At 34.2% G+C, this 65,648-nt stretch overlaps 7 protein-coding genes across 7 annotated transcripts; 1 reads left to right on the top strand and 6 right to left on the bottom strand.

Moving 5' to 3' along the window:
• Window positions 1–11,376: 11,376 nt before the first annotated feature.
• On the bottom strand, window positions 11,377–12,380 carry LOC121254511. The gene is given in 2 exon segments (XM_041154571.1): window positions 11,377–11,978; window positions 11,981–12,380. Coding segments are annotated over 2 exon segments (714 nt in total). The 5' UTR covers window positions 12,339–12,380; the 3' UTR covers window positions 11,377–11,622.
• An 8,815-nt stretch (window positions 12,381–21,195) lies between these two features.
• On the top strand, window positions 21,196–22,920 carry LOC121254508 (pentatricopeptide repeat-containing protein At2g15980). The gene has a single exon (XM_041154569.1). It carries the CDS (start codon window positions 21,241–21,243, stop codon window positions 22,705–22,707), a length of 1,467 nt encoding a protein of 488 aa, XP_041010503.1. The 5' UTR covers window positions 21,196–21,240; the 3' UTR covers window positions 22,708–22,920.
• Window positions 22,921–23,484: 564 nt separating this feature from the next.
• On the bottom strand, window positions 23,485–25,985 carry LOC121254510 (CASP-like protein 5C1). Its single transcript, XM_041154570.1, has 4 exons — window positions 25,355–25,985; window positions 25,187–25,322; window positions 23,766–23,898; window positions 23,485–23,682 (listed from the first exon to the last, which is right to left on the bottom strand). The coding sequence occupies exons 2-4, from the start codon at window positions 25,315–25,317 to the stop codon at window positions 23,488–23,490; spliced, it is 459 nt and encodes a 152-aa protein (XP_041010504.1). The 5' UTR covers window positions 25,318–25,322; window positions 25,355–25,985; the 3' UTR covers window positions 23,485–23,487.
• A 1,240-nt stretch (window positions 25,986–27,225) lies between these two features.
• LOC121254507 (mitochondrial import receptor subunit TOM6 homolog) lies at window positions 27,226–30,645 on the bottom strand. Its single transcript, XM_041154568.1, has 2 exons — window positions 30,296–30,645; window positions 27,226–27,549 (listed from the first exon to the last, which is right to left on the bottom strand). Exon 1 carries the CDS (start codon window positions 30,491–30,493, stop codon window positions 30,329–30,331), a length of 165 nt encoding a protein of 54 aa, XP_041010502.1. The 5' UTR covers window positions 30,494–30,645; the 3' UTR covers window positions 27,226–27,549; window positions 30,296–30,328.
• A 748-nt stretch (window positions 30,646–31,393) lies between these two features.
• Window positions 31,394–34,457, bottom strand: LOC121254506 (cold-regulated 413 plasma membrane protein 2-like). Its single transcript, XM_041154567.1, has 4 exons — window positions 34,072–34,457; window positions 32,321–32,428; window positions 32,137–32,207; window positions 31,394–31,820 (listed from the first exon to the last, which is right to left on the bottom strand). Exons 1-4 carry the CDS (start codon window positions 34,248–34,250, stop codon window positions 31,567–31,569), a joined length of 612 nt encoding a protein of 203 aa, XP_041010501.1. The 5' UTR covers window positions 34,251–34,457; the 3' UTR covers window positions 31,394–31,566.
• Window positions 34,458–40,428: 5,971 nt separating this feature from the next.
• Window positions 40,429–42,084, bottom strand: LOC121254222 (allene oxide synthase 3-like). Its single transcript, XM_041154185.1, has one exon. It carries the CDS (start codon window positions 41,935–41,937, stop codon window positions 40,429–40,431), a length of 1,509 nt encoding a protein of 502 aa, XP_041010119.1. The 5' UTR covers window positions 41,938–42,084.
• An 11,248-nt stretch (window positions 42,085–53,332) lies between these two features.
• On the bottom strand, window positions 53,333–58,843 carry LOC121254505 (proteasome assembly chaperone 2). The gene is made up of 7 exons (XM_041154566.1): window positions 58,683–58,843; window positions 58,324–58,489; window positions 58,168–58,226; window positions 57,604–57,722; window positions 55,030–55,267; window positions 54,307–54,430; window positions 53,333–53,552 (listed from the first exon to the last, which is right to left on the bottom strand). Exons 1-7 carry the CDS (start codon window positions 58,740–58,742, stop codon window positions 53,473–53,475), a joined length of 846 nt encoding a protein of 281 aa, XP_041010500.1. The 5' UTR covers window positions 58,743–58,843; the 3' UTR covers window positions 53,333–53,472.
• Window positions 58,844–65,648: the final 6,805 nt, after the last annotated feature.

Here is a 65,648-nt window from a genome sequence, read left to right as displayed (position 1 = left end):
TCATAAACATATTTATATGTGCATAACCAATATATTTTATGAATATGAAAAGATTTTTAAGATTAGGTGATCGTGAAGCTATATGTTCAGGGAAGTACTAGGGATCGAACAAAATGTTACCAGCTTAAATCAATGTTGTTTCTTGTTAACTATATTAAGGGTACAGATATCTAATCATACTTTTCATCACGACCTAATTGATTTGGTCTATTCAAAAATAATAATAAACCATAATTAATGGTAATATTAACAACAACGATAATATTAACTAGTTCAAGGATATGAGAAAAGCTGTAGAGTTTTCTAAAATGGAGATCTTCCCAATGCCTCATTGGTCGGTTCATGTCATAGAGTTTTATAAGTAATTAAGAGTACTCATGTGTGAGTTCCAATCTGCCAAAATAAAACGAAATGGTTGAGAATAAAATTTAAAGCAATTGCATAGCAAACAGAAACAAAAGGAAGACCTAGAGTACGTCAATTTCGTGTTTTAATTTCTTTATAAGTAATAATATAACTTTCTATTGCTTTGTATGATTCTTCTTAGTTTAATTCATAACATATTTCTCTTTTTATATATATATATATATATATTAAATTTATCGTAAGATGTCGATCCATCTAGAATAACAAGACATCACACAAGATATGTTTACAATAGTATAGGTAGGCTTAGTGTTGCCCACAATATATTTAAAAAAGAAAAATGATTTAGCCATAAACAGATTTTACAAAAGTAAACTCATAAATCGAGGTGTCTTGATGTGGTACATTACATTGTAGAATTACTTATATTACAAAATATATCTAGGTTATCCAAGTTACTCTACAACAAAACAAGCCTTTTACGGTGATTTCAAAAACGCCCCAAAACAATTCACAAATCATTAACACTACTCAGAAAAACTAATATAATTTGTCATTATTCACCTCTGCACTTTTTTTTTCTTTTGCACAAAATCCCCATCCGAATAATAGTAAGTACCCCTGCAATTACATGGCTGTTTGAACTTGATAATTATTGTGTTCCCTCCTCCACAGAACTCTTTGAATCGAATAGTCCTACACTGGATGTGCCATCGCCGACTTTAAACAGGTTAGTTTCCTCATCTTCCCTTCAATTTCCTATCCATCTTCTACCATTTTCAAAACTATAGACACACTGTTTGAGTATGTTTTCCTCTATTGACAGAGCAAGCAGTTCCCAAAACTGCATAGTTATATATGTAGCATACCTCCTCCCCCTTATTGTGAAACTCTCCATTCCCGATTCGAAAGAAATCTAGTGGGGTTTTCCTATCCTAATCCGGACGGCAATTTGCAAGCAGGCAGACCATAACAGATCCTCAATTGACCTCATGTTGACTCTCTTTCGTGCACACAGGTACCTCTGCATTTCTGTTACTAATCTCCCCTTTCACCCTTGCCCTTTTTTTCCAATAATAGTTAGCTTATAATGTACATGTCTATTAGAATTCGTGAATCTTTGACTTGTCCTTTATGGGTATATATCCCAAGGGGTATTTATTTTGTTTACTTTTTCCTACCAGTATGATAGTTTAATGACTGTTGCAACATAATTTGTGTTTAACTTGTAGTTATCCAAGTTTATATATATGTATATAAACTCTAAGTAAAAAGTGATAAGAGTATTTTAGCATACATTATTCAATTACCTTCTTTATATTCCAATCATGTATACCTCCAGTGATGTTATGATAATTATTGGAATGCAGGTAGTTTGAGTTAATGTGATAGATTGTTTTTATGAGTTGGGCTGCAATGCTAGGATATTTTGTTGGAGGGTTATAAATGTTTTTGTAAGACATTCCACCCACTCCTGCTAGAAAAGTGTTTGGCTATGCTGCGTAGCAAAATGACATAGTGAAAGGGTATGGACCAATTTATTGAGTACCTGGCAAGCCTATATATCGGTTAGGGGATAATGTGTAAGAAATCAGTCTCTCCTCTATTTCTACATGTGAATTACATGAATGCACCAGTGTATATATAGTGTGTTGTAGTTTAAATGCATGTGGCCTTTGTGGGGATGGATCTTAATTAGTAGGCTGGGTAGTTGCTGCATGCCCAAAAATTATGCATCCAACATGTAATTATTGTTTGTACTATGGCATGCACTGGTTTCACACCTTGATGAATGAATGAGTATTTTGTATGGCAATATGATGTTTGGGTAGCAATAGGTACATTTTGAGATGGATACTATGCACAAGGGATTCAGAATCATTTTCCATTGTCAGATTCATGGAATGTTAAAGCAAGTTTTTCATTCCAGGTTTTAGTCTATAAATTGCATGAGGATCATGTTGTCTAAGGAATTTTATAGTCAATGCATTAACAGGGGTGTTTAGGTGGTATACATTTGTCGCAATTAGTGATAATATATATGCTTGTTTATTTTAGAAAAAAAAAAAAAAACTTATTTCTATAAAGAATTAATTTATAAAATATACAAGTTTGGCTTTGACATTAAGAATTTTTTCAGAAACAATTACTCATATTTTAGCAAAAACTAATCAGTTAAGTTGTGAGTTCTATCAATCCTAATGGAGACCCTCCATTTACTAATAAGTTAATTGGGCTATATTCATGATAATATGCAATACATGAATATCTACAAGAAAAAAGTAGCAGCACAAAAAAAAAAAAAAAATGTAACCAAATTTATGTTACCAGTAAATTAGAGGAGTTTGTGTGGCGAAATGTAGTACAAAAATGTATACTAAAATATGGTATAGCGGCGATATGGCATACTTGCAAGGAAAAATATGCAATCATACTGCAATTGCGTCAGAAAGAATTTCCCTTGGAAAAGACATAATAGGTTGAAAATAATCCGATACAACAGTGGATAAGTGTTGTGCCGGGTTATTACGATAGAAAAAAGATTTTGTTGGGAATGAGTAACAATAGCAGAGATATATGGACGAAGGGAAAAAGGCAAGTCTTCAAACAAGCTCATTTGCGTCATAGCGTCATAATTCATTTCGGTGAGAAAGACTAGTTTGCGGAGATTTTCAAAAGCCGCAAAAAAATAATCTGCCCAGAAATTCTAGGGACAACCGAGATGCGTCCCCGCCGCGGCACCTGCTGACTGCCATGTTAATCCAATAATATTAAAAAAAAAGAAAAGAAAAAAAAATGCAGAAATGAGGAAAAACCAAAAATGAAATCTGCAACTGGGTTGGATATGTTAGAGCGAACCAGACTTTTCTTCTTTGCCCAAACTTTTCTTCTTTTGTTGAATAATAAACTTAAATAAAATTATTTTTTAGTATATTCATGAACTAAAGTCTAGGTTCATCTTGAAAGAAGTAATTCATGTATTTGGAGATTCATGTATTTAGAGATTCATGTATTTGAGATATTCATGTACTTGGGTATTTGTGTACTAGGGAAGTTCATGTATTAGAGTAAATGCTAGGTGAATCTACAAGCCTATAAATATCCATGTATGCATTGGCACAAAGCAAGTCACTTGAGAAGTAATTCACTTAGAAAAATTTCAGAAATAGTCTCTCCTCTCTCCCTCTAGAATAGAATATCAGTTTTTCTCCTCCAACAAACTGGTATCAGAGCGCCAGTCTTTTCTAAATCCTGAAGATGGCCAACTCAACGTTTCCGTTTCAATTTCCGCATTTGACAAAGGAGAATTATGAGAATTGGTGCATTCGAATGAGGGCTTTGCTTGGATCTCAAGATGCATGGGAGATCGTAGAGAAAGGCTATGAGGAGCTTAGAGATGAAGCTTCGTTGAGTCCTAATCAAAAGGAGGCTCTGCAAAAGTTGCGGAAGAAGGACCAACAAGCTCTTACGCTCATCCATCAATGTTTGGATGAAGCAATGTTCGAGAAAGTAGCCAATGCCACTACTTCCAAGCAAGCATGGGAGATCTTACAAAACTCCTATCAAGGAGTTGATAAAGTGAAGAAGGTACGGCTCCAAACGCTACGAGGTGAGTTCGAAGTCCTCCGTATGCAAGAATCTGAGACGATTGCAGATTATTTTTCAAAATTGTTGGCCATTGTGAATCAAATGAGGAGATATGGAGAAAAGCTGGAGGATGTCCGGGTGGTTGAGAAGATTCTTCGCTCGTTGCATTCAAAGTTCGATTATATTGTGGTGGCTATCGAAGAGTCAAAAGACTTGGAGACGATGACGGTTGATCAACTCATGGGATCTCTTCAAGCTCATGAAGAGAGACTCAAGAAGAAGAAGGAAGAACCTATTGAGCAGGTTCTCGCCACAAAGCTCTCTGTAAAAGAGAAGGAAGGAGAGCATGATAAAAGTCAACGAGGAAGAGGACGCGGACATGGACCAGGAAGAGGAAGAAGAGGACGAGGACGAGGAAAAGGCGGACAAAGCAATCAAAACGCCAACCATGAAGAAAGTGGTCAATCCTCAAGAGGTCGTGGAAGAGGAAATTACTCAAGGCAGAATGGGAGACAATATGATAAGTCTAAAATCAAATGCTACAATTGTCAAAAGTATGGCCACTATGCTTCAGAATGCTGGAGTTCTCCTAGCAATGCTGAAGAAAAGGCGAATCACGTTGAAAATGAAGAAGCGGAGCCCACTTTGCTACTAGCTTACAAAGGAGAAGAAACTAACAAATCGAATTTGTGGTATCTTGATAATGCTGCAAGCAATCATATGTGCGGAGACAAAAGCAAGTTTGTAGAGCTTGACGAATCAGTGAGCGGGAATGTCACTTTTGGAGATATGTCAAAAGTTCCCATCAAAGGGAAAGGTACAATTCTAATTCGGTTAAAAAATGGGAGCCATCAATTTATGTCAAATGTTTATTATGTTCCAAATATGAAAAGTAACATTTTGAGTTTGGGCCAACTCTTGGAAAAGGACTATGAGATTGAAATGAAAAATCGTAGTCTTTTTCTAAGAGATAACAAGAAGAATTTGATTGCTAAAGTGTCCATGACAAGCAACAGGATGTTTTTGCTTGATATTCAAACTGATGTGGCTAAGTGCCTCAAAGCTTGTGTGAAAGATACATCTTGGCTTTGGCATTTGAGGCTTGGGCATGTGAATTTTGGTGGATTGAAGTTGTTGGCTCAAAAGGAGATGGTGAAAGGCTTGCCACCTATTGATCAATCCGATCAACTTTGCGAAGGGTGTCTTGTTGGCAAACAATTCCGAAAGAGCTTTCCAAAAGAATCATTTACAAGAGCAAGTGAGCCTCTCTAACTTGTTCATACGGATGTTTGTGGACCGATCAAGCCTTCTTTATTTGGTAAAAATCGATACTTCCTCCTCTTTATTGATGACTTCAGTAGAAAAGCATGGGTATATTTTTTAAAAGAAAAATCTGAAGTGTTTGGTGTTTTCAAAAAATTCAAAGCACTTGTTGAAAAACAAAGTGGTTATGAGATTAAGGCTTTGAGATCAGATAGAGGGGGTGAGTTTACATCTAATGAATTTAATGAGTTTTGTGAAGCACATGGGATTCGTCGGGCTTTGACAGTTCCGAGATCACCTCAACAAAATGGGGTGGTTGAAAGAAAGAACAGAACAATTCTCAATATGGCTCGAAGCATGTTGAAGACGAAGATGATGCCTAAAGAGTTTTGGGCGGAAGCGGTTGATTGTGCTGTTTACTTATCAAACCGTTGTCCTACAAGAAGTGTAGAGAACTCAACTCCCCAAGAAGCATGGAGTGGAAGAAAGCCAAGTGTTTCCCATTTGAAAGTTTTCGGAAGTATTGGCTATGTGCATGTGCCCGATCAAGAAAGATCCAAGCTTGATGATAAAAGCAAGAAGCACATCTTCATCGGTTATGATCAAAGATCCAAAGGCTACAAGCTTTATAATCCAAGCACTAAGAAGATGGTCATTAGTAGAGATGTGAAATTTGACGAAGAAGGTTTGTGGGATTGGAGTGATCAAGAAAATTAAAGATATAATTTCTTTCCCTTCCCTGAAGATGAAGATCAAGGAAATGATGTACAAGAACTCACGACACCTCCTCAATCACCAACAATTCCTAGTACTCCTTCATCATCTTCTTATGAAGGAAGTTCTAGTGAAAGGCAATCCCGAATGAGAAGTCTTCAAGATCTTTATGAGGTAACGGAGAATTTAAGTGATAATCTAACTCTTTTTTGTCACTTTGCCGATTGTGAACTAATAGGTTTTGAAGAAGCGGTACAAGAGAAAATGTGGAGAATTGCCATGGATGAGGAGATCAAATCAATCAAGAAGAATGATACTTGGGAATTGGCGACTTTACCAGAGGGACAAAAGCCCATTGGTGTGAAGTGGGTTTTCAAAGTAAAGAAGAATGCAAAGGGAGAAGTAGAAAGATTCAAGGCGAGATTGGTGGCCAAGGGATATAGCCAACGTCCCGGTATTGATTATGGAGAAGTCTTTGCCCCTTTTGCACGATTAGAGACGATTCGAATGATTATTTCTCTTGCAGTTTAAAAGAAGTGAATGATTTATCAAATGGATGTCAAATCGGCTTTCCTGAATGGAATCCTTGAGGAAGAAGTTTATGTAGAGCAACCTATGGGTTATGTGGTCAAAGGGCAAGAAGATAAAGTGCTAAAGTTAAAGAAAGCCTTGTATGGCTTAAAACAAGCGCCAAGGGCATGGAATAGTCGAATTGACAAATATTTTCAGGAGAATGGATTCGCCAAGTGCCCGCATGAATATGCACTCTATGCTAAGGTGCATGAAAATGGAGACATTTTGCTTGTTTGCATATATGTTGATGATTTAATTTTTACTGGAAGCAATTCAAGCATGTTTGGAGAATTTAAGAAAGCTATGACAAGAGAATTTGCAATGACCGATATTGGTCTTATTTCTTATTATCTTGGCATTGAGATCAAACAAATGGAGGATGGAATTTTTATCTCTCAAGAAGGTTTTGCAAAGGAAATTCTCAAAAGATTCAAGATGGAAGATAGTCAATCCGTGAACACCCAGTTGAATGTGGAGCGAAATTGTCCAAGCATGAAAAAGGAGAGAAGGTAGACCCCACAATATTCAAGAGTCTTGTTGGAAGTTTGAGATACTTGACTTGCACAAGACCCAATATACTTTATGGAGTTGGACTTGTTAGCCGATATATGGAGTCACCAAGCACAATGCATTTCAAAGCGGCTAAAAGGATTCTACGTTATCTAAAAGGTACTATTGATTATGGACTTCTTTATTCATTTTCTAATGAATTTAAGCTTGTGGGGTATAGTGATAGTGATTGGGCCGGAGATTTGGATGATCGGAAGAGTACTACTGGTTTTGTGTTTTATTTGGGAAATGCAGCATTTACTTGGAGTTCTAAGAAACAACCAATTGTAACGCTCTCCACATGTGAAGCTGAATATGTTGCTGCAACATCTTGTGTTTGTCATGCAATTTGGCTGAGAAGGTTATTGAAGGAACTACTCATGCCACAAGAGGAAGCCACAGAGATTTATGTTGATAACAAGTCGGCACTTGCATTGGCGAAAAATCCGGTCTTTCATGATAGAAGCAAGCATATTGATACAAGATTTCATTTTCTTCGAGAATGCATTGTCAAGAATGAAGTACAAGTCAAATTTATGAAAACTCATGATCAAGTTGCAGATATTTTTACGAAGCCTCTCAAGTATGATACTTTCAACAAGTTGCGGATGCTACTCGGAGTTACCAAGAATTAAGTTTAAAGGCGGATGTTGAATAATAAATTTAAATAAAATTATTTTTTAGTATATTCATGAACTAAAGTCTAGGTTCATCTTGAAAGAAGTAATTCATGTATTTGGAGATTCATGTATTTAGAGATTCATGTATTTGAGATATTCATGTACTTGGGTATTTGTGTACTAGGGAAGTTCATGTATTAGAGTAAATGCTAGGTGAATCTACAAGCCTATAAATACCCATGTATGCATTGGCACAAAGCAAGCCACTTGAGAAGTAATTCACTTAGAAAAATTTCAGAAATAGTCTCTCCTCTCTCCCTCTAGAATAGAATATCAGTTTTTCTCCTCCAACATCTTCTTCGTCTTCATCTTCTTCTTCTTCTTCTCTCTCTCTCTCTCTCTCTCTCTCAAGAATTGCATAACTTGTCACTAGTCCAACAAAAGTCTCTCTCAATTTCTCTCTTCTCTGGCTTATTGGTAGTTGAACAATCTTTTTTTTCTTGAATCTGCAAGATCACGAATAGAGGAAACCATGTTGAGTTGTATGTCGTTTTTATTGCTTTCAATATCTTGAGAAAATTTTTAGTTCGGAAGAGCAATTGGACTTTTGAGAGTAGTTTGGTTCGGTATTGGTTTGGACTCCATAATCTTGGAAGCTCAGTAAGTAAAATTAGAAGACGGTGCTGAAATAGCCAAAAATCGAAAAAGAAAGTTCAATAAAACTATGGATAATGCACACGTTGTACCAGAAAAACTCCTCAAAATGATTATATTATCTTTGACCAAGCCTTGACCAAGCCATCTTTTGTTCTAGGACTTGGCCCAAAGACTGGCTCGAAGATTGTGAGATGGGAAAATCGCATCAGGTTATGCTATTTGTTGCGCAAGCTCGGCAATAATTCGTAGGTGGATCTATGGCTTTATTGAAGATGAAGGGTAATCGTGACAGAAGGGAGAAGAAGAAGATGCAAATAGAAAGACAAAATATGGGGCAAAATGGGGAGACGAGAGGCCCTTTTGTCTTGGAGTTGCAGTGTTACGAAACAATGTTGTTTTTATTTTTGCCATGTGGGATGCGATGTTGCAGTGGAGACGCAAGGCGGTTGTATATAGAATTTTGCTAATCTGCCAAACTCCAACACATTGTCGTTAGTCCAATAGTCGTTGAGAAAGCCCATTCTAGGCAAAAAAAAAAAAAACCTTTTGCAACAGCATAGGGTCGCCATTCAGATGGTAAGTTGCGACGATTTTAGATTCTGTCGAGAAAAATATATTATTTGCAGTGTTTTTTTTAAAGCTATTGCAACGGTATAAATCGATGCAAATGATTTTCAGCGAAAACAAGATGTAGTGGTAAAGGCAATTGCGACAACTTTATTCTGTTTTACAAAAAATATGTTTTCCCAACAATGATCAGAAACGGATGAGTTTGAGCAGTTGTGACAAACTTTCACGTCCAATAAGCGTCGAAACCAGAATTGTCGAAAGAGTATATTTGCGGCGTCTTCTAGGACTTATTACGACGGATTACAACGCTAGAAAATGCCTCCTGTCGTAGTGGCATGCACGTCCATGATCAATAAACTTGAATATTTTCTTTTTTACGTGGTGTTGGATTTTTTTTTTCTTTTTAATTAACTTCTAATTATGATAATCTCAAATTATATATTTGTACAAATAGGATATATAATAAAAAAGGAAAAATTGTATGCTTTTCAAGGGAATTGAACATTAAACTCGAATTATGACATCCATGTTTGACAAGTAATGTTGGGGAACGAATATTACCGGCGGAGGTATAGATCAATTAGTAGCTACTCATGTATATTGGATAATTATTCATCTCTATTTTTGTTCAAAAAACGACAAGATCATGTTGAGAGAGAGACAGAACTTGCTTACAAGAGTATGTAGAGGCCCTATCTTAGTCATGATAGGGCCCATACATGCATGCACGCATATATTCCAAGTCTCAGTGTATTCAATCACAGTACTATCTGTCAATGGCAAAGCAAAATAGAACGTAATTAACGTACGTTTAGAGGGGAAAAATGGTAAATTAAAAGGAAAATTAAACAAATTAATCCGAGAATCTTCGTGGTAGGAACCTTGACTGATCGTAGCGACGGGTGTGGAAGGTGGCTGGTTCCTTAACGAGGAAACGGCGGCCTCCAGCACTTGCTATTTGCTAAAGAGGATCAGAGCAAAAGCATGCGTGATAAACGTAATTACTTTCTTGTTTCACATGCTATATATAATTAATATCGTGTAACACGTAAAACCGACAAATTAAAAAGTAATTGACATCTTCTTGACAATGATCTATTATCTGATCTTCCAACTAGTCTTCTTTCTTTTCTTAGTTTGATCTGCATACATTGTCACAGCCTACCTTAATTTGAACAGAGAGATACATTCCGGCTTCCCTGTCGTACTCGCCTATATACGTTCCATTAATGAAGCTTCGGGTGCAGGTTCCATGTGAAAAGTTCTCCAAACCATATATAGCCGAAATATTTAAACTTGTTTCCTTTCCCACGGTTACCTTATTACAAGAAATTAACTATTTATTGGTAGTTAATTAGTTTTTATAAAAATAATTATTTTCTATTAAAATGAGTTTGTTTTCGTCATAAATAATTATTATTGTCACAAATAATTCGTCATAAATGTTCATTTTTTTTATAACATTTTTCATAAATGATTGGGATTTAATTATATGGAAAAAAGATAGATTATTTATTATATTTTAGCTTAACAGATTAATTAAACATAAATTACTCTAGTCTATAAGATAGCCCCATCAGAAATCCTATATTATAAATAAAGCAAAGGAGAATCTGTAATATACACTTTTTTTTTTTTTTTTTTTTTTTTAATGTAGGGGATGGAAGATTTTGAACCTAGATTTTTCATTTGAAGAACTATCGTACCCTTGATAATAATATGCCCTCCTATCTTGAGTGTACTGTACAAGAATGTTCAGCCCCACGCGACTTACAATGTCAGTCATTATACGTCACCCCGTGAGCATCACTATATAAATGCCAAATCGAGCATCAATTAAAATAAATTAAATAATAATAATAAGTCCGAGCTGCCTGCCATGCCGAAATTCTAGATATCGTCGACCTTTAAATTGTTGTCTCTCCTAGTCCTTTTATAGAGGAAAAGGACGACTCGGACGTAAGTGGTTTCCATAAGATGTGCAATATTGCTTTCCGGCTTTCTGAGTTCGTGGTCTTTCGGCCCGAATTCATGTTGATCTTTGAAAACAGTGATTATCTGGGCTTCTTATAAATCGGGCTTATATTGGGCCTAAAAGGGGGAAGGGAAGGTAACACTGGGTCGGGAATAATACCTCCTAGCATACTTAGCACGCATGGGACTCACTTGGAATTAGAAGAAAAGTACTGATTTTGGAATTAATCCATTTGGGCGATCAGGATCAATTTCAATGGGTTTAAGTCTACTAACTGATCTTGATTTGTCGGTTTACATACTGCATGCCTACCAGCTGATGAGTTATTCATTTTAACTTGATGATTTGATTAATTATGGCCTGTGTAATTGTCCAAAATGTTTACGTACGTACATGAAAACAAGCACAGCCCCTGAATTTCTGATCAAGAATTTGATAATTAGGCATTTTAATTATGATATTATTTTTGCCTAATTATGACTTTAAATTAATGGGTGGGCCAGAAAATTAATCATATTAATATTCATAAATCAAAACAGAATCACCAGTACTACTCACAAACACATTTTGATAAACTTCATGGATATCACACTGCATGGAGAATTTATTCATTTTAGGCATTTGGACCAGTAGTAGTACTGTCCACTCGTCACGATATATATTCAACATCAACAAACACATGCATGCACCGGACATCACGAAACCCCGACCATGCCGATTCAGCCACGCGTATATATATGTATTCATTCATGCTCGAGACATCAAGGACCCTATAACTCCGGCAATCAGAGTCGTCGGGTCCCCTAGCACCGCCGATATAACAAACTGCACGGCCAGCCCAGCCATCTCACAACACTTCTTCACCTTACCTTTGCTCCGATGGTGATGGGTCTGAAGCGTATTCTTTAAGCTAGGAATTCTGGTCTCCAAGTTCCTGCTTTTCCCACGTCCAACATATATATCCGGCCAACTTTCCATGAGCATCTCCCTCACACATGCCACATGCAAATTGTACTTCTTGCATGTAGACCTATAGCTCCAGCTCCGCCCTTTCCGCCCACACTTGTGGCACGATGCGCATACTTTCTTATACAGATAGAGCTTGACTTCCCATCATCGAGCACCATGGGGAGCTTGGCGCAACATGGGTGGAGATCAAACCCGCAGGTCTTGCAGTGGTACACAAAACCCTTGACGTCCTTTTCGCATGCATTGCAGTAGCGGGGGGTGTTGCCCGGCGGGTGCGAGAGGAACTGGAACGAGCATTTGGTGTAGAAAGGGTGGTAGATAGTAGGGGAAGGCACTGCACAGTGCATGTGGAGGTCGAAGTCGCATATGCAACATTTATAGCGTGAGCCTATGCCCACCTCCTTGCAGCCATCACATTTGAATGGGAATTCTGTGTACTCAAATTTGAGAGTATGTTGGGGGTGACTGAAGTGGGATATTTCATTGTATCTCATTGTCTTTGCAGGGGTCTCTGCAGGTAAGTTGAAAAACACACTAATTGTGGCCTGCTATATATAAAGGGAGTGCTTGGTTTTTGAGTTGAGGGAGGGGTGAAAATTAACTAGTAAAAGTGTTAATAGATGCCCATGCCAACAGGGTTATGTTTTGGCTTGTGGCTGAAGCAATCACGGGGAATTATATACTTTGGGAGCTGATTGTGATGGTGCTGGAGTACTGCATGGGCATCTCCACGTCAAGAAGGAAAAGAAAGCATATTGGGTCACGACTCATGTCCCATCGAAGAATAATTTATATAGAATGTGTGGACGAATTTTCACTTTACATGATATGCATGCAATATTATGGTTTACTAACCTACTAATTATATATATAAAACGGTTACACCAACTATATATATATATATATTATATAAATGCCCAAATGCGGCATGAAGTCTTGATATATGCAGATCAGATGGTTAAGATTCATCCTTAATTTCATATATGACACCTACTTTTAATTAGAGATAAAATAAATAATAAAATCTATATTTTTTTATCAATTTAATTTTTTAAAACTAGTGGTGATTTCACTCCAGTCACGTTATAATTAGAGTCAACTTGATAAACTAGACAGTACTAAACGAATGATTGTTGAAAATGGAACAATATTAAATATATATAATTGATCATGAGATATAATCCACAAATATAGTATATATTAATGCTTCGAATGTTTAAGGAATAGTACTATTAATGGGGCCCTAACTAATAATTAACATTTCCTTTACATGCATCCACGCTAGCTCGATCCAGAAGTAAGCTAGCTAGCTAAGGATGATGAAGAATATATATATATATATATATATATAACACAGTACCCCAGGCCATTTGGGTGCAGATCAAGATCAGGAACAAATTCCTGGTCTTGAAATGATCACATCTCAATGGTTTGTGTGATGCAAATGCTTGGCTTAGTTGACAAAGTTATCCAATTTGTATACTCGGAAAGGGTGTCTATCTACCATATCTATATGTCATCCATGTATTACACACATATTGGAACTGATTCTTCAATATTATTAATAATATATTTGGTTTTAATATACATGAATTGGATAATACAAATTTTTATATTATATTATATAGATATTTTTATGCCTTTGAAATATTAATATATCTCCAATCACGTACGTACGTACACAATGGAGAAAGTGTCAATAATAACTTATATTCGCATTCCCATATGTTAACTTGCAACAAATCCCATCAGTAGTACTGCTTTTCTTTTCTTTTCTTTCCTTTTTCTTTTTCTTTCATTTTCTTTTTCAAATTTTTGGATAGGACCCATGATGAGGACCCTACTTGTTTATGACCAAGCCAGCAGCATTTCGTCCATCCAAAGTGACAAAGAAGATACTTATAACCAAAAATAAAAGAGATAAAGCATGAGTCCGTCATATATGGATGAGTGTACATATACATAAACAGCGAAAAGGAAGGAAAGTTGAAACTGATCGAAGAAGAAGAAAAAGAAAGAAAATAGAAAAATTAGAGTAAATTATATAATAATTAAATTATATAAGTATAAAATAATTAGACAGTTAAACCAGCTATATGTATGTATGAATACGTAAAATCAGTTATAATAAACATATAAGTTTTATTAAAATAAACAAGTTTAAAGTAATTACAGGAACAAGATAGTACAGATTTACACTTACAAAAATCAGGATAAATAAGGAGACTCAGAATAGGGAGAGAGGATAGGAGGTTTCTCTCGAAGTTGAGTTCTGCCTCAGCACAAGGATAAGGTTCTCTTTTTATAACATAAGGAGTTCCTGTTTACAATCATTAAAATAAAACAGTAAATCAATCTGTGAGTGAACAGTAGAAACTGTTTAAGCACGGGCACATGTGGTATCATCATTTGTCTTCCAGCTATCTCTATGAGCGGCTGCTTTAGGCATAAGATGACAAAATAGTGTTCGGTCGTCTTTATGTCTTCCAGCTGTCTCTGTGGATGGCTGCTTTAGGCATAAGGCGACAAATATCTCAGAGGAGACTCTGGTCAGTCTTCTTTGAACTCAAGTAGTAGTCAATCATCTTCCAGCTTTGGAATGTCTTCTGAATCATGACCAAATAGGTTACTGTACGAAACCTCTGAAGATGCTTCTGAATTCTCATCGTCTTCAGAATTGTTACTCAGGGACTTAGACAGTTGTTGCTCAAGCAATTTTATTAAATCTTTTTTATCAAGTATGTTGAGGATATTATCTTTAGCAGACTTAAAAGATTTCTTTGAGGATGAGCTGGTGGCTTTTCCTCTTGTTGAAGCAGTTGGTGAATTAGGGGCCTGAATCATTAATGGGTATTCAGGAGCAGGTGAACCAGTTTTGATTGCTGGGAATTCCTTCTTGTCCTGTAGATCAGGGGCGACTTAAGGGAAATCTCTAATAATCTGGCTAATCACTTTTTCAGTATATCCAAACTTATCCCACCATTTTGTGAAGTAAGCTCTGGATATAATATTAGCATTCTTCTCATAATTCCATTTGAAGATCTACGGTAATTTGTAATTCTTACAAAAATTGAGCTCATGAGGAAACATGGTTGAGTGTTTAATTTTGTACCAGCAACCTGTTCATAGAATGTAAAAGCTTTTGCAAGCTGCTCAGGGAGATTCTGGAGAATTAAACCGTATCGGTCCCACCATTGGAGAAACCAATAAGGAAATGTTCCTTTGAATCTTATATCAAAGTTGATGAACCAGGAATGGCTCATATCAGGTACCTGAAAAAACATGAAGCGGTTCCAGGCGATCATATAATCAAAATAATTATAACTCAGTGCAGAGTCTAAGAGTCTTTTAACAGTCCAGGGATTTGTTCCTCATTCTGCTTCTATGATGACTCGAAGAATGTAAGCACTGTGATAGATCAGTTTTGTGGAGTCATTCTTATCATAAATGAGTTTTATGACAAGAGAGTTTGTGAGAATCAAGATACTAGAATAATACTAGAGATTTTTTGATAAATCTTCAGGTATCTAGTAGAAATTAGGTGGAAAATATGAGGAAGCTATTTTGAACGGATCCGTTGAAGCAGAAAGATTAAGTTCTATGTAAAACAGATTGGTTACAATAGGCTTCTTCAAATATTCAGATTTTCCTTTTGGGAGGAAAAACTGTGGAGTAATTAATGCAATACCTTTTGATGCCACTGCTTTCACATATGGATTAAAAGATGTAAAAACTGTATACGTAAAGGTCGCCGGTTGCACAATTTTACCAAGAGGTGTGAACCTATTGGCAATATCCAGTGTTGTTGAAGAGGCACTGAGCACAGAGGTGGTTCCAGACTCATTTTTGATGAATTTTATACTGATATTGGAGGTGGGGGGTTCATTCTCTGTTTTTCTTTTCCTTTCTTCTTGCTTACGCTCATGGTTGGGTGTCTGCAAGAATTTTCTGATAAAAAAATCAGGGATAGAATTATTAGTGCCTTTGATGTAGTCAATATCAAAATAAAAAAACACTTAAAATACCTTGCATTGTGCAAAAATATGTTTTGATGCAATGTTTTCAACATCTTGTTCTAAAACAAATTTAACACTCATGCAATCAATTCGAAGTAAAAACTTCTTGTTTAACAAATCAGATTGAAATTTAGAAATACATAGTACTATAGATAGAATTTCTTTTTTAATAGTACTATAGTTTTCTTGTGCAGGATTCCAGGTTCCAGAATGGAAGCGAACAATTTATTCAGAAGAACCTAGTGAAACAGCTTGTTTCAGAATGCCACCATAACCAATGTTAGAGACATCTGTTTCAACAATTTTAAATGAATCAGATGTAGGGATACCAAGGCACGGAAGAGTTTTAACATGTGTTTTGATTTTCCTTACCAAATTTGTATAGATTTCTGTCCAAGGAGGAGGATTGGAAAGGAGTCGTTCGAACAAAGGACGACACTGTTTTCTCATATCCTTGTAGAAATCAGCAACATAATTTAGAGATCCTAAGAATCTCTGCAATTATTTTTTGTCAGTGATGATATCAGGAAATTTGTCGGCGAAATCAATGGCTCTTGGTTTGAAACAATTTGATCTTTTTCGCAGAAACGACAAGACCATTGATTCTAATGATATCTAGAAATGAATTCAAATGTTTCCAGTGTTCATCAATAGATGTGAAAAAAAAGATCATCTATGTAGACAATGGTAAAATTAGTGAACAAGTTGAAGATATCGTTCATAATATTTTGAAACTCACTAGGGGTATTTTTGAGACCAAATGGCATCACATTCAATTTGAAATGACCAAATGGGGTAACAAAGGCTATCTTGTACTTATCTGACTCGGCTATTTGGATTTGCCAAAAATCAGACTTAAGGTCAAATTTGGAAAAGACAACTGCATTGGATAACCGATGAATCAAGTCATTTTTGTTTGAGATAGGGTACCTAATCCACTCCAAGACTTAATTCAAGGGTTTGTAATTAATAACTAGACGAGAGGTGCCTCTTTCTAGTTCAGCATTTTTCTGGACATAAAAGGCTGGACAAGACCAAAGAGACTTGTTATCTCTAATTATGCCATTTTTCTTAAGATCTGTAATTTTCTTTCTGCAAAATTCTAAAATCTGACTATTCATCTGAATGGGTCTGGCTTTAGTGGGAATAATATTTTCATCAAAATTTTTGATATAGGGAAGAGAAATAATGTGTTTCTTCCTATGCCAAAATGCATTAGGTAAATCAAAACAAATCTAAAAAATAAGACGTTTATTAAAATCATCAATTTTTGAAATCAAAATTAGGGAAGATAATTGATCAGAAATCTTTTTGTATCTAATTTCCTGTTGGAAGAAGTTCAGATGCTTTTCTTTCGCGAAAAGTAAAGATTTCAAGCCTTTATCTTGATCAATCTCTTATCGAGATGCAAATTTGAATTTGACTTTTTGACCAAAAGAGTCTGTAGTAATACCATCTTTTTCAGTCAAAAAATGATATAAAGCAGAAATAAAGGGAATCTCTAAAATCACTTTGTCAGACATGTTTCTGACTAAAACAGAAGGAATTTTAAAACAAATATTATTTTGACAAATATGAGCATTGTTTAGCTCATAGGTGATCTTCATCTGAGATCCATTTGTCGAAAATAATTTTTCAGAAGATTTTTCAAAATATTTGATAGGAATGAGTCCTTCATAAATGCAATTTAGGTCTGATCCGGAATCAATCATAGCAACAACAGAAAATTGAAAATCATGAGCAATTACAATGGTGACTCGAGAAAACCATTTTAGAGGAATGGTATGATGAATCAAACAAATCTGATTACCAGTAGCCAAATCATGTTGGTTTGAATCAGAATCGTTTGTTTGCTCATTATCAGAAAGATTATCCTGATCAAGTTGTTTATCGATTTTAAACACAGAAAATTCTTGTTTTAAAATCTCATTTTCAGACTTAAGGCTGTTGCTCAACGATTTCTTTTTTAACAAGATTAATTTCGTGTTGTAAATCATTAGTGGAAATTTTCTTCGATTTTTTCTTTTGAAATCTCTCCATGGTTTCTTGAAAACTAATCTTTTACTTAGAAGGTTATGGTTCTTGACGAACCATCATCTTCTTTAATTTAAGAATATATTCTTCTTTAAGCTCAGGATTTGTAATTTGAGAAATCAAGGTTAGCAAAATATTCTCTTGTTCTTCAGATTTAGTTAAGACATGGACTATCTTACCTTTGATCTGGCAATAAGTATCATTGCAATTGAAACCTAACTTAGGACCAGTAGGATCAGGAGATCCAATTTCTGAGTGATATTCTGAATCATTAGAACTGAACTCAAGGATGTCGGATGATGAAGACGAAGCTATTTCTAGGAGTTGAAATAGTTTTTCTTTATCATTGTTATCAACATCCAACTGATTAAGCTTTTTCTTTAATTTTTTGGCTTTCTTAGGACATTTATCATCAAAGTGTCCTGGTTTACCACAAATAAAACATTTTTCTATAGAAGAATCTTTTAGTTTCTTTTTCTTGAAAAAGGGCTTAGAAAATGATTTTTTATAAGTTTTCTTATAAAATTCATTATGAAGTTTTCTCCTGACACCACCATGAGGTTTAGAAACTTGTGCCTCCTTTTAGAGGGAGCTATAGCAGGAAGTCCAAATTGTTCACAAAATGTTCTCATTTCGTATTTGGCTTTCTTGCTATTTCTCGTTTGCTCTCGAAGCATTCTTTGATCATTACACATACTAATACCAAGTTTCTTGATTACTGCACAAATATCACCATAGGTGTATGCATCGTAATTAAAAGATCCAGTAATAACAAGTTCATCCTCCACCTTGTAAGTGAATAAGTAAGGTAATCCATCAATGAATTTTTTCTTCTAGTAAGGTTTATGACTATCATCACGAAACATTACTTTAGAAATAAAAACATCTTGGTACCATCTATAATCAGACATCTGATGACATCTAAGATTATTTAACTGATCACTAATGCGACTAGTTATGTCATATGACGTTCCAATGAAATATTTTAAAATAGTGTAAATTAAAGTATTAATTTCATCAGATTGGACAGTCTCAATAGATTTATAAAAAATAGATAACCCTTTATTATTACACTTTATAAAAAATAAATAACCTTTCATAAAATCAATATATATATTTCTTTGGGGTTGTACGTAGCTAGCTAGCAATAGTGCTTTTAATTTGATGATCAACGTACGACTCCTCGAATTGTTGAACAAATTTTAACTGAATTTGAAATTATGGTTATAGTCAGAAGTTTTGAAAAGGTTATTTCGCACTAGTTATTTTAAAGTAAAAATAATAATATAATATTTTATATTTTAATAATATTTTAAAAAAATTAATATTCTGTAAATATTAATATTAAAATTTAATATTTTATAAATACATTTTTATTTAATATTTAATATTTTGCATTAATATTAATATTTAATCCACATTGTACTCAATACTGGTTTTGCAAACACCAAATTACAACAAAGTCTGAAGGAAATAATACTTGAATTGAGATGAAATGTATCTGGATAGAAAAATTGGATGGAAGCGCAGTGAGAGATAGAGAGCAGAGTGGGGAAAAGAGAGAGATAATTGGATGGAAAAATCATAAAATATTAATTTTTTCTTCTAATATGACTCTCTGACTAGGGACCCTAAATGACTGTAGTTCAAAATTCTATAAATATATCTTTATCTAGTCCAATTCAAAAGTTTTAATTAAAAAAAAAAAAAAAAAACTAAAATTTAGATTCGACTGATATTTGACTATCCGTGCTCTTAATTAATTAGATTGTAGGCAAGAATTATGTTTTAGAATACAAAACATTGATTATTTTGCTTTAATTCATTTTTAGACTTTATTATATACATGCGCGAGCTTCAGTCAATAGTCCGTACGTAGTACTCAATATTGGAGGTGGAAGAAGATTGCAGGAATCAAATCATTGTGGATGACCATATATTAACGTCAGTGACTTTAATTTTGTTGCCTCTTTTTCTTTTGTTTTCTTTTTCGTACAAAGAAACATTCGGAATATTCCATAAGGGCTAGTGATTTATGAGGCATTTGTCCAAGACGTTGGAAGCAATGATGTTGTGCTTGCAAGAGTGATAAAGGCCAAAAAAATGAATACGATTCTCATCAGTTGCGCTTCTTCCTGACTCAATTCCCTCTTCTCTCTTCCATTTTCCCTCTTCTCCCTTGCAATTTCTTTTTCTCTTTTGTTTGTGTACTTGTTTAGCGTTCTTTGTCTTCAACCAAAGACTCTCAGCAACCTAAAGTGTAATTCCAATAAAGTAAAGATAATTATGGACTTACTATTTTTTTACTAACCATTTATTACTCTTTTTTATTTTTTTTACTTAATAGTTAATGAAGTAACTATTAATAAAATTGTATATATTTTTTTAATAATTAAGGATATTAAAAAAATACTTAAAAAAAATAATAAAAAAATTTAAAATTTAAAATATACTATAAAGTAGTAAAATGGTTGTAGGAGGCCGGTAATAAAGTTATGGCTTACTACTTCATACTACCTATTTACTATTCTTTTTTTTTATTTTTATTACTTAATGGTTGGGAAAGTGTCTATTAGTGAAGTTGTATATTTTTTTAATTTTTTCTTAACGAGTAAAGATATTAAAAAATACTTAAAAATAAACAATGAATAGATTTTACTACTTCTTTAAAAGATTTGACAGAGAAAGAAAAACCAAAAACAATAAGATTAATACAGCTAAAATGGCAATGTCCTGTCGTAATCACAATCATGAATAGATTATGCATTGTAGAGGTTAATGGGGGAGATTTATGCAAAAGGCAGAACAAGGGGTGAGAATTTAGGAGACATCCGACACTCATGTTGGACAAACACACAAGTATTATCTCCAACTTTTCATTGATTAACATCAAGTTTCAAGCCCACGAGCCATCATGTATCATCACAAACTATTAGTATGACATGATCTCTTTGTCAACAAAGGCTGTGCCCCAAAACCAGAGGGCAGAGAGCGATGTGCTATTTTCCTCAACTAACAACATCGATTGGGATAAAAATCTTGAGAAGCAAAGGAAGAGACATGAAATAACGACAGCGACAACATAGGAAAAAAGCAATGAAGTGGAGAATCGATCTGTCAACTTCTAGCCCAACTGGCCCTCATTGCAAAATGGTTGCAGCTGCACAATGACACCCCCCAAAGTCGAGAGTTTGAGTTGGGCTTTTTAATTGTTGTACATTGAAATGTCTTAGGCCCAACTCACCAAGTCTCCTTTTCTTACTTCTCTCACCAGTGCAAAACGTAAATACTGCATGTCGTTGGTCTCTCTCTCTCTCTCTCTCTCTCTCTCTTTACCGCGTTTTCGATGGCCATTTCAGTACTGAAACGCATTCTCTTCTTAACCCCCAAACACAAATCCCTCTCCTTCGGCTCCTCGTCCTCCCCCTCATTACCCTCCGATCAGTCCAAATCTCTAATAGAAACCGTTGTTTCGATTCTCACCCAGCAGCGCTCGAAGTCCCGGTGGAGCCACCTCCACTCTCTCTACCCCGACGGTTTCCATCCAAATGACTTTTCCCAAATAACGCTCCTCCTCAAGAATAATCCCCACCTTGCCCTCCGCTTCTTCCTCTGGACCCAGCACAAGTCCCTCTGCAACCACAACCTCCTCACCTATTCCACCATCATCCACATCCTTGCCCGGGGCCGCCTCAAATCGCGAGCCCAAGCCCTCATTCGGACAGCCATTCGTCTGTCCGCAGAAGATAACCTGGTACCGAATCCACTGAAGGTGTTTGAGAGCCTTGTTAAGACATATACATCATGTGGATCTGCTCCGTTTGTGTTCGATTTGTTGGTTCAAGCTTGTTTGGAGACGAAAAAGATCGACCCGGCCACTGAGATTGTGAGGATGTTAAGGTGTCGTGGGATAAACCTGAAAGTTATTACCTTGAATTTCTTGATTTCGCGGGTCTCGAGGTGTCGAGGAGGAAACGCCGGGTACGAGGTTTATAGGGAGGTTCTTGGGTTAGGGGGCGAAGAAAATGAGGTAAAGGCGAAAAGGACTTTTAGAGTTAGGCCAAATGTTCATACTTTTAACGCTTTAATGGTGGGTTTTTATCAGGATGGTTTGATTGAGATGGTGGAGATGATTTGGAACGAAATGGCGAGATATGACTGTGTTCCAAATGGTTATAGTTATGGCCTTTTGATCGCAGCCTATTGCGACGAAGGGAGGATGGGAAAGGCTGAGGAGTCGTGGGAGGAGATGAAAGTTAAGGAAGTGGAGGCTGATGTTGTCGGTTATAATACTATGATTGGTGGGTTTTGCAAGATTGGAGAGATTGAGAAAGCTGAGGAGATTTTTAAAGAGATGGGATTGAATGGGGTGGATAGTAACTGTGCAACTTATGAGCATCTTGTCAATGGGTATTGTGGTGTTGGGGATGTCGATTCAGCACTGCTTGTCTATGGGGATATGTGTAGAAAGGGTTTTAGGCCTGAGGCTTCAACGCTCGATGTGATGATTGGAGGACTTTGTGTTAATGGTAGGGTTGATGAGGCTTTGGAGATTCTGAGGGATGGAGTAGAGCATTTTGGTTTGGTGGCAAAGGGGAAGAGTTATGAGACTTTGATAAAGGGGTTGTGTGAGGATGGGAAGATGGAGGAAGCATTCAAGCTTCAGGCGGAGATGGTGGGTAAAGGGTTTCAACCGAATTTGGATGTATATGGTGCTTTTATTTACGGGTATATTAAATCAGGGAATGAGGGTATGGCAGAAGTGTTGAGGAAGGAAATGTTGGAAATGCAGATGCAGGAGAAAGAGATTTGAATCTTCGATGGTTAGTTTGTTGAAGCCTGGCCAAATTCCAAAGTGGAACATTCATTGCAATTTCCCTAATTAGGATGGGAAGGTTGTAGCATATTATGATAGATTTCTTTTTAAAAAAATTACACTCCGAATGGAGTAAATTGAAAAATATATGTAATTTAAGATACAAGATGAAATTTTTTGTAATTCATGGATAGGAAAGGAGTGAGTGATTGCATATGGGTGAAAAAGTGTAATACTTTCTTTTATTTTATTTTTAATAATTAAACCTATTTTTGGGGGCAAAAATCAGATAGTTCTCTCTTGAAAATGTCATCTAATATGGGGACCCCGATACATAAACAAAGTAACTTGAGTGGTGTTTGCATGTGTGGATGTTACGGGTAGGCAAGTGTTGTGATAGACTCAACAGTGTGTGGATGTGGCATTCTGTCGAATATACTGTACAAGCTGTTGATATCTTGTTAGATTCCCTTCGTGGACAACTGTATCTTTTCCAGAGAGCCGTCATGAATTACACTACACAAGTGCGAGAATTGCTGGATGAAAGTTGTTTTTGAGGATAGAATCATAGAATACTTGATTTGGTGACCTCGCTCAGCAATTTACCCCCCGGGGGGGGGGGGGGGGGGGGGGGGGGGGGGGGGGGGGGGGGGGGGTGGAAAGGGGAATGATTGCAATTCTTTAATTGAAAAACCTTCATCTGTTAAGATTCAAGGCTATTTATGTACACGAGTTTGTGTTAAAATAATCACGAGGATATAGATTCTGGCCATAAAATCACAAGGAGGGGAGTAACCATAGATTGAATAGAGATGAAGCCAAAGACATAAACCATGACAAGAAAGCCATGGCAGCTGATATCTGATATCTTCTGCATAACTTGGGAGGGCAATATGACCCATTAAAGTGGAGCAGAAGGTCCACAACACTAACTGTTGAGCAAGCTGCAGCCAGTGTGAGAATGGATAACACCTATTATGAAACAGACTGAATTAGTAACAAATAGTTGCCGGTAACTATATTATGTCATTGCAAGTAACTCGAATGCTATGTACCCAATCTCCGAAGACAACGATCAGCAGTATTCCTGGCTGCCGAACGGGGCATTTAACCAGAACAGAGTAGCCATCCACCAGGGCCAGAGTCAAACTCCAAGGTATAACCAAACTCATTATTGTCACCAGGTAGCTGTAACATTTGTATATTCAGAAGATTAAAATCACGGAAGAAACAGCAAGAAATTGGTAGTTAAACTGCCCCACAATGTGTAAAGTATGCTGCCGATAGATTGATCAGGCCAGGAATGTTCAATAACAGAGTAGCATTCCTGATGTGCACTGTTTGCCCACGTTTTTGGTCATCATTCGGAGATGGGAAATATACTGCTATCTTCCTCCCTGTCATTTTATTGTTGGCTAGTTTTGAAAATGCATAACAGATTGTCAAGAGCCTGTAATTTATAAATTACTTTTCTTAGTTTTTAGACCTGCTCTTTGTTTGGACAAAAAAGGTTAAAAGGCTAGGCCATTCAAGATTATTTCACCCATTTGTCTTCTAGATTTATGGAACTTGATAATGGGACTGAAAACATGAAACTAGAAGCAGAGACTGAGAATTGAACTATAGGACGATATAATCAGGAAAAAAACTGAACAATTTAATCAATTATGTTTGAAGAGCAAGTAAAGAGATGGAAGACATTGAATCTAGAAAACCCAGAGGCAATAATCTCCAACCATAGGATCTAATTCAATGGAAGATTTATCAACAATGTTGGTTTTCAAATGTAAAAAGGCTATGCCGACAGTGGGTGCTCGCAAAAGGATCCAACAGAAGCGAATGAAAGCATAACCCAAGTAAGTCCAATTAAGAGGTCATTAGAATTTTCTTAAAAAGTGAGAAGATGCAAGAAGAACCATTCCATATAAAGATCTTCCTGCCTAAGCTAAGCATTTGAATGTTCCCTGCTTACGCAAGTGGTCAAAGACTCAAACTAAGGGTTCCAAACCTCTGGTGGAAAAACCATGTCTTTTCACAAGGGTCATTGGGTTGATCAAGACCACTATGAATGTTGAACTTACCAGAGCTCTAATTTAAGGAGTAGTAAGACCTGGATATGGACTTGTGCCCAGATAATTGCAAAACATTAAAAATCTCATGTAGCAAGTTGCTTAAACTTTTGGCCAAGATTGATCAATCTTAAAATTAGGATGAGAAAGAAGAAGATGAAGTCTCGTACGCTTTTGGATTATGATTTTATTATCAGTAGTACTCATCTGTTGAAGTTTGAAATTAAAATTCAGCAACGCCATAAATCTAAGGAATATTGTTCATCGTTTTTGAATTGAAATGTGAAACGAAGATAATAAAAAAAGCATGGGTAGTGCAGAATGAGATGAAAATAGGACAGAAAAACATAACATAAAATAAAGAGGCACCTATCAAAGAAGCAAAAGAGAAGAAAATGAAGAATTACCAGAAAGCAGTGTAGCTGTAGAAATCAACACCCAAAGACATGAAAAGAAGAGAGGCAGAGGCAAAGAGGGTCTGGCCCAATCTCAAAGAGAAGCTGGCGCTGGTCCCCAGTGAGCCAGGTACCTCATCCATGGCCTTGTTGCATGAGATCTAACTCCTCTCCTCTTCTATATCTGATTTTGCCTCTTCCCTTGTACAGGATCATCACCACCCTCTTTCAACTCTCAACCATAGCCGCCCCATGCTTGTCACTTTGTTTCAAAGTGGACTTTGATGATAACCAGTATATGATCAATGATGAATTTGATCCCACAATTCCCAAGATGTACAACATGCTTGGCCTTTACTCTCTCTTTCTCCTCAATGTTACTATGAGAATTGCCAAGAAAGCAGATAGAAAAAATGTGGAAGGTGTGAGAAAACGTCAGCTTTACTCCAGGGCGACAAAAACACCTTCTCTCTCTTACCGACGCACACTTAATAGCAGTTTTCCGGCAAAGTTTTCCAGTGGGAGTATCGACTCGTATAAAAAGCTTGGTGTCTATGCTGATTGAATAACGATGATGCTTCGATCATGTCAGATTTGACTCTTTCTATGAAATTGGGTGGCACGTTCCAAGTGCGTAAAGTCTGGTTGTGCGGCTTGGATTCAGGAATGACTTGGCTTTATGAAATTCAGTTTGCAATCTTGGGTACTGTAATTGTGCTATTGTAGATCCTTCAATTATGCTGGGGTGAGCGCACATTTTGTTGGTTTTATTTTTACGCCCATCTATTTACTTATTATCTAATTCTACCTTTTCACCTATCAGGCAATCTACTTTTATCCCCATGGATTAACAAAAACATCATCACCTTGGCCTGTGAATTGTAATAACCGACCAAATAAAAAGGCATACAGAGAGATAAAGGTTGTGGTTGTGTGTATGACATGTACTAGGCCGCATGGATTTTCTATAATTGTACACTGATGTTATAAAAACAATTAAGATGCTTATGAAAATATGAAAAATATCGTTTTACGTCCTAGATTTCGTCATTACCCATTACACTTAATATATATGACATATTTTAAGGGTTGATTTGATTACACAAAATCAAACTATCTCATCTTATCTTATCTCATATAATCATCTCATCTCATTGATATATTTTAAGTATTAGTTATTTAAATAAGTGACATATAGGACCACTTAAAATGTATCATGACTATCGATGACAAAAGGAAGAATAAAGAATAAAATATACTATGATAGCAATTTCTTTGAATCAAACTTTGGGAATATTTTACCCGTTCCTTTATTTCTATTAATTTTCTATTTGACGGATGGTATGAAATGGGAGCCATCATGGGTATGGTGCCGGCAGGGACCGGCTTTATTAATGCCAAACGCTCTTTTTAATGGTTAATACATAAACAAGCATAATCTCAGTCAAATTAATGTATAATTGACCAGAAGAAACACACAGCCATAGGCCAATCCTTTTAACTGGTCCCACGTGTCAACTCTCCAAGACTCCAATGTTAATGGGAAAGTGAAATTTCATAATAGATTTTGGGACCCTCCTCTGAGATTATGAATTCTTCCGTTATTATCTATAGATAATGAATTTTATTTATTCTACAATCATGGCCTTTTATTATTTAAATGACGGGCATTTTCTCAGCATAGAACAATTTTTTCTCCCTGTTTGAAAATTATAGGTGGACCACAGCACAGCAAGATGTCACTAAACAGAGTGAAAAGAACAGAAAAATACAAAAAACCCCATTGGCTTGACTTCTATTTCACCCAAGAAAGAAAAGAAAAATCCACCATGGATATAGTATGAAAAACAACAATCTACCATGGATATCAACTTCTAAAGTCCAAGCTTTTGAATTATGTCACAAATGTCACGCGCATTGAACTGTTAAGTGAAATAATTCAAAGAAATGCCCCCCACAATTTCTGCTCTATAGATTTGATGAGAGAAAATAGTTCTGATGTTATCTCGATTAGATGGAAAATGAAAAGAACAGATCAGAACAAATAGAAGGAAGCTATATAGGTGGCCCCAGGTGGGGCGGAAGCCTGTTTTAAGCATTGATTAAACAGTACGGTATAGCATACCTGTTGGCAAGTCAAATTTAATATGCTGCGACAACCGAATAACAAGTACATTCGATGAAATATTATCCCTCAAATAACATGAACCGAGTTTTAGCCTTGAATGATAGATAGATAGGCCTAAAGACATGATCTAATGGGAGGACACGCTGGCCTCACAGAATTCCCGGATAAAAAGATAGAAGAAACGAAAACAAGATAGTAGCTCATAAATTGCTTTCCATCCCAAGCCTATTCCTCTCCTTCAAACACACTGCAAACCAGAAAAGGAGTGGAAAAATATTACATGACCAACTGCTGATAAATTAGACAAAAAATGTGATTTACAGGTGATAGAAACAAAATATCAAATGTCGAAGTAGCTTAATTACATATGTTTTTCAAGCTCCATCTTATCGCACAAGCTCTGAATTTTTATTTTTTTTATTTTTATTTAATGTCAGGGAACCTCTCCAAGGCAGGGCCCTTCGGACCCACCCCTACAAAGTAAACCCTGGTCCCGTGCACCGCACCCTCGAGGGTTTCCCTACACGGAACTAGTTAAATCACTAACTTTTCATCAGGGGGTGTGTGGCCTCAAAAGATTGTTTGCACCCATGAGGTGTTGAACCTTGGACCTTGAAATGAGTGATACTCCAAGACCAAGGCCTTCACCACTTGGGCCAACCCCTTGGGGTTAGCAAAAGCTCTGAAAACTCAGCTAGCCATGGTTAATTAAGGTCTGGTTTGGATAGTGAGATGAAATGAGATTATCTGTGAATAGTAATAAAATGTTTTGTGAATAGTAATGAAATGGTTTAAGTTAATATGTTTTATGGAATTTTGGGAAAGGAGAAAAAAAATTGAATAAAAATATTATCAAGTTAAATTATTATTAAATTTTTTTTTTTATTTTTTTGTTTTTTATTTTTTTGTTTTGGAATTTGAAAAAGTTGAATTGTTTTTGTGATACCCCCATATGATAAGGATAAGGATAGATGGTGTATGAGCTCCCACATTGCTTGAAAATGAGAAGTTCTTACTCTTTATAAGGTTCCAATAGAGCTTCAATTGTATCATTGATTAGTCCTTTTGGAGTATAGGTCATGTGGTTTGGGTTTTCCATTAGAACGTTACAAATGGTATCAGAGTCTATCCTAACCAGAAATGTGGGATTTGAGCTATGCCACCTACGATGGACTGGCCCGATGAGAACGTCGGAAATTTAAGGGGGAGGAGATTGTGATACCCCTATATGATAAGGATAAGAATAGGTGGTGAATGAGACTCCACATTACTTGGGAATGAGAAGTTCTTGCTCTTTATAAGGTTTCAATGGGGCTCCAATTGTATCATTGACTAGTCATTTTGGAGTATAGGTCATGTGGTTTGGATCTTGTTACATTTTTTTGTATTTTGTTCGGAAGTTTGAAAAAGTTGTAATGATTAAGTAATGATTAGATGAAAAAGTTTAAAATTTGAAATTAAAAAGTGTTTGCAGTGTTTGGATATTGAGATGGGATGGGATGAGTTAAGAGGACTTTGCTATCCAAATCAGGCCTAAGTTTCGGTGGACTAATAACCGGCGAGATGGTGTACCTCAACTAAAGATTGAGACCATCACAACCAAATAACTTCCCACATCTCACCCAAACTATTTAGGTAATGGCCATTCTTCAAGAAAGCCATGATTCCCATCTGTGATCAGCAACTATCAATTGTAAATCAGGCATTAACCGACCCCAACTCACCTCTGAACAAGCTTAGGACCACTTATTTGAGATAGGAAATTCAAGAATCAAAATGAGAAACCAAAGCTATATTATAACCTTCATATAGATAGGCGTTCAGTTCTTTATATATATATAAGTAATAACAAGATAGGCATTCAGATATATCAGTTTTCCCCTAGAAGGGTGAACCATGCAGTAGTTTGAAAATCATAAACTTTTTTTTTTATAAGTAAAAAATTATATATATCAAAAGGAGAAATCAAGTACACTGAATTTATACAAGAAAACCCTTGCCCAAAATGACCCAAAAAGCCCGAGGAAAAACAACCCAAAATACACCAGACCCGACCCCAACCCCTTGTTTCCCGTAGAACTAAAACTCTACCTGAACACCTAACCCCAACCCCTTGATTCCCGTTTTCACAATGCCCTCCCTTTAGTTTGAAAATCATAAACTTGAGCAACGAGAAGCTCTGGAAGGTTCAAAAGAAGAGATAAGAGAAGAGGCGACTTCGAAGGTAAGTTTAGAAGTACATAGATCTCATAACAGTACACATTGGATCGAGCTATGAAATTGCTTGGGCTATGCCTATCTTTCATATTAATAAGATTTTCTTTTATCTATTAAAAAAAAAGGGAGAAGTCAATCTTGCTAAATAGACTTGCAAATCATCAACCTGAGAAACACAAACTGCCCTTTCATATGATGTGCAGAATAGCTTCTTTCTTATATGTCAAGGGAAGGCTGTCTAGCAAGCCAAATCCAATATTGACATGGAAACTTTCTAATAAAACTCTTTCATTCTTCGTATTCTTTTTGTTAGGCCTCCAGAAAAATGCATTTTTAACAAACCAACCACATAATTCATATTCGATTTTGTGATGAATCAAGGCATGCTCTTCTTTTCTAAACTTGTGTATATTCATTCAGCTCAAAACACCGTAGCCCCCTATGAAATCAAGCAATCGATTTGCGTTCCTTGCATTAAAAACAAAACAAAAGGCAATGCTTTTTTTGTTGAAATTGATCAACAACAAGCATATACCCCAATAGTCAAACCTTTATTTGCACAAAAATGTTGTAATTACCACACACGTCAGGATTTAGATAGGGAAAAAGAAGGAAGAACAAGGACTCACATAAAACTGATAAACTTCTTAATTGTAACCAGAGAGAGAATAAACATTTCCCATTATGATCTAAAAGTCATGATATTAGAACACCGACCACGAATTTCCCACCAGAACTAAATAAATATAGATAAGATTAAAAAAATCACTAATTACCTAGCGATAAGACAATTGGGAGAGGAAGCGGATCTAGAGCTCGAGCTTGAGTTCCTCTTTCTCACCGGCGAGGTAGTGAAGAATATAGGGGGTGACTCGGATCACGGCAACCCAAGCCCCGAACATCGCCACGTGGCTCCGAAGCTGCTTCAGAGCCGCCGCCTTGTCCGGCTTCCGCATAAACATTCCCGGAAACATGATTTATCTCTGTGTTTCTCGCTCGAAAATCAGAAAGTTCACAAAAGCTAAAACCCTAGATATTGTTTCTCCACCTATGATACTGCTCAGTCTTTGATTTTTATTTCGGGGGTTTTTAGAGGGTTTGGAGGAAAATGAAATTCTCTTGCGGCTAGGTTAACGTTTACTATACACGTGTGTGGACATGTGGTCCATGGGATTAACGAAGTTTGCCACAAGATGATACACTCTACAGCATTCTCAAAATGGGCCCTGCGTAATTAGGCCCAACAGGATCCTCTTTCTCCCCTCTCTCGCCGTACATTTTTGTTCTCTGCTTGAAACTTGAAAGGCCCAATGAAATTTATTGGACCCCGATCACCAACTTCACTTCTTTGCCATTATGCATGGAAATATAGTAAACAAGGAGGTAATTTGATTAGGGTAGGCTTCTACATGGGGATTTGGTTGTTGTTCATAGTGTAATCGAATGTAAATTGGCTTTGAAAAAGATGCATTTTTCTTATCTTGCCAATATTCAAAGGACCTATGGCACCTTGTGATGCGTGAGTTTGGGTCTTCTGGATGAGTAAATAATAAGAGTATTGCTACATCTACAAAGAAATTACATAAAAGTAATCTTACAAATTGATGTAGGTTCATTTGATCAGTTAGATCTACTTTACAATAAAAGTAACTCTATAATTTAATGAACCACATCAGTTTGTGAGATTGTTTTTATATAATTCATTTGTGGCTAAAATATTTCTCAAATAATAATAAATAGTTTTAAAATCAAAATATCCCATGTTTATTTTAAATTAATAGCTATTTCCAAAATGCTTAAATTTTAGAATGGTAATAAGGGTGCTACTCCCGCAAGTGCACCTGTAGGAATTCAAGCATGTCGCCCAATGAGGATGAAAGAACATAAAAATTATGCCAGCCTTTTATACATTCAAACAGAATGAAACACACAGTTTCTATTCAAATATCTGAGCCACATATCAATGCAAATGAAATGAGTTTGTTGATCTTCGAGAACAAATGATACAAAGAAGATGGTTCACAAAATATGCTGCCAAGAGTGCGCCCTATATGAAGTCAAGTACAAGTGCCCAGACCGGATAGACCAACAGAAGGATTATCCCCATCGTGTTTGAGATGCCATGGGCTTTTGTGAAAGAATTTCTGAAACCACCCGATGCGCGGATGTGTTCTTGCAGCAAATAACATGCTATCGCAAGACATATCACCACCCCAATCCAGTCGTCCCTTATGGTGTCTGCAATTAAACTAGGAGCCACTACGATCAAAAGAATCAAAGCCCCTGGAAGTTCCAGCCAATCTGCAGTTGCCAAAAAACATTAGACTGCACTGATTAATTATTTGGTTGCATATGATACCAATCAGCAGAAGAGTCTTGCAAGCAGTGATTGCAGATTGACCCATTGTAAATGATGTGTGAATGAACTAATGTGCACAACAGGGAAAATTGAAAGTGGCCACTAGCTCATTTTATATTGCAATTTATAAATGAAAAGTTCGCAGGTTAGGTTTTCAGTCTGCAAACCCCAAACAATATTTACATATATTTTACTATTTATTTAGCAAAAATACATGAATGTGATCAATCAGCACTGTGACTAAAACTTATGTTATACCTGGGCAACGGCGTGGGAAGAAAAGGCGCAACACAACAGCAACGAAAGCAATCCATTTACCAATCTCTCCCCTACATCAAGCAGACAAGCACCATACAATTTTGTGGCACATAAGTACCATTAAGTTTGAGGTCAATGAGAAAACAATACAAGAAGAAGAAGCTACCATAGCACGATTAATCACCTGAAGATGTTGAACAGCAGTGAAGGAAGACTCAAGAAGATGTATGGGATTAGCAGAGATGTAAGGATGTTTGTTTTCCAATTTGTTCGATCCAGAATCAACAAGTAACTGCAGTGATGCTCATGAAATTAATCAATTAGTCCATGCAGAATTCTCAGACCAGAAAAAGTAATGACAATCAAAGTATGTACCATATAACAGCTTTATTACATAAAAACAAAAGCACTCATTCAAAAGAGAAAAAAAAAAAAAAAAAAAACAGAAACAAAAAAATGATAGACTAGGAAAGTATAATGGAATATAGCAGGAAAAAGGAAGGCTTTGCATGCATTGAATGAGCAAGGCTAGTATACCTATTTGATCGAACTCAATGTTTTTCATTTCTCAACTACAAGCAATCTTACAGCTTGATTTTCTATCATGGTGATGATATGGCCAAGGTAGAATATAATTTGAAAATCTCAATGGAAAGAAGAATCTATATGTTTTTGTAAAATATAGTAATGGCATGTACAGGGTCTGGCCCTGTTAATGATATAGCATCCTCAATTTTTTTCTTGGTCCAGACCCAAGATTGTCCTCTCTAAGTGTGTAATTCACTGTGATCTCGCAGCATTGGCTTCATTATTTGTCAGTAAACTTGTTGATGGTACAGACTGATAACAGGATTAAAGCAAGTACATAGAACAGCTATGCAGAAGATGCACCAATATAGATCTTTACATCAAGGGCGCCACAATTGCAAAGTTAATCATTATCACGCTAAAAGTTCAACAATAAATCCATCGACAAAACTTCTGCACATTTTTTACAGTCGTTAACCGGAATTGTGATCTAGTGGAGACTACGTTTGTAACAAAGATTCAACCTCAAAGGACAGAAAGTTTATTTTTCTAGCAACATTGAATGTCGTGGCAGGCAATAGAACGTGTTAGGCCTCCTATAACGATGACAAACATTAATTGCTCTTGATTAATCAAAAGTGGAATAAAAACAGGGAAAAATGAACATGTTTAATTAAATTCTTGAATCTTGGAATATAGAATGTATGAAATGGCACTGGTTCGGCAAAACCTGCAGAAGAACTATAACAAAGAGAAGGTGCCCAAACAGATTTAAGTCCAGAAGAAAAAATAAAACCATTTGAGCTGCTAAAAGGGAAGTAGAGTGAAGAACAGGGAGATTCTTTAGGAATCAAAGAAAGAATCCCCAAATTTAAATCCTGTTAGCCTCAGAATTCATCAGGGGCACACCCTCCTTAAACTATAACAGTAATTTAAAGCCAGCATGTTCGAATTCCATATATGATATATTTAATTAAATATGATATAGTGTTTAGTGAAGGTTCGAATCCAGAACCTTTTATACCATGTAAAATTATAACTTGTTCTAAAAGTTTAAACTGATAAGAATAATTAAATTAAATTATTTGAATTGTATTATTGACTAATATATTAAATGAATGATCCGCTCAATACATCTCATAAATAAGTGACGGTAAACCATAAGTGAACCGTAAACTCATTAAAATCAAGCCAACAATTAAAACAATTGTATACTGAATCAACCATAGATCGAAATGGCACAAGCAGGCGGCGCACTTGCCAAAAGGAAGATCTCATATATAATACACATGAAGATCCAAATAAAGTAAGTAGCATGCTTGCTTACAGAACATATTCACGAAGGCAGAGAGAGAGCGAGAGCGCGAGAGAGAGAGAGAGAGAGGAGAGAGAGAGAGAGAGAGATACATTGCAGAGAAAGAAGCAACCCATTCGAGGAAGGTGGTGCCGAAGCCTAGGCTGCCAAGCTTGATGGCATCGGTAGTGAGCTTTTTGGCGGTGTATCCAAGCTGTTTCAGATCAGACCTTATCAGCTCACTCGCCTCTACTCGATCCGTTTTCATTCTTATGAAGCCCTTTTTCCCCATTAATGGATTAAAAACCTTCCCTTCTTTCTGCGTTTGTGTATGCGCGAGCGCGCACTAGCCGGATATATCGAAGAGGGACGGAGATAGCAGGGCTTGTTGTAAAGCCCTCTGTCCTTTTGAGTGTGAACTGCGAGGATCATGCGTCGGTAGCCTCTGCTGATGGCCACGTTGATCCAATCATTTTTGGGCAGGCGCTTGATTAGTTTTGGACCCATCTCCCACTGTCGGCTGCCACGTGGATTTAATAAATTAATAATTCCGTTGGTATTTCTCTTTCTGAATTGGACAGATGGTACAATGACGCATACCTTAGGCTGGAATTCAAACTTTATTATTATATATTAAAACGATAAATATTAAAATAATTTTCATAAAAAAATTGTATGATTCATGTATGCATCTCTATCCTAATTTTATTTAAGACATGATTTTAGAGAATTTTAAAAACCAGAAAAAAGTTGAAAAATATATTATATATTGTAGTGTCGGTGCTTGGTTTACTATATTGGGAGTTTGGAAATATTTATTTGACGGTTAAATATGAGATGAGTTAATATTAAAATTAAAAAATTAAATAAAAAATTATTATAATATATTTTTTAATATTATTTTTATTTTAAAAGTTAAATTGTTATTTTATTTTATATAAAAATTTGATAAAATTGTAATAATTAGATGAAAAAAATTTTAAATTTTTTAAAAATTTAAGTTTTAGATTTTGTTTGGTTACTCAATTCATTTTAATTTATCTCAATTCATCATTATAATTTTTTTAAATTTTAATATAAAATATAATAAATAATTTAATTTTTTCAAATCTTAAAATAATAATAATATTAAAAAATAATATTCTAATAATATTTTATCATTTCAATTCAATTCAATTCAACATTTAAACGTAACTTTAATTTTAAAAGGAAATCAGATTTTTTTTTTTTTTTTTTTTAGATAATTACTCAATCAGGGATATATAATATGTTAGGAAAAGAATATCAAATCAATGCATGCCACGTGCTCGTGTGGTCTCATTATCATCTGACACCAATATGGTCAACCTACTGTTTCCAATCTAATCCGTGCCAACTAACTTCCTATTATATATTTATATCTTGTTCTTCATTTATCATCATCCTGGCCCTCTTTTTTAAATCATTAATTCCTATACTCAAGATAGATAGAGGTATGTAATCCTATACTGAGTAAATCAATCCATCAAGAAAGCATGTACTCCATTCAGAAGGGTTACGGGAAAGACTTCATGAGGGCATTGTATACAAAAGTTTGCTTTTACATTATTTCATCTCCGACTATAAAATACGAATATCCCAACTATTTTATTAATAATTATTCTTATCTTAAAGGTCAATACAATATAATCGAAATCTTATGATGTTATTCCTTGTTGAGGTATATAGAGCACAAACTTGTTTTGAACTCTCTAATTTCTTCACCAAGGCACAACCAGACCAATTAAGATCAAAGCACATCATCGATAAAAAGGACGTGTAGACCGATGCACACCAAGGGCGGAGAAAAAAAAAAAAAACTCATGAAAAAATTATCAATTTCATTTAATGCATATTTCGCCAGAAATTGCGAGCTTTTTAATGGTCTAAAAATATTGGGTGAGGAATGAAGATAGGTTTTAGTTATTGAACAAAAATTGGAAGTCTTATTCGAGGACATCTATGTACAATTAGCATATATCGTTGCCCTTTTCACCCAATTCTCTGGGCCAGGCGCCTCATTTACGTTAAATTTCCTCCTTTTCTTTTTTCCTTCTGGTTTCTTCCTTTCGTAGTCCATTTGAAGTGGTAGAGCACCGTCCATATTGCAGAGGGTCCAAACAGCTTGATGATGGGCTACAATCAATCCCCAGGAGTCTCAATGGATTCAAAAGCCCAATGATAAGGCCTGCCTCTAAGGAAAAAGGGACGTCAAGTAATCACGTTGGGCTTGCATAGTTATGTGACAGTCAATATTTTTAGATCGTAATTGGTTTCTTAGGTAATTATTATGTATCAGTTACTATTTATTTTCATATTTTATATTTATAATTTTTTTTTCTTAAGATATGAAAATATTTTTCATAGGGTGTGAGATAGTAAATAGTGATTGATGAGAATAATTTTTCTTCATCAAATAGTGCTATTTTTTCCCTTTTTTTTTTTTTTTATAAACAAAGACTACTCTTTTATAGCGAATAACATTATTAATTATCTTTTTTAAGATTTAAAAATTTTTTAAATCCGATATATAACACATTAAGTTATTATGAGACTCATTATTTTTATAAAAAAGATAATTATTATAAGACATAAGTTATTATCATCAGTATATTTATAACGTGTAAATTAAAAAAACTTGAGCGTACTCACTGACGTCATTGTTCGGCTCATTAAAATCGTGGCCTGCAACGTATTGCATTTCACTGTTTACACGTTTTATTACAACAGTACGGTACCCCTGGCCCCTAATATAGTCCATGAGCCATGAGGTATGTAACATTGTAACCTCCTTAAATCCATCATTCATAATACTTCACACGTGGATGGAAGATCCTGGCCACAAACATGAACATCGTACGCTAAAACGATGGTGACCAGAAAACTTATCTAAAATAAAATTAAAAAAAAAAAAAAAAGGTGGTACCTAATATTATTGCCGGCCCACCGACCCACCAATTAATTAAGAATCATTATGAGCTGTACGTTACGCATGCAGGATTATCTATTTTGGTTGAATAAGCTTTAGCCCAAACTTAATTGGGACGACATTGGATGAGGAAAAGTCATGGTCGTGAGAAGATAAATATATACTGAATATATATAGTCTGACCATCACATTTCTTTCGTTTTGAAATAAAGATTGGCAAGAAAAAATACATAGTACTTATTTTTTGAGTCCAAATCAGTCGCAAACAAAATCCAAAAAAATTTCAAAAAAATGAAAGCCACAAAACAAAACTAAAGAAAAAAAAAATTCAAATTTACCTTGAAGACGAACTGGGCAGGAGAGATGCAGTGGAGGAAAGAAGTTGACTCCCGAACTAGGCAGGAGAGATGGAGATGGAGATGGAGATGCGGGGTAGGGAGATGGAGACGAAGACGCGGGACAGGGAGATGGAGATGGTGACAAATAATGAATTGGGGATGTCTTTAGAAACGGGTATCAGAGCATCCTTATTGGTTTGGCCAAAGTGCAATGATAGCTAAACTTTAACCAATATGTGACAAAAAACTACCACATTGGATTGGACATCTCTATAAAATTTTAGACTTCTGCTACAGTGATTCTCTAAATTTGTAGGTGAACAGTAGGTTAGCCAAATATTAAAATATTCAATTCTCACTCCTCTCACAAAATATGTAGGTATTTTTTGTAATTAAGAAATTTGGTTCAATTTATTATTATTAAATATAAAATGTGAAAAAAATAAATTAATTAGTTAATATTAATTAGAATATTAATTATTAAGTTAATTATAATATAATTATTATTAATATTAATATTTAATATTTAATAAATGTGATAAATATTAATATTAATATTAATTAGAATATAATAATAATTATTATTATTTAATGTTAATTTAATATTTAATAAATGTAATAAATATTAATTTAATTTAATTAGAATATAATTATTATTAGTATTAAATTGGTAGAATTATAAAATGTGATACAAATAAATTAAATAAAAAAAATATTAAATTAATAATATTTTATTATTATATAGAGAGTAAATGGCTAATCCAATGTGGAGATTGAATTTAAATAAAATAAACAAATGTAAAAAAATGTGATTTTGGCTAAATTTTGAAAATGAATTTGGTCAAGCTAATGAGAATGCTCTCAAGCGGCGCAGAGTGAGAGAGGGCTGGGTGGGGGAATGGGTGGCATAGCACGGGGCAGGAGAGAAATGCGGGTGAGCTATGAGAGAAGAGAGAGAGAGAGAGAGTTGGCCTTTTCACATCAGACGGGAAGCATAAACGGGCTTCCTAACATTTCTCTTACATAATTATTATTTAGAAATGTTATGCATCAGCTACTGTTCATTTATACAGTCTATACTTATATTTTTTTTATGAGGTGTGAGAATATTTTTTATAAAATATGAGTGGTGAATAGTGACTGATAAAAATAATTTTTTCTTCATCAAATAGTGCTATTTTTTTTTCCCTTCTTTTATAAACAAAGATAAATCTTTTATCACGAGTAACATTGTTCATTATCTTTTTTAAGATTTAAAAAGCTTTTAAGTCCGATATATAACACATAAGTTTTTATGAGACTCATTTTTATAAAAAAGATAATTATTATAACACATAAGTTATTATCATCAATATATTTATAATGTGTAAATTAAAAAATCTTGCAGATTCATGTATATCATTCACGGTGTGAGTTGAGACTTGACCCCTTAATTGTGTTAAGAGAAATAATAGTTGTAATCGTGAGTATGTAAATAATATATAATTATTTTAAAAAAAATAAATAAATATAAGATTTATATAAAAAAATTAATATTTTAATAATAGATCTTAAACTTTTTTAAAATAACTGTAAACGTTTGTACAATTCAAAATTATAGGTAGTATTACTGTCAAAGATGAAGCGTACTCTCTGTGATATGAACCGTGTCCATCGATCTGTCAATATAAATATAAATGGTAGCTAGCTCATGTGATACACGTGGTAGTAAAAAATCTCTTTATAGTGTCATCCTTAAGCATTATATAATCATTTTAAAAAAATAAATATATACAGAACTTAAATAAAAAAAATTAATTTTTTAAATAATAAATATTATTCCTTTTTAAAATAACCGTATTTATACGCTCTATAATTATATACAGTCAAATTACAAATTGTGTCGATATAAGAAAATTTTGAATCATTGACGGGCAGCTCAGAGCTAAGCTGTCCGCATGAATGGAAGGGGATCCGATGATATCTGCCTGTGAGCTGGAGCTTGCATTCATGGGATTGTTGACCGAAGCTTTCGACGTGGAGGATTTATTTGCAGGAAGCAGGGGAACTGTATGTGTGCTGTCAGTTACTGTATGATCTGGCTATTTCGTTTCGAGTGTTCATTGCGTTCGCTATAGTACTAATTTGCAGATGCTGGCCCGAGTACGTAAGACCGTATAGGCCTGCAGCAACCTACACCCACTGTACTTACTATTCACATGTGTAATGACATCGATCGATGCCCTCTTTCCTTGTCATTTGGCATCTGCATGCATGCTTCTGCTGTGAGCATGCAGATTGTAGCATAAGATCACACACTGATTGTGCGGATGCAATCAGTCCGGTTTGGTCTGTATTGAACAAAATTTGAGACCCAATTGATATGTATGATTTTATACTTTCAAAAATTCATTTCGTATCCATTATCTTTCTAAATCGATATTTTTAATTTTATCAGTTTCGACTCAATTTGATCTAATTTTTTGATTTTAATATGCTATATTATATATTATATAATAGTATATTATAGTCTATAATAATATAGTGATAATATATTGTAGTATATTATAATATATATTATAATTGTATTATAGACTATAATGATATAAGATTTTAAAATTTAATATTATATTAATCAATAATTTATTATATAATACAAAACTATTTTATATATAATATAAAACATTAAAATATATATATGAATCGGTTCGGTTTTAAAAATAGAAAAATCGGAACCGAACCGATTTTGATAAATTTTTAAAAAAATAAAACCGGTACCGGATTGAACCAAATTCGATATTGGACCAAACCAAATCTACCGGTTCCGTCCTTTTTTCTTTTTTTACACTCATAATTGTGCACACGTTATATGCATAACTTACGCCATAACTTACGCCATAACTTAAGCACATCACACAGTACTTCTTTTAAGCACATCATGAGAGGCATGATATTTTACAAATTTTACAAACAAACCCTACATACAAATCAAATTAATATTTATAGACGCCTTAAATTATTCAACGACTTTTTATCCAATGAAGAAAGCTAATTTGTTGACAATCAAACCAATAGAAACTGACCACGTGGAAAAGCACACTGATCAGATGAAACTTATGCAGTTCATCAAAACCCATATCACCAATTGCACACGAGAAGAGATCAGTGAAGTGAAATGGGTCTATATATATAGTACTTGACCAAGGTTAATTAATGCTGCTTGCCTTGGTCAACGACGTGAACGTCACCGATGACCCCAGAAGCAACGTTCCGGCCTCGATCGTGAACGTGTCATAACGAAGGAAAAGTTCCACCAGCATTACCCTAGACATTAGCACCACCAGATCCTTCCCCGGGCACTGCTTGTTCTCCGCCGTTGGATCATCAATCTCACGCCCGTTTGACCAGTAAACGTACTTCAATAGCTTCTCTCCATCACCTAAAAACCTATGGCCCACAAACTCCTCCGGATCATAAAAAATCTTGGGATCTTTTGTGGCGAATGGCTGATATCCGAAGATCATATCGCCCTTCTTGATCTCAAAAGAAGCATCGTGGCTGTGGACCACCATATCCTCCTTTGCCTTACCGTATTGGAACGGAACCGGAGGTTCAATCCTCAATGCTTCGTAGACCACTGATTTGGTCAGAGTCATCTTTTCCAACGCTGATAAAGTGACCCCACCTTCGTCCCTAACAATGGTCCTGATTTCATCAGCCAACTGGCGGTGCAAATTCTTTCCTGCCAATCCGACCCACTTGATCAATGCAGGGAACAAGGTCTTCGATCCACCGTAAGCATTAAAACCCGCCATGAAAACTAGGTTATGGCAAGCTTCATCCTTACTTATCCCAAAACCCTTTACTGCTTCATCCAAAATCGGCCCAGTCGACTGGTAGAAAGCATCGTACAGCTTCTTGTAGCTGGATTTAACGAGAAATGCCGGTAGAGGAATCGTATGCAACAATAAATCTTCGAGGAAGTTAAACCATTTTGGAAACCCTAGTGTGATCAAAGGTGCAAGTTGGAAAAACAACCATAAATCAAACAGTTTGGGTCCATCGTCTGGTCCGAGCTTTGTATCTGAAGGGCTTCGATCACAGAAGAGCCTAAACACGAAGTTGAAAGACATGGCGTCACTAAGAATGTTGAAGTCCGCCTTGCCGCCAGCTGCTTTGTCGGATACTTGTTCTTCAAGGTTGATGAAAAGCTCGGACAAGCAGTGTCGAAAAATAGGGATGAATTTATTGTGGCGCGCGGCGAGAAGGGAGAAAAACCAACGCTTGATAACAGGGTGGCCGGGTTCGGAGGGGTCGAGATAAGCGCAAACACGGTAGCCGCCAGTGTAGGAGGTGGAGGGCATGTAAGTTCCGTCAAGAACGTTCAGCTTTTCAACTTTGGAGGTGTCAAAGAGGACAGGAAAGCTAATGGCATCAAGGAGAGCTATGACTTTAGGGTTGGAAGCAATGAAGGGTCCGGGAGGCATGTTGGTTCGAAACACTGTGGAATTGAGTTTTTTCATTCGGGTTCGGAAGAAGTTGTCCCGGCCTTGGCTGTAAAAGTAGTCATAGCGGTCCCTGATCGCTCCAAGAATGGGAAGGCCATAGTGGCCGGGGATTGGCTTTAACGGGAGTATTTGTGTTGTGGGAGAATCTGCATCAAGCTGATGATCAGAATTAATGGAGGGAGATGTTGAAGAAATGCTTGAAGCCATATTATATATGGTTATGAATTTTTGGGAATGAGCTGCGGTTTTGGTGTGGGGGGTAGGGAAAAGATCAGTGTTGGTTCTAATAAAATGGTGACGTTGAATGATGGGAAGGCTAGTACCATGCAATTTTAGCACTACTGCAAGTTTGCGATGCCTCTTGTGTAAGAGGCATGGGGATATTTATAGGTAAGGAAAATGCTTGGCCTCACCCTAGCTCCGTAGGTATTGTAGCACTATCCTTATAAGTAAACATAAGTAGGTTTGCAGGTATTTAATTAACATTTAGAATTATCTAATTCAAATATAGAATTAAAATTCTCATTCTACCAATATGACTTGTCAATGGGAAAAATATTTAGCGCGCCTGTATATATATATATACAAACATATATATATATACACACACATATCTATACAAACACATGCAGTATAAAGGAAAATGATGGTATGACTTTTAAATATGCTCACTAAATATGCATACTCATCTACTTTACTTTTTTTTAATTTTTTTTAATGATTAAGAATGTTTAAAAAATTTTTAAAATAAAAAGAAAAAAAAACATTTGTATTGGTGTGCGAACGTGAGTGACAGGGTGTGCGAACGTGCTAGACTTGTCCGTGAACCACGACTGGAAAACGCTAGACTTGACTTTTATATATATATATATATATACACACATATCTATACAAACACATGCAGTATAAAAGAAAATGATGGTATGATTTTTAAATATGCTCACTAAATATGCATACTCATATACTTTATTTTTTTTAATGATTAAGAATGTTTAAAAAATTCTTAAAATAAAAAGAAAAAAAAACATTTGTATTGGTGTGCGAACGTGAGTGACAGGGTGTGCGAACGTGCTAGACTTGTCCGTGAACCACGACAGGAAAAAGCTAGACTTGACTTATATATATATATATATATATATATATACACAAACATATATATATACACACACATATCTATACAAACACATACAGTATAAAAAAAATATGGTATGACTTTTAAATATGCTCACTAAATATGCATACTCATATACTTTACTTTTTTTTAATTTTTTTTAATGATTAAGAATGTTTAAAAAATTCTTAAAATAAAAAGAAAAAAAAACATTTGTATTGGTGTGCGAACGTGAGTGACAGGGTGTGCGAACGTGCTAGACTTGTCCGTGAACCACGACAGGAAAAGCTAGACTTGACTTTTATATATGTATATATATATATATATATATATATATACAAACATATATATACACACACATATCTATACAAACACATGCAGTATAAAAGAAAATGATGGTATGACTTTTAAATATGCTCACTAAATATGCATACTCATATACTTTACTTTTTTTTAATTTTTTTTTAATGATTAAGAATGTTTAAAAAATTCTTAAAATAAAAAGAAAAAAAAACATTTATATTGGTGTGCGAACGTGCTAGACTTGTCCGTGAACCACGACAGGAAAAAGCTAGACTTGACTTTTAACGAAACGTGAGTGACAGGGTGTGCGAACGTGCGGTTTTACTACAGAACCAACGTAGTACAATTACTTTATATAATTCTGAACCAGAATAGTACTGCTATAGTATAATAAATAATATTACATCAATCTTATCATTATTTATTAATAATTATTCATTAACGTAGTAATAAAATAATAATAATAATGAAAAGGGTGATGAATATTATCTTTTTTAAATCAATAAATATTTTATACTTATACACCAAATTAATAATAATTTTAGAATTATAAAAATTAATATTTTTTGTTTATTATCCGATTATTGAGATTATTATACTATATCATCTATAACTAAATTAATCATAAGGATCGAAGAAGAATATAAAATGCTACTTTTTTTTATAACTTGAAGATTTTTTTTTTTTTTATAAGTAAGAATATAACTTGAAGATTTAATGTATCAATTTTAATAATCTAAAATGATTGAACTACTGATCTATTTGCAAGTCAATATTTTGGCATTATAATACATGTATAGTAGCTAGTGATGTGAAGTATACCAGACTTAAAAGTAGCATAACCCACATTTAAAATATAAAAAGTTCAAGAGTATAAAGTATAATATTTACTTGCATTAAAAATAATAAATCAATTTACATGTTTTTTTATTGACACACCAGATCGATCATAAAATATTGACATATATATTGATTATACTTAAATAAAAAATATTTGTATTTAATTTGAATTTTTTATTAATATAATAAATCCCTAGCTAGCTTGGTAAAAATGGGGTGGTAGATGCCAGATTTGTAAATAAGATAATAAAAAAGAGTCCCGGCTGCTTCCTATCATGCATGTATATAGAGCCCCATGCATCACGTTTCTCAAACCATGCAATAACAAAAAGTACTTTGGAGACAAGACAGGAGGGCAAGGAATTGAAAACGTTGGTGAAAATAAGGGTTGAAAATTGAAATTAACTTGGAAACGACGTTAATGTCGAGCAATTGAATGTTCCTCCTTTGCTTTTGATTAAGTATAAAAACCTCTAAAAGAAAAAAATAACCAGATATGTAAAAGCATTTATCTCATGCAAGGCATGCATGTTTCATTTAAAAAATATGTTATATATAGTTATAACAATAGTTATTAAAAAATGGAATCATTATGTGATCTGTTGCAATAAATATAGATGATTCTGCTGCTTCAAAAGCACAATCTTCCTCATTAACTATGTCAGGCGGCATAGCCGAACTGGAACTAATTGTTGAATTAGATCTATTTATCTAACTTATTTTGTCCTAGGACAACACCGACCGTCGCATCTCAAGGGTCTGCGAACTTACCACTCTCGGCCCTCGGGTTTGAACTTATAGCTGCCCTACACTCGCCTCCCTGGCTTTAAAACGGGACTTACACCTCCGGGTTCCTGACCTACTTATCGAAAGATGATCCTGAACCAATCAAAGTAGAAACTCCGGGTGGGGGTTGTCAGAAAACAAAATAAGTTCAACAAAGAAGAAACAATTCACAACAATTAGATACCATTGGAGGTAGGGAGTTCGCTCTCTGTTTTTCTTTTCCTTTCTTCTTGCTTACGCTCATGGTTGGGTGTCTGCAAAAACTCTCTAGTAAGAAAATCATGGATAATTATTAGTGCATTTGATGTATTCAATATCAAAATCAAAAACACTTTAAATACCTTGCCATCGTACAAAAATATGTTTTGATGCAATGTTTTCAAGATCTTGTTCTAAAATAAATTTAGCACTTATGCAATCAATTCGGAGTAAAAATTTTTTGTTCAACAAATCAGATTGAAATTTAGAAATACATAGTACTATAGATAAAATTTCTTTTTTAATAGTATTGTATTTCTCTTGTGCAGGATTCTAGGTTCCAGAATGGAAGAGAACAATTTGTTCAGGAGAACCTGGTTAAACAGATTTTTTCAGAATGCCACTATAACCAATGTTTGAGGCATCTATTTCAACAATTTTAAAAGAATCAGAAGTGGGGATACTAAGGCACGGAAGGGTTTTAAAATGTGTTTTGATTTTCCTCACTATGTTTGTATGAATTTCTGTCCAATGAAGAGGATGGGAACGAAGTCGTTTGAACAAAGGACGACATTGTTTCCTCATATTCTTGTAGAAGTCAGCAACATAATTGAAAGATCCTAAGAACCTCTGCAATTGATTTTTGTTAAGAATAATATCAGGAAATTTGTCGGCAAAATCAATGGCTCTTTGGATGGGCCTGACTTTCCCTTCAGAAATATCATAACCAAGGAATCTGATCTTGGTTTGAAACAGTTTGATCTTCTTCGCTGAAACGACAAGACCATTGATTCTAATGATGTCTAGAAAATAGTTCAAATGTTTCCAATGTTCATCAATAGATTTGAAAAAAACAAGGACATCATCTATATGGACGATAGTAAAAGCAATGAACGAGTTAAAAACATCATTCATGATATGTTGGAACTCACTAGGAGCATTTTTTAGGCTGAATGACATCATATTCCATTCGAAATGACCAAATGGGATAACAAAGGTTGTCTTATACCGGTCTGACTCAGCTATTTGGATTTGCCAAAAACCAGATTTGAGGTCAAATTTGGAAAAGACCACAGCATCACTCAACCTATAAATTAAGTCATTTTTTTTTGGGATAGGGTACCTAATCCACTGCAAGATTTTGTTCAAGGATTTGTAATTATTGACTAGACGAGGTGTGCCTCTTTTTAGTTCAACATTTTTCCGGACATAAAAGGCTGGGCAAGACCAAGGGGACTTACTGTCTCTAATTATGCCTTTTTTCTTAAGATCTGCAATTTCCTTTTTGCAGAATTCTAAAGTCTGACTATTTATCTGAATGGGTCTGGTTTTAGTGGAAATAGTGCTTTCATCAAAATTTTTGATATAGGAAAGAGAAATGATGTGTTTCTTCCTATGTCAAAAAGCATTTGGTAAATCAAAACAGACATAAAAAATAAGACGCTTGTTAAAATCATCAATTTTTTAAATTAAAATTGGCGAAGATAATTGTTCAGAAAGCTTTTTGTACCTGATTTTCTGTTGAAGGAAATTCAGATGTTTTTCTTTTGCAAAGAGCAAAGATTTCAAACCTTTATCTTGATCAATCTCTTGACGAGATGCAAATTTAAATTTGACCTTTTGACCAAAAGGGTCGGTAATAATACCGTCTTTTTCAGTTAAAAAATGATATAAAGCAGAAATAAATGGAATTTTTAAAATCACTTTGTCAGACATGTTTCTGATTAAAACAGAGGGGATTTTAAAGCAAACATTGTTTTGAAAAATATGAACGTGGTTAAGCTCATATGTGATTTTCATCTGAGACCCATTTGCAGAAAAAAATTTCTCAGAGGATTTTTCAAAATATTTGCTAGGAATGAGTCCTTCCTGAATACAATTCAGGTCTGATCCGGAATCAATCATAGCAACAACAGAAAATTGAAAATCATGGGCGACCACAATGGTGACCCTAGAAAATCATTTTGGAGGAATGGTATGATGGATCAAACAAATCTGATTATCAGCAGCTAACTCATGTTGGCTTGAACCAGAATCGTTTGTTTGCTCATTGTCAGAATGAATATCCTGATCAAGTTGTTTATCAATTTTAAACACTAAAAATTCTTGTTTTAAAATCTCATTTTCAGACTTAAGGTTGTTAACCTCAGATCTGAGTTCAACGATTTCTTTTTTAACAAAATTTATTTCGTGTTGTAAATCATTTGTAGAAATTTCCTTTGGTTTTTTCTTTTGAAATCTCTCCAAGGTTTATTGAAAACTAATCATTTGCTTAGAAGACTCTGGTTCTTGGCAAGCCATAGTCTTTCTAAACTTAAGAAGATATTATTCCTTAAGCTCAAGATTTGTTATTTGAGAAATCAAGGTTAGCAATAGGTTTTCTTGTTCTTCAGATTTAGACAATACATGAATTGTCTTACCCTTTGTCTGGCAACAAGTATCATTACAATTGCAACCTAGCTTAGGACCAGTAGAATCTGGAGATTCAGTTTCTGAGTGATATTCTGAATCACTAGAACTGAACTCAAGGATATCAGATGATGAAGACGAAGCTATTTCTAAGAGTTGAAATAATTCTTCTTTATTATTGTTATCAATATTCAACTGATTAAGTTTCTTTTTTAGTTTTTTATCTTTTTTGGCTTTCTGGGGGTATTTGTCAGCAAAATGTCCTGGATTGCCACAAATAAAACATTTTCCTTCAGAAAAATCATTAGATTTCTTTTTCTTAGAAAATAGTTTTTTATAAGTTTTCTTATAAAATTCTTCACAGGGTTTTCTCCTGATACCACCATGAGGTTTAGAAAACTTGTGCTTCCTTTTAGAGGAAGCTATAGCAGGAAGTCCAAATTATTCACAAAATGTTCTCATTTCATATTTGGCTTTCTTGCTATTTCTCATCTGCTCACGAAGCCTTCTTTGATCATTACACATACTAACACCAAGTTTCTTAATTACAGCACAGATATCACCATAGGTGTATGCATCGTAATTTAAAGACCCAGCAATAGTAAGTTCATCCTTCACCTTGTAAGCGAACAAGCGAGGTAATCCATCAATAATTTTTTCCTTCCAGTAAGGTTTCTAACTATCATCCCGAAGCATTACTTTAGAAATAAAAACATCTTTGTGCCATCTATAATCAGACATCTGATGAAATCTAAGATTATTTAACTGGTCGCTGATGCGGCTAGTTATATCAGATGGTGTGCCAATAAAATGTTTTAAAATTGTATAAATCAAAGTATTAATTCCATTAGATTGGGCAGATCCAATAGATTTATAAAAAATAGGTAACCCTTCATCATTACATTTGACAGCGTTCTAAATGGTTTCCTTGGCATCTCTTATTAGGTGTTTATCCCACCAGTTTCTCAAAACACCAGAAAAACCTTGTATTAAAATTTTAACAATATCGGATTGCCTAATATTGTTATTTACATAAGCATTTGCCACAAGAGACATTTTACTCATGGTATTCATGATTTCTTGTTCAGAAAAATCATCAATATTCCACTCGTAGACCTTGTCGGCAGAGTAAGAAGATTGGTTTTGAAAAATTTTTTCTTCAAACTGTAAATCAGGAGGAGTAGACCTAGAATACCAGTTCTTCATTAGACTCATTGGTTTGGGTCATTTTGAAGAAAATCTGGCTATTTCAGATTTTAAAATAATATCTTGAAATTTTTTTTCAAGTAAATCAAGATCCTTTTCTTCAGAAGAGTGGTCATTAGAAGACTCATCTGTAGTTTCAACAAGAACTTCTTCTTCTATTTCTTTGTTAGATAAAGTACTAGTAGAAGGCTGTTCCTTTTTTAGATCATTAAGCATTTGATCAATTTTATCTAAAGTCTTTGTCTGTAGATTTTTAAAGTCAATTTTGGGTCGACTTTCAGGTAAGATAATCAAAGGTTTTTCAATCATTTTCTTTGGTTGATTTGTAGTCAAAACTAAAGGAATAAGATTAGGTTTTTCAACATTTTCTTTAATCCGATCTAACTATTATCCGATCGTATGAAGAGCAAGATTCACAAAGTTATTTTGAGAAATAACTTTTTTTGTTTCTTTGAAAATCTTGTCCTTTTCAGGATCTCTGGAAATAGTTTCTGAGATTTTGAAAGGTGAAACAAATATCTCAACCCCTTTATGGGTGATGAGAACAGTCTCCAAAGGTGGATGGCTAGATTGAACTGCCATTTTACCTTATTCCTTGACAAAATCAGTTTTAACAACATTCAAAGTATTGTTAGAAACATAAATATTTTCAACAAAATCGAAGAAAAGAATATGTTTTTGTTGCTTATTCATTTCTTCTTTCCATTTTCGCTTGACACGTTGTTTTTCTTTTTCAGAATACTTTGTGTGATAAGCTTTTCGCCTAACACTATTTTTTGAAAATTTGTATTCTTCAAAAAGATAAACAAGATCAAAAGCAAATGGTTTATTCAACACAGTTAAACTGTGATGAACTTGTGGTGCAACAAGAGTTACCATATCTGAAACTGTAAGTGATAAAGATGAGTCATCTTCTTTATCGGCTTCATTATGAATAGGCTGGTCTTTAAAGGATCCAGCATCCTGTGCAGAATAAAAAGTAGAAGTAACCTGAGAGGACGTAGAAAGTCCTTTCAATTTTAAAACAGGATTAACAAGTTGGGCTGTTTTAATAGAATCTTCCAGAAATTGTTTGAGATTTTGATATCTTCTTACTGGAATTTCTGACCCTGCAAAAGAAGAACTAGATCCAGCAAAAGAATTTCTTCTTAGCCCGGGAGATCTAGTCTGATCAAAAGTAATTTTAATCGTTCCATCCAGGTACTGTTGAATGTTACTTGGATAACTTTCAACAGGGTTTCGAGGGATGGAAGATATTTCTTCTTCCAAAATCCATTCTTTGGGAAGAGTTATGTCTTTCCAAAAAATCATTTTTGGAGTTGAAACATCCGCGTCTGGGGTTGAACTCTGGATCAGAAGAGTTTTTCCCTGAATGAGTTTTGCAATAGCTTTTGGATTTAAATTTGTTTTTAAAAGACGATAATAAATCCTGTAAATCAAAGTAAGGGATTTGCTACCCTTAAGCATATCATATCCAGAAGTTAAAATGTTTAAAGTCAAACATTTTAAAATATGTTCATCATCAAGAGCAAGTGTTAAATCTGGATAACAATTAAAATGGACTGGTCCATCCGTTAAAGAGGATTGGATGATTCCGAGAATACTTGTTTCAAAATTATTGAATCTGGCATCCTTTAAACAAAATAATAAGGATGCAGTGATGCCCCTCCTTGTTAAAGGTTTGGCAGTAATTTGGACAGATCCAATATGAATATATCTAAATCCTTGTTGCAAGAATTTTGTTATATGTTCTTTTGATATATATATATATATATATATATATATATATTTAAAAAATAGGACATAAACCAAGTCCATGAATGCAAGGCCTCTTGTTTGTTAGCAATGTTTAGCAACTCGATCTATATAAACTTAATTTAATTGCTAATTAATAATCGATGTTGAATTATTGCACTACGTACTTACCCTTCCCTTCAATCTTTCCTAGCTAGCTATTAATATATGTTTTTGTGATAGATATCAATTAATTGATTTGTTTCATTTTTAAAGGATGTTTGGAAACATTTTTCATCATATCTCATTTTATCTCATCTCATCCCACCACATTTCATTTATTTTCCAAATATCATTCAAACACAAGCACCGTCTAGCAACAACCCCAGACAGTGAAGCTGGCGGAGGGTTGAAGCGGGGAGGAAGAACATGCTGGGAGAAGGAAAAAAATTCGAAATGCCATCAAATCTGTTTTAGATATGTGAACCAAAACGCATGCGTTTTAAAAATAAATAAATAAATGCCACTTCATCATGTGTGTGGTATATGTAGAGTAGATGGGCAGATGAGTACTACTCGTCTTCTAAATGAAGCTTAAAACAAAAAATAAGACAAACATAATTTTAATTATTAGATCACTAATTAAATACATTATAGATCGTGTAAAAGTGCACTTTATTATTACTAATTCCTACAGTAAGATTTCTAGAATTTATGTCGAGTTTGTATTTTAGAGAAAAATATAATATATCATATAAATATTAATTTAAAAATATTTATTATTGTCCATATAATTTTCATAACATCATTAAGTACTCGGTAAACCTTATATAATGGGCATCTATCTCTGAAATCTATACCTTCAAATTAGAAGTGCTTGAGTCATACTTTAATTTTAGACGCAAACCGTATATTCAAAGACTCTTTATCCAACAACCTGTGGATCAGTACAACTTCATCAAAAATATGTGAAATCATCGTTTATTTGAAAAGTTTAATCTAATATAAAGAAGTACAAACTTTCTCTCAATTAGTGAGTGTAATAGGTAAAATATTTAATTAAATAGAATAAGGCCGATATAGAGTTAGAATTCGAATTCAAGCCAAAATTTATACTCTGATATTATGTGAAATTTTCATCTATTTCAAAAGTTTAAACTAAAAAAAATTAATTAATTAAATTATATTCTTAATCAAATGCAATCATTGATTAATGTTGCTTAGCAATGATCAATGGAGATGTTCCTCTCTCACCATTATCCGTCATAATTACGCTGACAAAATATATTCAGGTCATAAAAATACAAAGGATAATGATACACTTACAACTACTTTACAATTCATTTTAAATCAATCAATATAATTGTGACACTTTATTAAAAAATAATTTCAATTTTACTTACCTACCTTTCATTTTAAATAGATTAATAATAAATTAGTTGAAGATTAATTGTAAGGTTATAATTTTCCAAACAAACAAAGAAGAAGAAGATAGATTCCGCTATCCAACTGTTTTATATTTTCATGGCAAAGTCATTTGTAAACTTTATTCTTTATTGGAAAAGTCATCTTACAAAGTACAACATATCGAAAGAGAATTACTGCAATTTGTACAGAACATTAATCATCACATGGCGATTTGACAAAGTTTAAACTGCCTTTTTCAAAAGAAAAATGCTAGAATTACTGGCAAAACTGTAAACGTAAGAGTGCCGTGTAAAACATATAGGTCGTCTCTGACTCTCTACCCGTCCTCCCCTTTTCCCGAGCCAGCCAGGACAAGTGTTTTTTTTTTTTTTTGGTTGTCTGAATCAAAGTTTTCATATCATTGAAAAGAAAATTCTCGCCAAACTTCTCTATTTGCCACCAAGAAATGTGTACAACTCCATGCTTATCACATGCAAGTAAACTTGTGATGCATTTGATGTGGCCATTCAGAAACTTTTCAACAGCATTCAATAGCATCTTTGTTGCAATTTCATAGTGGAAAAGATTCACTATAATTTATTTACTTCTGAACTTCTGAACTCTGTATTTACTGGCTATGGTAAAAAAATAAATAAACTTGTGATGCATAGTGATTTTCGAAGCATCCTGTCCATCTTTTCAACTCTCAGTACCTATAGTTTCCATTTATTTATTTATTCAGAAAAATAATTATATTCCAATTTTATTAATAATCTTGCTTACAATGGATAAATAATTTTTACATATGAAAAGCTTCAGCGTTTAAAATTGGGTAATGTGTTATTTATAAGGCTGAACAGAAATCAACACAACCGGCCGCCACCAACACGAATCAATCGGCCGCGTCAAGAACCGGCCGGAACCGATCTGTGTGCAGTGGTTATTTGCTTAAACTGAAGTTGGTTGGTTCGATCTCGGTTTGAACCACTGTCAAACCGCCAAACCGGCCGATGGTATATTAGTTTGTCTTAATATATATGAAACGACGCCGTTCCACTTAAGTTTAAGTGGAACGGCGTCGTTTATGCATATAGTTGTGTTTTAAACACAACTGAAACGACGCCGTTTGGTATTAAATCAAACGGCGTCGTTTTAGCCTTAACATATGAAAGAAAAAATAAGTGAAACGTCGCTGTTTAAATCAAACAACTTCGTTTCAATATCATAGCATCTTCAACCTCCATTCTTCTTTCCCGATTGATTTCCAGTTTCTCTCATCCTCTCTCTCTCTTTCTGCAACTCTCTCAGACCACCATCGCTGCTAGCTCAAATTAAGAAACTGATCGTGAACCGCCGGAGTCGATATGGCCGGTTTTCTCCTCTCCATCGACCGATTACGGCCGGTTGCTCCTCCATATTTCCTCTCATCGGTCATCATCGGTGTTGCGCAAAAACCACGCCAAAGGCATCGGTTTTCACCCCTAGTTATTTATGTAGTTTAGGAGGGTGGAGATTTTACCTTATTAAAATATATATATATATATATAGACACACACACTCAATTAGGGGAGGAGGGAATAAGAAGAGAAGAAAAAATGTACCAACAAATGAAAAAACGATATCCAAATCTTTAATTCCCAACATAATAAGTTACTGTTTACATGCATGCAAAGGATCATGTAGCACCGTCAACCCATCGGGGGGAATAAGGATGGAGATCCAATCTCCGGTCTTTCGGTTGGTACAGCCTAAAAGATAGACATATCTGGGGGCGGTCCATACACAGTATTCCAAGAAAATGGTACGAGCCATTTACCACCTTCATTGCCTAAACAGAACCAAGAGTACAAAGTGAGAAAAATTAGTGCGGTTGCTTGACAACCAAACTCAATTCACATCATATTGCTCGAAGCAACCACATCCAAAAAAATAATTCTCCCTAAAGAAAATCTCTCTCTCTCTCTCTCTCTCTCTCTCTCTCTCTCTCATAAACAAAGTATCTTCCAGAAAATCAATTCTACGTGAAACCAAAATAAATCCTCATAAAAGGAGTGAAAAACAAAGAGAAAATCAACTAGTAAGAAATTTTTCCAGCTTAGAGAAAAAAATGTAGACGTCCGCAAAAGAACCCATGGCAAATATTTGGGTAAAGAAGATAGAATTAAACAGCTTAAACTTGCAAAGACTTGCAATTTATTTTTAAAGCTATGCTAAATTGAATGGTGGAGGTGGCTGAGTGAATGCAAGGATGGATACATGATCCCTGAGCTTCAAAGTGTTTTAAAGTGTGTGCTGGTCTGAACATTCCTAAGATGCAAAGCATATTGTCCACATTCTCAAAATTGGCAGTTACAGAAAGGCCATGATGATTACACCAAGAAGAAAGCTCCAAATGGGATATCAAATTTTTTACAGTATCCATATGGCTATGATGCAAAGATTAGGGTATGTTTGGGTACTGAGATGATCTCAGATGATTTGTGAATAGTAGTGAAAAAGTAATGATAAAATATTGAATAGTAATGAAAAGTAGTAAAAAAGTAATAATAAAATATTGAATAGCCACTACTGGGGAAGCATACCATGGAAATTACTGGGACTCAGCCCGAGAAGTTTGCTTGCAGCCTCGGCCAAATGAAAAGCATCTGGTATGTTGTCTCCTTCTGAGCAGTAACATAATAAGCAGGTGACTTTCAAACCTCTGGCCTGATTAACAAAGCAACACATTTTGTACATCAAACTCACCTTGTTCAGAAAAACAGTTCCTGCTATGCATGCTAACACAATTTAATTTTAATATCATCCCATATATGTTATTCAGCAGGAAGGGGAGGGGGACACTCAGAGAGACAGACAGACAGACAGAGACAGAGACAGAGATAATAGACTGTAAAATGTGGACTCAAATCAAAAGTGTTCAGAACAGAGATGGGGATGTCAGGCATGACAGATCCCCTGATTGGCATTTATATCCGTCTGCTGTGTTACACATATACACATATGCATTGTAAGTGTATTTTCTTGGCATCCTAGATGACAAGCTTATGGAAAGTAGAATATTGAAGTAGTAACCTTTTGTCATCTTGCTTTCTTTAGGTTTTGTAGTTCATATAAGCAAGTATGAACTCTACTAGAATATAAACCGGTGGCTGGCTCATGCATTACTTCACACCAATAATGTGTGAGAAAGTACATTCAATATAAACTAACATCATGTTCCCCTGTCTCACCTTAGGGGGAGCTTCCCAGCAAAAGATGTAATGTACATTTTTTCGTTGTCATAATCATAATAGAACGAACAATACCTTAAAACAAGAAAAGAGTGCAGCGAAGGGCAAGCTTGGGTAGTAATCTTCTTCTTCTAGCTCATCTTCAAAAGGAAAGTTGTCTTCCTGCGTGGCATTTCCTTCAGCTAAAGTGCTGAGATATTTCCAACCCCTCTGGTCAGGGTTGTATTCCTGCAGTCTTTTCCAATTGAGTTGCTCACAGTGATCATCTGTTCCATCAGTATTGGTACTAGACAAGTAGTACATCTGCAAACCACTTATGTGATAAAGGATAAATCAGTCGTGAAAAAAATGCCATAGGCAACAGGAAAGTCATAATAGTAATAATTGCTAGTTTCAAAAAAATGATAATGAGATGATAATTGCAGGCTTGCAGCAAAGCAGAAAGCCTGGACATTCTGCCAAAATATAGTGGTGGCAGCAAAGAAAGCAAAGGTGTAGCTGAAAACAATTTTCGGAAAGAAGATAAGAGCTGCATGATGGTTGGGAGAGAGAGACAGAAATCGAGGCAGTACTCACACTTCATATGAATTCAATACTGTACACAACAGCTCAAGAGATACCGAAATTGCAGGACTTCCTTTTTTGCAATTACTAAATAGTGAGATATCAGATCACTAGTTTTACTAGTAGAAGCAAGATTCAAATGCTCAAGTCCAAAAGCTCATTCCCAGTACTTGCAACTTCAAAGACTCTGGTGTTACTTGAACATCCTTTTTTTTATAAGAATTTATTTATTTTTATTGGCACCGGGTGTCCAAGAACAAAGTCTCGACTAATCCCAGGGGTGCACAAGCCTTCGGCAAGGAGTTTCCCGCAAGTGCACCTTGGGTAATTCAAGAGGAAGTTCCCCCAGTCCGATGGCTCCTAGAAATTGTTTGCACTCAAGAGGATTTTAACCTTAGACTTGGAGGGAGCATACTACCAAGACCAAGGCCTTTACCACTTGAGCCAACCCCTAGAAGTAGGGGTGAGCACCGACAAAGTCAAAGTCGGAATCCCCTAAATCCGACTCCGTCTCCGACTTTGTCTTGAGTTCGAATCCGAACTCCGACTTGTGTAGTCTCCGATCCGACTTGTCGAATTTGGGCTTTTATTGGGATTTTTTGTTTAGCTTCATATTTAGCCCATTTTTTAAAAAATAATTTTTTGTGGGCTTTCAAATTTTAAATTTTAAATTTTTCCAAAAATTAAAAACTAAAACTAAATCATTCACTACTGCTTTATGTCAATTTTACTAAAAACATAACCAAAACTACAAAACTAAATCATTCACTGTTGATTTACTACAAGTTAAAAAAAATTATCAAAACTAATTATTCACTGCTGATTTACTACAACTTACAAGCCAAAACTAAAATATATAAAAAAAAAAAAAAATCATTCATTGCTAATTTAATAGAAGCCAAAACTAAAACAAAAGTTACATAACCAAAACTGCTGAAACACAGCCAGCCACCAAATATTGTTACTTGTTCCCAACCAGAACCAACAACACAAATTAAAATTCATTACATGTTCTCATTCCAACAACAAACAAAACCAAATATTAGACTTATTTATAGTGTCTAATGGCATGTTATTATACTGTAGTAAATTAGTATTATGTGTTATTAATTTATTATACTAGACTTATTAGTTATTTTAATAATAGTGTTTAATTTATTTATATACTAGACTTATACTAAAGTGCCTAATTACATGTTATTATACTATAGTATTACATGTTATTATATTATACTAGTGTCTAACTTATTTCTAACTTAATTATGTACTAGAATTTCTAGTGTCTAATTACACGTTATTATACTAAAATAAATTAGTATTATGTGTTATTAACTTATTATACTAGATTTATTTCAATACTAGTGCCTAACTTATTTCTATACTTGATTATATATGATAGTAAAAATATATTATTTTATAATAATTAGCTCATACTAGTACATTTATGTTATTGAATTTTGTGTACTTGGGCTTTGCCTACTTTGATGAATAAAATACTTTGATTACGGATCAAAAAACCAAACTAGTATATTATTGAATCTAACCATATAAGTATACTAAACTATATAAATTCTAGTTATATAACTAAATCAATGTACTAGTATATATGATTAATATATAGATAAATACATATTTTGATAACATATGTATAATATCGGAGTCGGATTTAGAGTCAGAGTTGGAGTCGGAGGGGAAAGTCGGGGTCGATGTCGGATTATAAAGTCGAAGACAAATTGGATTGGAGTCGGAGTTGGTTTGGTGACACCTTCGACTCTGACTGAAATTTCTTTTTTTTTTTAAATCCGACTCCGACTCCAACTCCTTTATGTCGGATTCGGAGTGGAGCCAGAGCAGGAGTCGGATTTTCAGATTTTTTCTCAGCTCTACCTAGGGGTTAAGAAGAATTTATTAATCCACACAATTAGGCAAAGCCCAAGTACACAGGGAGATGTTACTTGAACATCCTGGAATGCTTAGTTGCCTTGGCATCCAGGTGACTGAATCACAATGGGATGACCAGTACAGAATCCCATAGCTTATAATCATTATGAAAAAATAAATTAAAGCATGAATACCGATCCATACCTTGACATATCAATATTTCGCCACCTTGCAAAGTCTAAGCTTGAGAGCACAACAACATCCTTCTTTCCACTAGCAGCAGCAAAATCAGCCAAATTTTTTGCGAATTCAACCATCTTCCCCTGTTTGATGATCGATTATACTTCAGCACTGTCCTTTTAAGATAGGTAACTAGACGTACTATACATAAAATAGAACCACCAAGAGCACAGCCATGACAAAGTACCAAGCAAAAAGAATAAACCCTTTTCTCAAATTTCCAAATATAATTGCACTAGGTACACAAAGATAACAGATCAAGCCGAACGACCAACGAACAAAGCATTAGGTGCTCATTAACTGATCCTAACAAGCGAGCACTACTACAAGAAAAGTTGACTTGTTTAATTGTCACAAAAGACACATTCTTAACAGGCCTGATATCTAATTATCTAAACATCTCATTGAACTCGTAATATCACCAAAAAAAACTTCTACACCGTTACATTAGCCCATTCTGAAACATTGAAAAATATGCAGAGATAAAACATAAATATGAAAAAAAGAAAAAAGAGCAAAAGCCGTAACCTTAACAACGGGAGATCTTTGTTGGAGAAGAGTCAACCCATTAAATGATAAATCATAAGCTGAAAACCCAAACTGAAAATGTTACCCTATACATTCAATACTTGGCCAATGTTTTTTGAAACCAAAAAGTCCATAACGGCAAGAGAGCAACATCACCTTCAAGAGGAAGAGCGAGCTCGCCTTGGGGAACCGGCCCATACGCGTCGTTCCCTACACAGGGAAGAACGTTAGGATCATCCAAGAACCCAATTCTCTCCGCTCTCGTTGATGATACCATAAGATCCACTGCCAGCTGCCCCACATTTCCAATCGACAACGCGGGCTTAACCGAAACAATAAACAAATGAAGCAAATAAGTTAAAAAATCCATACTATTTCCAATCCTCCTTTTGGTTTCTGAGAAAACAAAGCAAAAGGAAAAAAAAAAAAAGAAGAAGAAGAAAAACTGAAGTTTCACTAACAGCTTACTTCAACCTAACAAAATCATATCATATATAATGGTTTAAAATACGAACCAAGACAATGGTGGAGCACTCCTCGTGAAGATGCTTGCCCTCTTCAACAATAAATTCCATTTTAGAGCGGAAAACAGCGAGTATGGAGATTGGGAATCGCTCTTCACGGATCAGTGCATTTAGGCGAGACAGTTCATGAGCTTGGAGAAGAAGATAAGTTTCGGGCCACAATCCAGTTCAACTTTTGGGCCGACATTGGGCCTAAGATTAGAGGCTCGATTGACGGATTGATAAAACTGGACCAGATTGAGAGAATGCACGGTCCGTTGCCCTGGACTCCCAAAACAGCATAGCATAGCATAGCAGCGCTATCTATCATCATGATAATTAAAATAACGATTTTTTTTTTATAAATTATATTTATATATATATATATATAAGAAAAATTCTACTCATTCTCCCCACACAACACATTACACATAATTTTTTTTTTGAAAAATTATATTCATCATCCCCATACACCACACACCACACCCTATATTTATTTTTCTTTTTTATTTTTATTTTTTTTTCTTATCAAATATGCGATATGGATAATGAGTAAAAAATTTTAATTAGTTTAAGAAGAATAAAACAAAAAAAAAAAATTACAAAATTACAAAATAAATAAACTAAATGTGGTGTATGTGTGGAGATGATAAGTAACAAAACTCTTTTATTTATTTTTTTTTTCTTACCAAATGTATGGTGTGTGGATGAAAAGTATAAGAAATTAATTAATTTAGGAAGAATAAAACTACAAAAATTTAAAATTTTTTTTTTAAAAAAATATAATGTGTGGTGTGTGGTGTGTGGAGATCATAAATAACAAAACTATATATATATATATATAAAATTTCGGCCCTTAAAGTCAATATCCAGCACTAATTAGCCAGTTGACAACAAAACTAACTACTGATCATGGTCGTATATCTTTTTCATTTTAATAAAATGGTCCGTACATATATATGATCATTAATTGTCTTCAATATTTCGAAAAGAAGTTGTTCATTTAAATTCGAAATAAACTTTTAGATATATCATAACTTATCCCCATTTCCCACGAAATTATAATTTCCTATACGTACGGCCTGCAAGTACTATATATCGATCGATCGTATACATGCATGCATGTGATGATGATCTACTCACTTAATTTCATGATGTAAAAGTATTAATGAAATCTTTGATTAAAATGAACATTAATTAATTAATATCGATATTTCTTATAAAAGTCATGATCTCTAGCTATATATGATAATTAATAACCCGGCCGGAATCAATGGATTTGGTCATTGTGCGTGGAATTATAGATATAAGATGATGGAGGCTGGCCTAGCTAACGCGATTAAATCCAAAATATTTGAATAAAAGTCAAAATATTGACCTTTAACGTATGTACGTATAGATGCAGTACTCTTAAACGTACGCTAGCTAGCTAGTCCTCCAAAACTGAAAAGGATGTATGTGTTGATGGAAATTTTGGAGGCTAGCTATCGAACACGTACGTGATATATATTAACGAACTGCATGGCTTAATTAGGTATATTGCAACAAATTAATAAACTGAGTACTTTAATAAATGACCCAAAATTCAATATCTATATGTCAAAGTCAATTAAACCCTTCGGTACTCGACGTTCATTTTAATAAAATTAGAAAGTGATATTTTACCATGCACATATATCTAGCTAGGTTATATATACGTAGCTATATTCTAAGATTCTTGGAGATCGAAAGCGGTTTTGAGATATACATTAACGGAAATGATTTGTATAAGTTTTAAATAGATAAATTTCATATAAGTCATTTGTAAAAAAAGTAGATTCCACCTAAAAAGAGTATAAAAAATAATAATTTTTTATTAGTGAGACCTATTTTTTTACAAAATATTTGTATGAAACTTGTTGATTTAAGACTTGTATCTAGCATTACTCATATATTAATGTACGTCAAGAAATAATTAAGATCTATATATATACTAGTATACATATCTATACGAGGTCGAAACAACGTGCAAAGCACGTTTGCCTAGTTCGGCGTAATAATTATTTTTAAAAAATAATATATATTTTATAAAAAAAAAATTGATTTTAATCAATAATTTAAGGCATATGGGAAAAAAAATGTGAAATCTAATAAATATTTATGGGTAATGATAGTTAAATAGAGGATAATAATTACATGCTTTCATAGATTAGATGATAAAAACATTAGTTTAGAATATAACATAGTCCAGCACATATTTATAACATCGATAGTTTTAGCAAAATCGTCTACAAACGTAAATGTTCTACATGTTTTCAGATTACAGCCAACAAAAATTATACAAAAAAAAAAAGAAAAATGAAATTGATATATGCACACCATTTCTTCAAATATGTGAAGATGTGTTGAGATTTATAAAGAAAAAAAAATAATAGAAACAAACAACATCCATTAATTTATCTACAGATTCACAGTAGAAAAAAAAAAGTACAAATCAAACAAAAATAAAAAATAAAAAACAATAAATCTAGAGACAATATCTTCAAAGATATAAACATCTGTTAAGGTTTATAGGAAAAAGAAAATAGAAAAAGACATAGCAAACAAAAAAAGGAAAAACAAAGAAGAATATAATCAAAGTAAAATAACTTTAACTTTAAAATTAAGTTTGTGATTGAGTTTGTGTTATTGAGGTTTTATGACTGGGTTTATAACTTTAAGAAAATGAGATAATTGCATCTGGTTTGCCTCACGTTTTCTGCTTCTCCAAGTCCTTATATTAGGTTGTCTTGCCTTTTATTTTAGATTTTTATAGATTTGTCAAATATAATATTATTTTGCTGTAATCAATCATATTTTTGGAACATATTTTATATATTTTGGATGTTTGTGTCGGTGGACATTCTATATATAAAATTATTTGTATGGGCCAACACTTGCACATGCACCATTTTATGAAAGATTTGTGTAAGAATTATATATCCAACCCTACATAGAAAGTTAAGATTCTTAGGTCACCATCAAACCACATAATACATATGCACTATTAATGAATACATAGAATAATACATGCACCATTTTCATTAATTTTTGGAACATGTTTTATATATTTTGGGTGTTTGTATTGGTGGGCATTCTATACATAAAATTGTTTGCATATGCCAATACTTGCACATGCACCATTTTATGAAAGGTTCGTGTAACCATTATATATTTGACCCTACATATAAAGTTAAGATTTTTAAGTCACTATTAAACCACGCAATACACATGCACTATTAGTGAATAAATAAAATAACACATGCACCATTGTCATTAATGAAAGTGTTGCCCCATAAATAGTATAAAATAGAGTAACAATAAATAAATAAAATTAAAAAAATAAATTATATAACAAACGACGTGACAAAATAAACAACACCATACACTTATAAAGATAAGAGCTAGAAACGTCCAGCTCTGAAAGCCCTTAACCAACAAAACCTGAAAACAAACTACCAAAAATAACCCACAGAAAATACTAAGCACTGCAGTAACCAACGAATAAAAAAAAAAAAGGAAGTAAGAAAATACTACACTAAACAATCATAAGAAAATACTACACTAAACAACCATGCACTCACAATGATCAAACATCAAAAAGTTCTAGCTTTGGAAATCCCAACCAAGAACACTTTAGAGAACTGGGAAAGCAGCTGAAAAGAAATCACTAGTAAAAACTAGCAGTAAACATCAAAACTAGTAAAAGAAAAAAATTGAAGAGAATAGAAGAGATGAGAAGTAAAAAACACAATAAAGGTTTTCCAAAAAACCATCTGTAATGAGAGAAAATATCCAGAAGGAAACAAAGAGCACAAGATGAAAACACTAAATATTTCTGAACTCTGCCGAAGATGAACACATAACACTTTAATCAATTATTCATCTATGATAATTTGCTTGATCCTCAATTTCGGAATATCAGGAACAAAGGTCAGAATTCGTTTAGTTGGAAGTGAGGTTGTATAGATGTCAGGTGGTTTGGTTTCGTCTCTCAAAACACATTATCTTTTAAAGTGCAATGTCCCCTCTCCTCCCAGATGACCTATCACCCATCAGACCACTGCAAAACCAATCAAAAACTGTAAAACCAACCAAGCTAGACATGAGAAAAGAAAAACTCCCAAACTGGATATGGAAAAAAACTCGTCAAATCATGCATGCATATGTTTTTTTGTGTTCAGTAGCGGACACAGTTTTTTTTGTACAATTTGTTTTATCCACTTAGATGTATTCTTCTTAAAAATCTCTCTGACATGTATTTTATTTTATTTTGTAAGAAAGTGCAATAGCATGACCATGAACGGGCATAATACATGCATGGATTTGATTTTATTTTTTTCAGTAATGATGAAGTTTTTTTACACCCACTGATTAAGAATAATTTTTTTTAATGGTTTTTGTGATTTTTTTTATCTATTTTTTAGATTTTGATTGTTTTTTTTTTACAATTTTTTTTAATGTTTAATTTGTTTTTTTATTTCTTTTTTGTGATTTTTTTTCTTCTTCTGTAGTGAGCACTTTTTTTTTCTTTTCTTTTTTTATAATCTTTTTTTCAAATTTAAAGATGTAAACATGCACAATTGTCTATACGCATGCACTGATGTAACCTGCAGAAGAGAAAAAACATTCAAAAACCAGCATACAGAAAAAGCATAAAAATAGTGTATTAACACAAAGCATACCAGCTGCAGTCAGTGCATTAGAAACCCCAATAACATCATAGTCAACGAAATTAAAAGCTTATGAATCATATAACTTGTAGGAAAAAAAAAACATACAGAGAAAAAACATAAAAATAGTGTACTGATACAGCCGGCAAAACATAAAGGACAAAAATAATAAATCTAAAACATCCTAACACTCAACGGATAAATATGTGAAAAAGTAAAAACTGACTGAAGGATAAAAATATCACTGTTCCCAAAACTGCGATAGTGATTTAACGAAAAATTAATGAAAAATAAGAATTTCCGTTTGAGCCATTTGATAACCTAGAGACATATATTTGATAAGTAAACATTTCTCATATATGCGTAACTTGTTATATATAAAAATCCATTTGATCATGATTCCCTTTTATAAATGAGAAAATTTGTATTGGACCCGACATACCAAAGTCGACATAATTACAGGAAAAGAGTAAGCATTTTCTCTCTAGAAAAAGCTAGCTGGAATGCACTGATTCCTGTCTTTATTTGTTAAACATTAAGAAATGCATTTATTAATGTTTAAGAAAAAAAAAATTCTTAATGTTTAAGATGGACAAAATAAGGATTGAACCGGTGCATTCCATCGGTAGATCACCATCGGTCCTCGTAGAAAGCATCCTTTCTTTCTTGATGGCTGTTTGAGGACCTGATATATATGGTACACTCAAGACATTTAAAATATACATCAAATTATATCAATTTATGTATTTATTATTATAAGATCTATTTGATATTTAGTACATAAGAGATGTTACTAATAAGTTATTTTTTGTCTTCTTTCAATGTATTTGGAGCCACTTCAAATAATTGGGTCTGAATTAATTAACCAGCTTGCTTGGACGATAGGTACGTACTACTAGTCCAGTTTGAGAACGGGCGGGTACGTACGTATACGGAATGTGCACTACTACTGCATTCGGTTAAGGTTTTGTTTGGTTGTTGTCTCGATAGAATCTATTATTTTTTAATTTTTTATAAAAAAATTTAAATTTATTTTAATTTATTTCATATCATTTAACTTAAAAAATTAAATATATATGAACTTAAAAAAGTTAAACTCAACGACTCATAAAATATTATTATTCACAACTCAAAATAATTCATCTCAAGATATATACAAGCCGAATAATCATTTTCTTTTTAGTTTAATTATTTAATCTTTTTATCTTATAATAAGATATTATATATGTAGTAACGCTAGCAAGCTAGATAGATGTACTGGTCGACACTTCATGCCTAGCTATATATATAATACATCTATTTTGAATTATTGATCAGCCTCCATATTAATTGATACGTGTTAATTTAATTTGCGACATAATATTTCAAGATTTAGAAGTATCTGCAGAAGATTTTTGCTTGGTTGCGTACGTAAATTAAACGTGTTTTATGGTCATATATACTTCATAGTTCCAAAAAGTGAAATGAATCCTACGTGCTAACACTGATTCTGTTCCCTGGCTAGCTGTTAACAATCCGTTTCTTTTTTGTGAACAATTCTTTGCTTATGTTATATATAAAAAACGTACAGATCATAGATTTGACTGCTATATATATATATATATATATATATACACACACATAATACGTTTAATTAATTAGCGTACGTAAAATTATGTTTGCTGGCATGGGAACGTGACTGCTAATTAGTGGACAAATTCCAAACTAATCTATAAGAGTACTATTATATGGATAAAAGAATTGTATAAAATAATAAATAATTTTATCTGATGATCTGTTAGATCTACTTTATAATAAAAATAATTTTATATTTTAATAAATTATATTAAACTACATCATTTTATAGAATTACTTTTATTTAATCCCTTTACCTTGAAGCATGCATGCGTAAAGTTTCTTCGATAAAGACTACTCTTCTCGTGGAAGAGCGCCATGGTCACACTTGCCAGAATTCTACTGATGCACAATTCTGATTTTCCAAATCTTCCAGCTTATCGATCTATTATAGGTACAATATCATGATCATCATGTATACATGAGTCATGTACGTCGTGCGAATGTACGTGTTTCTTGATCAGCCGGACAAACCATGCACCAAGTAGCTATCTAGATTTATAGATTAATTAATAAGGCGATGCTGCGAGTTTTATAACATGATGATCATATCCTCAATTAATTTATAATATTGTTGATCAGGGGCGCATCAACATTAATTTACCCTAATTCTGGTTCCTTTTGCTAACTTTAATATTGATTTTTTTTTTCTTTATTCCCGATGATCTCTTCT

This window comes from Juglans microcarpa x Juglans regia, chromosome 3D (genome assembly GCF_004785595.1).
Source record: "Juglans microcarpa x Juglans regia isolate MS1-56 chromosome 3D, Jm3101_v1.0, whole genome shotgun sequence".
Classification (NCBI taxonomy): domain Eukaryota; kingdom Viridiplantae; phylum Streptophyta; class Magnoliopsida; order Fagales; family Juglandaceae; genus Juglans; species Juglans microcarpa x Juglans regia.
The sequence above is the reverse complement of the archived record's forward strand: the minus strand, read 5'-3'. Positions and strand labels throughout refer to the sequence as shown.

What these genes read in the sequence shown, in the direction of transcription:
- LOC121254510 (XM_041154570.1), bottom strand. Translation starts at nt 25,317, where the DNA reads ATGGATGAGGTACCTGGCTCACTGGGGACCAGCGCCAGCTTCTCTTTG. An exon ending in TACAGCTACACTGCTTTCTG is followed by an intron (nt 23,899 to 25,186) that starts GTAATTCTTCAT and finishes CAAATGTTACAG; the next exon opens with CTACCTGGTGACAATAATGA. An exon ending in TCGTTGTCTTCGGAGATTGG is followed by an intron (nt 23,683 to 23,765) that starts GTACATAGCATT and finishes GTTTCATAATAG; the next exon opens with GTGTTATCCATTCTCACACT.
- LOC121254507 (XM_041154568.1), bottom strand. Translation starts at nt 30,493, where the DNA reads ATGTTTCCGGGAATGTTTATGCGGAAGCCGGACAAGGCGGCGGCTCTG.
- LOC121254508 (XM_041154569.1), top strand. Translation starts at nt 21,241, where the DNA reads ATGGCCATTTCAGTACTGAAACGCATTCTCTTCTTAACCCCCAAACAC.
- LOC121254222 (XM_041154185.1), bottom strand. Translation starts at nt 41,937, where the DNA reads ATGGCTTCAAGCATTTCTTCAACATCTCCCTCCATTAATTCTGATCAT.
- LOC121254506 (XM_041154567.1), bottom strand. Translation starts at nt 34,250, where the DNA reads ATGGGGAAAAAGGGCTTCATAAGAATGAAAACGGATCGAGTAGAGGCG. An exon ending in CTGCTGTTCAACATCTTCAG is followed by an intron (nt 32,208 to 32,320) that starts GTGATTAATCGT and finishes TGCTTGATGTAG; the next exon opens with GGGAGAGATTGGTAAATGGA. An exon ending in CTTCCCACGCCGTTGCCCAG is followed by an intron (nt 31,821 to 32,136) that starts GTATAACATAAG and finishes TGGCAACTGCAG; the next exon opens with ATTGGCTGGAACTTCCAGGG.
- LOC121254505 (XM_041154566.1), bottom strand. Translation starts at nt 58,742, where the DNA reads ATGGAATTTATTGTTGAAGAGGGCAAGCATCTTCACGAGGAGTGCTCC. An exon ending in GCTCGCTCTTCCTCTTGAAG is followed by an intron (nt 58,227 to 58,323) that starts GTGATGTTGCTC and finishes TTGGGTTTTCAG; the next exon opens with CTTATGATTTATCATTTAAT. An exon ending in CACTCTTTTCTTGTTTTAAG is followed by an intron (nt 54,431 to 55,029) that starts GTATTGTTCGTT and finishes TTTGTTAATCAG; the next exon opens with GCCAGAGGTTTGAAAGTCAC.